The sequence below is a fragment of the Aulostomus chinensis genome, chromosome 1 (genome assembly GCF_037954235.1).
Source record: "Aulostomus chinensis isolate RoL2024-O1b breed Wild chromosome 1, RoL_Achi_v1.0, whole genome shotgun sequence".
In the NCBI taxonomy this organism is placed as follows: Eukaryota; Metazoa; Chordata; class Actinopteri; order Syngnathiformes; family Aulostomidae; genus Aulostomus; species Aulostomus chinensis.
In genome coordinates, this window is record NC_141320.1 from 45,093,898 (window position 1) to 45,165,986 (window position 72,089).

Genomic DNA, 72,089 nt, shown 5'->3' on the forward strand with positions numbered 1-72,089 from the left:
AAACTCAAAGTGATGCTGACAGTAATGTAGTAAGAGTTGCTACGAACCTTAAAATAATGCAACAATAATGTAGTAAGAGTTGCTACGAACCTCAAAATATTCCGACAGTGATGTCGGAAGAATTGCCAAGGATCTCAATATGATGCGACAGTGATGTAGTAAGAATTGCTAATGAACTCAAAATGATGCTAACAGTAATGGAGTGAAACTTTCGAATAACCTCAAAGTGATGCTGACAGTCATGTCGTAAGTGTTTTGAATAACCTCAAAGTGATGCTGACAGTCATGTAGTAAGAGTTGCTACGAACCTCAAAATAATGCGACAGTGATGTAAGAAGAATTGCTAAAGATCTCAAAATGATGCGACAGTGAATTAGTTAGAATTGTCATGAACTCAAAATGATGCTAACAGTAATGGAGTGAACATTTCGAATAACCTCAAAGTGATGCTGACAGTCATGTACTAAGAGTTGCTACGAACCTCAAAATATTGCGACAGTGATGTCGGAAGAATTGCTAATGATCTCAAAATGATGCGACAGTGCATTAGTAAGAATTGTCATGAACTCAAAATGATGCTAACAGTAATGGAGTGAACGTTTCGAATAACCTCAAAGTGATGCTGACAGTCATGTACTAAGAGTTGCTACGAACCTCAAAATAATGCCACAGTAATGTAGTAAAAGTTGCTACGAACCTCAAAATATTGCGACAGTGATGTCGGAAGAATTGCTAATGATCTCAAAATGATGTGACAGTGATTTAGTAAGAATTGCTAATGAACTCAAAATGATGCTAACAGTAATGGAGGGAACGTTTCGAATAACCTCAAAGTGATGCTGACAGTCATGTACTAAGAGTTGCTACGAACCTCAAAATACTGCGACAGTAATGTAGTAAACGTTGCTACGAACCTCAAAATATTGCGACAGTTATGTAGGAAGAATTGCTAATGAACTTAAAATGATGCTAAAAGTAATGTAGTGATAGTTGCTAATCAACTCAGTGATGCTTACAGTAATGTAGGAAGTGTTTTGAATAACCTCAAAGTGATGGTGACAGTCATTAGGAATAGTTGCGACGAACCTCAAAATAATGCGACAGTGATGTCAGAAGAATTGCTAAAGATCTCAAAATGATGCGACAGTGAATTAGTGAGAATTGTCATGAACTCAAAATGATGCTAACAGTAATGGAGTGAACGTTTCGAATATCCTAAAAGTGATGCTGACAGTCATGTACTAAGAGTTGCTACGAACCTCAAAATAATGCCACAGTAATGTAGTAAAAGTTGCTACGAACCTCAAAATATTGCGACAGTGATGTCGGAAGAATTGCTAATGAACGCAAGATGATGCTAACAGTAATGTAGTGATAGTTGCTAAGAAACTCAGTGATGCTTTCAGTAATGTAGTAAGAGTTTCGAACAACCTCAAGTGATGCTGAAAGTCATTTAGTAAGAGTTGCTAATGAACTCAATTCAATGCTACAGTGATGTCGTGAGAATCGCTGATAAACTCAAAATAATGCAAACAGTAATGTAGTGATAGTTGCTATAAAAATCAAAGTGATGCTGACAGTAATGTAGTAAGAGTTGCTACGAACCTTAAAATAATGCAACGATAATGTAGTAAGAGTTGCTACGAACCTCAAAATAATGTTACAGTGATGTCAGAAGAATTGCTAATGATCTCAAAATGATGCAACAGTGATTTCGTAAGAATTGCTAATGAACTCAAAATGATGCTAACAGTAATGGAGTGAACGTTTCGAATAACCTCAAAGTGATGCTGACAGTCATGTACTAAGAGTTGCTACGAACCTCAAAATAATGCGACAGTAATGTAGTTAAAGTTGCTACGAACCTCAAAATATTGCGACAGTGATGTCGGAAGAATTGCTAATGAACTCAAAATGATGCTAACAGTAATGAAGTGATAGTTGCTAAAAAACTCAAAGTGATGCTGACAGTAATGTAGTAAGAGTTGCTACGAACCTCAAAATATTCCGACAGTGATGTCGGAAGAATTGCCAATGATCTCAAAATGATGCGACAGTGATGTAGTAAGAATTGCTAATGAACTCAAAATGATGCTAAACGTAATGGAGTGAAACTTTCGAATAACCTCAAAGTGATGCTGACAGTCATGTAGTCAGTGTTGCTACGAACCTCAAAATAATGTGACAGTAATGTAGTAAAAGTTGCTACGAACCTCAAAATATTGCGACAGTGATGTCGGAAGAATTGCTTAAGAACTCAAGATGATGCTAACAGTAATGTAGTGATAGTTGCTAAGAAACTCAGTGATGCTTACAGTAATGTAGTAAGAGTTTCGAAAGACCTCAAAGTGATGCTGATAGTCATTTAGTAAGAGTTGCTAATGAACTCAATTTAATGCTACAGTGATGTCGTGAGAATTGCTCAAAAAACTCAAAATGATGCTAACAGTAATGTAGTGATAGTTGCTAATAAACTCAAAGTGATGCTGACAGTAATGTAGTAAGAGTTGCTACGAACCTTAAAATAATGCAACAGTAATGTAGTAAGAGTTGCTACGAACCTCAAAATATTGCGACAGTGATGTCGGAAGAATTGCTAATGAACTCAAAATGATGCTAACAGTAATGTAGTGATAGTTGCTAATCAACTCAGTGATGCTTTCAGTAATGTAGTAAGAGTTTCGAACAACCTCAAAGAGATGCTGACAGTCATTTACCAAGAGTTGCTACGAACCTCAAAATAATGCGAAAGTAATGTCGTAAAAGTTGCTACGAACCTCAAAATATTGCGACAGTGATGTCGGAAGAATTGCTTATGAACTCAAGATGATGCTAACAGTAATGTAGTCGTAGTTGCTAATCAAGTCAGTGATGCTTACAGTAATGTAGTAAGTGTTTCGAACAACCTCAAAGTGATGCTGACAGTCATGTAGTAAGAGTTGCTACGAACCTCAAAATAATGCAACAGTGATGTCGGAAGAATTGCAAATAAACTCAAAATGATGCTAACAGTAATGTAGTAAGAGTTGCTACGAACCTCAAAATATTGCGACAGTGATGTCGGAAGAATTGCCAATGATCTCAAAATGAAGCGACAGTGATGTAGTAAGAATTGCTAATGAACTCAAAATGATGCTAAACGTAATGGAGTGAAACTTTCGAATAACCTCAAAGTGATGCTGACAGTCATGTAGTAAGAGTTGCTACGAACCTCAAAATAATGCGACAGTGATGTCAGAAGAATTGCTAAAGAACTCAAAATGATGCGACAGTGAATTAGTAAGAATTGTCATGTACTCAAAATGATGCTAACAGTAATGGAGTGAAACTTTCGAATAACCTCAAAGTGATGCTGACAGTCATGTAGTAAGTGTTGCTACGAACCTCAAAATAATGTGACAGTAATGTAGTAAAAGTTGCTACGAACCTCAAAATATTGCGACAGTGATGTCGGAAGAATTGCTAAAGAACTCAAGATGATGCTAACAGTAATGTAGTGATAGTTGCTAAGAAACTCAGTGATGCTTACAGTAATGTAGTAAGAGTTTCGAAAGACCTCAAAGTGATGCTGACAGTCATTTAGTAAGTGTTGCTACGAACCTCAAACTAATGCGACAGTAATGTAGTAAAAGTTGCTACGAACCTCAAAATATTGCAACAGTGATGTCGGAAGAATTGCTAATGAACTCAAGATGATGCTCACAGTAATGTAGTGATAGTTGCTAAGAAACTCAGTGATGCTTACAGTAATGTAGTAAGAGTTTCGAACAAGCTCAAAGTGATGCTGACAGTCATTTAGTAAGAGTTGCTAATGAACTCAATTCAATGCTACAGTGATGTCGTGAGAATTGCTCATGAACTCAAAATGATGCTAACAGTAATGTAGTGACAGTTGCTACGAACCTTAAAATAATGCAACAATAATGTCGTAAGAGTCCCTACGAACCTCAAAATAATGTTACAGTGATGTCAGAGGAATTGCTAATGATCTCAAAATGATGCGACAGTGATTTAGTAAGAATTGCTAATGAACTCAAAATGATGCTAACAGTAATGGAGTGAACGTTTCGAATAACCTCAAAGTGATGCTGACAGTCATGTAGTAAGAGTTGCTACGGACCTCAAAATAATGCGACAGTAATGTAGTAAAAGTTGCTACGAACCTCAAAATATTGCGACAGTGATGTCGGAAGAATTGCTAATGAACTCAAGATGATGCTAACAGTAATGTAGTGAAACTTTCGAATAACCTCAAAGTGATGCTGACAGTAATGTAGTAAAAGTTGCTACGAACCTCAAAATATTGCGACAGTGATGTCGGAAGAATTGCTAATGAACTCAAGATGATGCGAACAGTAATGTAGTGAAACTTTCGAATAACCTCAAAGTGATGCTGACAGTAATGTAGTAAAAGTTGCTACGAACCTCAAAATAATGCGACAGTAATGTAGTAAAAGTTGCTACGAACCTCAAAATAATGCGACAGTGATGTCAGAAGAATTGCTAAAGATCTAAAAATGATGCGACAGTGATTTAGTAAGAATTGCTCATGAACTCAAAATGATGCTAACAGTAATGGAGTGAACGTTTCGAATAACCTCAAAGTGATGCTGACAGTCTTGTACTAAGAGTTGCTACGGACCTCAAAATAATGCGACAGTGATGTCGGAAGAATTGCTAATGATCTCAAAATGATGAAACAGTGATGTAGTAAGAATTGCTAATGAACTCAAAATGATGCTAACAGTAATGGAGTGAACGTTTCGAATAACCTCAAAGTGATGCTGACAGTCTTGTACTAAGAGTTGCTACGGACCTAAAAATATTGCGACAGTGATGTCGGAAGAATTGCTAATGAACTCAAAATGATGCTAACAGTAATGTCGTGACAGTTGCTACGAACCTCAAAATAATGTTACAGTGATGTCAGAAGAATTGCTAATGATCTCAAAATGATGCGACAGTGATTTAGTAAGAATTGCTAATGAACTCAAAATGATGCTGACAGTAATGTAGTAAGTGTTGCTACGAACCTTAAAATAATGCAAAAGTGATGTAATGAGAGTTGCTAGGAACCTCAAAATGATGCAGGGTGACTTTGTGGAAAGTCTTGCACTCCCAACACATTCATTCTCACGAATGCAGTGACAGGTCAGAGCCAAGGGAGCCTCCATGTCCACAGATGTCCACATGGCAGCTGGACTTCCTTTTTCACTCCTTCCCGTTCCTCCTGGTACTTTTTGGCCACCGTTTGTTTGATGGTCTGAAAATGACACCCAGAGTAAATCAATACATTGAAATTCAAGATGAAATAAACTGGAGATATCAACGACTGCTTTAGATCATTTCCACACAAACCTTTCTGGTTGGCAAACATATGAGGCTCAAGGACCTGAACCAGTTCCCTGAACCCTTCCCTCTCAACAGTGCTGAGGGGCTGGCAGTCCTTCAGGATCAAATTCAGCAGAGCCTCATCCAGCATCTGCTTCCTGGAAGCTGGATGGTTAAAGATGAAGGAGAGAAGAAATGAATAGGAATTAATGATCAATGAAGCACCTGTGAGTCAGTTGGAGAGTGGCTGTATACCTGAGTTCATCCTGGTGGATCTGGGACTTCATTCTCATGCCTGGCCCCATCATGCCTCAGCACTGAAGAGGTGCTTTTGTTGAGATGAGACGCTTCTGTCCAACAAATGCGACATTCAACCTGCAGAAAAGAACATGAGTACTCAGCTAAAAGTTCCTTTCTTCATGGTGACTGGTGTTTCTTAGTCTTAGACCACCAGGTTTCCAATGAGGTGTATCGGATACGTTGTTGTGTGCCGCTGAAATCCGTCCAATTCCGGCGTTGTTTCCTCATGAAATATGTTTGCCTTAAAGCTCATTAAAGTGTTGCACCACAATATCGTTCACCATAACTGAGTCAACTTCAAGATAACCTACTTCTACATTCCAGTCCCGGCTGCTCCTGTTCTGCTGCAGTCCAGAAAACAACAACCCGATACAATTGGCGCTCCTTCCCACAGCTCCGGCCCGGATCCGCATGGTTCCGCTGACTGACTGTGAGACGCGCTCCCTCCAGAGTGGCACAGCCCGATGGGGGTCCTTATCTGGCACGGGGGCGTAAGACAGGTGCGACTGGAAAGCCTGGTTTATTCTGCGTCGTTTCTCTGCAATTCACCGCCAAGCCGCTCGGGGGTGTGGCTTTGTCTTTGTTTTGTTTACGGGGCTCTTGTCGGATTTTTTGGTTTTCTTCCGGTCACAGACAACAATTGTTGGCCATTTGTCAGTCTTTGTAGTGCCGCGAAGAGGCGTTGTAGAGGTGGTCGTACTTGAGCACCTCCTCGATAATCCTTTCTTCAGCTTGGTCCATTTTTTCTTGGAGCTTTTACCACAGAAACTTTGAAAATGGCGGTGTTGTGCTGCGACTGAACCGGAAATGACGTTTTGGGCGGACCAATCACAGTCCTCGACGTTGACGTCACCACGCGTCGACGCGATGCGTAAGCAGGATTTTTTTGGAGGCGCGTGTCAGGCTACAGCGTCTTTAGGGGGCTGCGTCGACGGCGGAGGTACGAATACTACGCGACGCAGAAGCATAAATCAGGCTTAAATCAGGCTTGAAAGTCGAAAAGGAAGTTAGCATGTCAGGGATGAGACACCCTGATTGTCCAAAAGGAAGTTAGCATGTCAGGGATGAGACACCCTGATAGTCCAACAGGTAGTTAGCATGTCAGGGATGAGACACGCTTATCGTCCAACAGGAAGTTAGCATGTCAGGGATGAGACACGCTTATCGTCCAACAGGAAGTTAGCATGTCAGGGATGAGACACGCTTATCGTCCAACAGGAAGTTAGCATGTCAGGGATGAGACACCCTGATCGTCCAACAGGAAGTTAGCATGTCAGGGATGAGACACCCTGATAGTCCAACAGGAAGTTAGCATCTCCATGGTTCCCTTGACCAGAAGCCAGTGGGATCGTTCCATTCTGACATCCTGATTGACATTTGTCCTTCTCTTACCTAAATAGCTGGCAATTATTTTAAGAAAACCTTGATTTACTTTTTCTATTTTGATCTTCAGCTCATTTGCATACTTTTGTTAAAATTCTCCCCTTTTTGTCTTTTTTTTCTGCTGTTTTTAGCACAAAGTCCACCTGGTGCCTAAAGACCAGTTCAGCATGGACTACGTTGAACCTTCAGTCCGCTGCATCAGCACCCATGGACGGTTCCCCCCTGACAGGAGGATTCTGGTGAGGAACATTAGTGGGACAGCGCTCTTGTTAGAACGGTTCTGATCCACCTTCCCTCCCCCTGTAGCTCCTCCTGTGTCCCCTCAGCGCTCTTGTTAGAACGGTTCTGATCCACCTTCCCTCCCCCTGTAGCTCCTCCTGTGACCCCTCAGCGCTCTTGTTTGAACGGTTCTGATCCACCTTCCTCCCCCTGTAGCTCCTCCTGTGTCCCCTCAGCGCTCTTGTTAGAACGGTTCTGATCCACCTTCCCTCCCCCTGTAGCTCCTCCTGTGTCCCCTCAGCGCTCTTGTTAGAACGGTTCTGATCCACCTTCCTCCCCCTGTAGCTCCTCCTGTGTCCCCTCAGCGCTCTCGTTAGAACGGTTCTGATCCACCTTCCCTCCCCCTGTAGCTCCTCCTGTGTCCCCTCAGCGCTCTTGTTAGAACGGTTCTGATCCACCTTCCCTCCCCCTGTAGCTCCTCCTGTGTCCCCTCAGCGCTCTTGTTAGAACAGTTCTGATCCACCTTCCATCCCCCGTTAGCTCCTCCTGTGTCCCCTCAGCACTCTTGTTAGAACAGTTCTGATCCACCTTCCCTCCCCCTGTAGCTCCTTCTGTGTCCCCTCAGGTTTCCAAACTCCCTCCCACTGGCTGGTGCTGAAGGAGGGCCAGAGCTCCTCCTACAGGAGCCCATCCTGGCCTCCCCCGCTGCAGCTCCTCCACTGACCTCCCACCAGAGAGATGAGCCCCCTGGTTCAGAGGTGACAGACCACCTCTGGGAGCAGACAACAGAGACCACATCAGGCTGGACTCCGTGCAGGTACGGAGGCTGACGGCTGCTGAGTGAGGGAGTTTACGACGCTCCCACCACTGCTGCTGGATTGATTTAACACATCTGGAATATTTAGATTTATTCTGGGTCAACATCTGCATCTGTTGAAGTCCTCAGTCTCCATGCAGGTGGTGTTGTTCCAGATAAAAGGTCTCAATAACAGCATCACTCCAGGTGAAACCATTCCAAAGAAGGCTAAGTGGAGCTGGCATATCAGCCTCAATGGAAGCCTGCTGCTGCTGCCAAGCTCTCCATGTCATCATGGAAAAGTTGATTGTTCAACTCAATGTTTTTCCCATTGGGAGGAGATTTGTTGTTCCACCATGAAGTCTTTTCTTGTGATTAGTTTGTGTGTTGTAGTAGCATGAAGATATCTTGTTATCATGATCAACTCATCTGGCCTGGTGGAAGAACGCTGCTGTGTTAGGATTCAGACGAGTCAAATCTGAACCAGGGACTTGTAGTTTTATCCTCGGTCTCTGGACTCATAAAATGGAGACCGGCCCAGTTTGACACTTTTGAACTCCTCCATGATGTTCAAATCTCATGACTGAGATTCGTGATTGGAAACATCGGCGGTTCAGGAAAGAAAACATGTACCATTGAACATCGCTCTCATCCTTCTACTCAGAACGCTGCGGTGGACTCCACCGTGTCCAGGCTTTGGGCAGATACGTCTTCATCCTCCACCACCACCAGCCGCTCCACCCCACCCACCCTGTGCAGGTCTACATTACCAGGGTCGGATCTGGCAGGGTGGAGGATCTTTGATTCATCTTAGCTTTCCTGATCCGGCTGTTTGAGAAACATTCAAATGGAGATGGTTGTTTGTGTCTTTCAGGCCACGCCAACGCCTCCTTCTGTCCCCACGCTTATGGCTGCCGAAACGTGCCGGTGTCTGAAAACCAGATCATTCTGGATGTGCCGGACCACCAGGTCCTCCTCACCTGCAGGTTCCTGCAGGCAGAGCCCTGTGGTGGTAGGTTTCCTGCTCCTCTGCTGGACTGATACCCTCTCCCTTTCCCCACATGTATCTGCTGTTTCTACTCTGTGCCTCCTTCTCCTCTGTCAGGCCTGGACTTCTTCCTTCTGTCTCTCCAGGATCACGTCCTGGTGGTGCCCGAGAGCAGCTCCAGCTCCAGCTCCCTGAACCAAGAACCACTGGAGAAATCTGACCACTTCATCAGCAACTGTGGCCTCAACAGCTTTCATGTCAAGTCGGTGTCTCTCAGCCTGAGTTGGTCCATGTTCTGTATCCCTGAATGTTCTAGAGGAACTAAACTGGGCCTGACTGGGACGCTTCTGTCTGCTCAGATTTGGGTTGTGAATGCATTCAGATGTCATTCACAAGCATTGGAACTAAAGACCTGAGCCTCAAGAATATTTAGTTCTTGATTTACTTTCTCTTGCAGGGTTTCACTTTGTGCTAATTTTCTTGTTAAGATCTTTGTTTTTTGTTGTCCTTCCATTTAGCGAGTTTGGCTAATAACCTTTTCCCCACTTAACTAATTTTCCTAAAATGTCTCGCTAACGTTTCCTTTTTCTCTGTCGTCCCTCCTGTCCTTGGTCTCCATTCTGTCTCAGCTCAGCTGTGTCTCTTGGGCTCTCTTCAACAACGGCGCCCTGCCTTGTGCCTGCCATGAGGTTGGAGCTGAGAGTGAAACCTGCGAGCCATTTGGTGGTCGTGCAGGCCCCACGTGATTGGCCGAGACTGCTCCATGTGGGCCGCGGGCTGCTGGGGATTCCCCACTGCAGACGTGAGTGTCAGATTGGATGAATGATGAGTAATAAGGACTTTTAATGATGAGTGAGAGGACGGACCAAACCAACCTGTCCAACCATCAGAGGACAGTTTGTTGTTCTCGTTTCAACTCTTACTACATTACTGTAAGCATCATTTTGAGTTCATCAGCAACTATCACTACATTACTGTAAGCATCATTTTGGTATCATTAGCAATTCTTACTACATCACTGTCAGCATCATTTTGAGTTTATTATCAATTCTTACTACATCACTGTCAGCATCATTTTGAGTTCATCAGCAACTATCACTACATTACTGTTAGCATCATTTTGGGATCATTAGCAATTCTTACTACATCACTGTCAGCATCATTTTGAGTTTATTATCAATTCTTACTACATCACTGTCAGCATCATTTTTGAATTCATTAACAATTCTTCCTACATAACTGTAGCATCATTTTGAGGTTATTCGAAAATTTCACTCCATTACTGTTAGCATCATTTTGAGTTCATTAGCAATTCTTGCGCCAGCACTGTCACATCATTTTGAGATCAATAGCAATTCTTCCAACATCACTGTAGCATTATTTTGAGGTTCGTAGCAACTCTTACTCCATGACTCTCAGCATCATTTTTAGGTTCCTCGCAACTTTCAATACATTACTGTTAGCATCATTTTGAGTTCATTAGCAATTATTATTACATCACTGTCATGTCATTTTAGATCATTACCAATTCTTCTGACATCACTATAGCATTATTTTGAGGTTCGGAGCAACTCTTCCTACATGACTGTCAGCATCACTTTGAGGTTATTCGAAACTCTTCCTAGATGAGTGTCAGCATCAGTTTGAGGTTATTCGAAACTTTCACTCCATTACTGTTAGCATCATTTTGAGTTCATTAATGAGTTCATTAGCAATTCTTAAGACATCACTGTCCCATCATTTCAGATCATTAGCCATTCGTACTACATCACTGTCACATTATTTTGAGGTTCATAGTAACTCTTACTACATCACTAGCATTATTTTAAGGTTATTACCAGACTTACTACATTCCTGTCAGCATCATTTTGAGGTTATTAGCAGCTCTTACTAGATTACCGTCAACATCATTTTGAGTTCATTAGCAATTCTTAGTAAATCGCTGTCGCATCATTTTGAGGTTATTAGTAGCTCTTACTAGATTACCGTCAGCATCATTTTGAGATCATTAGCAATTCTTACGACATCACTGTAGCATTATTTTGATGTTATTAGCAACTCTTAATACATTACTGTCAGCATCATTTTTAGGTTATTCGAAACTTTCACTCCATTACTGTTAGCATCATTTTGAGTTCATTAGCAACTCTTCTGACATCACTGTCGCATTATTTTAAGGTTTGTAGCAACTCGTACTACATCACTGTTGCATTATTTTGAGGTTAGTATCAACTCTTCCTCCATGACTGTCAGCATCACTTTGAGGTTGTTCGAAACACTAACAAAATTACTGTAAACATCACTGAGATTATTAGGAATTATCACTACGTTACTTTTGGCATCATTTTGAGTTCATTAGCAATTATTCCTACATCACTGTCGCATCATTTTGAGATCATTAGCAATTCTTACGACATCACTGTAGCATTATTTTGAGGTTATTAGCAACTCTTACTACATTTCTGTCAGCACCATTTTTAGGTTACTCGCATCTCTAACCACATGACTATCAGCATCACTTTAAGGTTATTCGAAACTTTCACTACATTTCTGTTAGCATCATTCTGAGTTCATTAGCAATTCTTACGACATCACTGTCCCATCATTTCAGATCATTAGCAATTCTTGCTACATCACTGTCACATCATTTTGAAGTTCGTAGTAACTCTTACGACATTACTGTTGCATTATTTTCAGGCTCGTAGCAACTCTTCCTACATGACTGTCAGCATCACTTTGAGTTTATTGGCGACTTTCACTCTATTACTGTAAAAATCATTTTGAGTTCATTAGCAATTCTTACGACATCATTGTCGCATCATTTTGAGATCATTAGCAATTCTTCTGACATCACTGTCGCATTGTTTTGAGGTTCGTAGCAACTCTTACTACATTGCTGTTGCATTATTTTGAGGTTCGTAGCAACTCTTATTACATGACTGTCAGCATCACTTTGAGGTTATTCAAAACTTTCACTACATTACTGTTAGCATCATTTTGAGTTTATTTGCAATTCTTACTCCATCACTGTCGCATCATTTTGAGATCATTAGCAATTCTTCCGACATCACTGTCGCAATATTTTGAGGTTATCAGCAGCTCTTACTACATTACTGTCAGCATCATTTTTAGGTTACTCGCAACTTTCACTACATTACTGTTAGCATCATTTCGAGTTCATGAGCAATTCTTACTACATCACTGTCCCATCATTTCAGATCATAAGCAATTCTTACTACATCAATGTCACATCATTTTGAAGTTCGTAGTAACTCTTACTACATTACTGTTGCATTATTTTAAGGTTTTTTAGCAACTCTTCCTACATGACTGTCATTACATTTTGAGTTTATTGGCAACTTTCACTACATTACTGTTACCATCATTTTGAGTTCATTAGCAATTCTTTCGACATTATTATCGCATCATTTTGAGATCATTAGCAATTCTTCCGACATCACTGTCAGCATCATTTTTAGGTTACTCGCAACTCTAACCACATGACTGTCAGCATCACTTTAAAGTTGTTCGAAACTTTCACTACATTACTGTTAGCATCATTTTGAGTTCATGAGCAATTCTTACTCAATCACTGTTGCATCATTTCGAGGTACTTTGCATCTCTTACTACATTACTGTCAGCATCACTTTGAGGTTGTTGGAAACTTTCACTACATTACTGTTAGCATCATTTTGAGTTCATTAGCAATTCTTCCGACATCACTGTCGCATTGTTTTGAGGTTCGTAGCAGCTCTTACTACATTACTGTCAGCATCTAGTTTAGGTTACTCGCAACTTTCACTACATTACTGTTAGCATCATTTTGAACTTAATAGCAATTCTTACGACATAACTGTAGCATCATTTTGAGGTTAGTTTCAACTCTTCCTCCATTACCGTCAGCATCATTTCGAGTTTATTAGCAATTATTTCGAAATAACTGTCGCATTATTTTGGGGTTCGTAGCAACACTTACTACATGACTGTCAGCATCACTTTGAGGTTATTTGAAACGTTCACTCCATTACTGTTAGCATCATTTTGAGTTCATTAGCAATTCTTACTACATCACTGTCGCATCATTTTGAGATCATTAGCAATTCTTCTGACATCACTGTTGCATAATTTTGAGATCATTAGCAATTCTTCTGACATCACTGTCGCATTATTTTTTAGGTTCATAGAAACTCTTACTACATTACTGTTGTATTATTTTAAGGTTCGTAGCAACTCTTACTACATGACTGTCAGCATCACTTTGAGGTTGTTCGAAACACTTACTACATTACTGTTCGCATCACTGAGTTTATTTGCAACTATCACGACGTTACTGTTGTCATCATTTTGAGTTCAATAGCAATTCTTACGACATCAATGTCGCATCATTTTGAGATCATTAGCAATTCTTACTACATCACTGTAGCATTGTTTTGAGGTTATTAGCAACTCTTACTACATTACAATCAGCATCATTTTTAGGTTACTCGCCACTCTAACCACATGACTGTCAGCATCACTTTGAGGTTGTTCGAAACACTTACTACATCACTGTCGCATCATTTTGAGATCATTAGCAATTCTTCTGACATCACTGTCACATTATTTTGAGGTTCGTAGCAACTCTTACTACATGACTGTCACCATCACTTTGAGTTTATTAGCAACTATCACGACATTACTGTTAGCATCATTTTGAGTTTATTAGCAATTCTTACGACATCACTGTCGCATTAAATTGAGTTCATTAGCAACTCTTACTACATGACTGTCAGCATCACTTTGAAGTTGTTCGAAACAATTACTACATGACTGTCAGCATTACTTTGAGGTTGTTCGAAACTCTTCCTACATTACTGTAAGCATCACTGAGTTCATTAGCAACTATCACTACATTACTGTTAACATCATCTTGAGTTCATGAGCACTTCTTCAGACATCACTGTCCCATCAGATTGAGATCATTACCAATTCTTCTGACATCAGTGTCGCATTATTTTGAGGTTCGAAGAAACTCTTACTACTTTACTGTTGCATTTTTTAAGGTTCGGAGCAACCCTTACTACATGACTGTCAGAATCACTTTGAGGTTGTTCGAAACACTTACTATATTACTATCAGCATCACTTTGAGTTAATTAGCAACTATCACTGCATTACTGTTAGCATCATTTTGAGTTCATTAGCAATTCTTCCAACATCACTGTCGCAATATTGTGAAGTTCGTAGCAACTTTTGCTACATTAATGTCGCATTATTTTTAGGTTCGTAGCAACACTAAGTACATGACTGTCAGCATCACTTTGAGGTTATTCGAAACGTTCACTCCATTACTGTTAGCATCATTTTGAGTTCATTAGCAATTCTTACTAAATCACTGTCGCATCATTTATAGATCTTTAGCAATTCTTATGACATCACTGTCGCATTATTTTGAGGTTCGAAGCAACACTTACTACATGACTGTCAGCATCACTTTGAGGTTGTTCGTAACACTTACTACATTACTTTAAGCATCACTGACTTGATTAGCAACTATCACTACATTACTGTTAGCATCATTTTGAGTTCATTAGCAATTCTTTGGACATCACTGTCGCAATATTTTGAGGTTCGTAGCAACTTTTACGACATTACTGTCGCATTATTTTGAGGTACATAGCAACTCTTACTACTTGACTGTCAGCATCACTTTGAGGTTATTCGAAACTTTCACTCCATTACTTTTAGCATCATTTTGAGTTCATTAGCAATTCTTACTACATCACTGTCGCATCATTTTGAGATCATTAGCAATTCTTCTGACATCACTGTCACATCATTTTGAGGTTCGTAGCAACTCTTACTACATTACTGTTGCATTATTTTAAGGTTCGTAGCAACTCTTACTACATTACTGTCAGCATCACTTTGAGTTTATTAGCAACTATCACTACATTACTGTTAGCATCATTTTGAGTTCATGAGCAATTCTCATGACATCACTGTAGCATTAAATTGAGTTCATTAGCAACTCTTACTAAATGACTGTCAGCATCGCTTTGAGGTTATTCGAAACACTTACTACATGACTGTCAGCATCACTTTGAGGTTATTCGAAACGTTCACTCCATTACTGTTAGCATCATTTTGAGTTCATTAGCAATTCTTACTAAATCACTGTTGCATCATTTTGAGATCTTTAGCAATTCTTCTGACATCACTGTCGCATTATTTTGAGGTTCGTAGCAACTTTTACTACATTACTGTCGCATTATTTTGAGGTTCGTAGCAACACTTACTACATGACTGTCAGCATCACTTTGAGGTTATTCGAAACGTTCACTCCATTACTGTTAGCATCATTTTGAGTTCATTAGCAATTCTTACTAAATCACTGTCGCATATTTTTGAGATCTTTAGCAATTCTTCTGACATCACTGTCGCATTATTTTGAGGTTCGTAGCAACTCTTACCGCATGACTGTCAGCATCACTTTGAGGTTATTCGAAACACTTACCACATTACTGTAAGCCTCACTGAGTTGATTAGCAACTATCACAACATTACTGTTAGCATCATTTTAAGTTCATTAGCGATTCTTCCGACATCACTATCGCAATATTTTTAGGTTCGTAGCAACTTTTACTACATTACTGTTGCATTATTTTGAGGTTCGTAGCAACTGTTACTAAACAAATGTCAGCATCACTTTGAGGTTCTTCGAAACTTTCACTCCATTACTGTTAGCATAATTTTGAGATCATTAGCAATTCTTCTGAAATCACTGTTGCATAATTTTGAGATCATTAGCAATTCTTCTGACATCACTGTCGCATTATTTTGAGGTTATTAGCAACTCTTACTACATGACAATCAGCATCATTTTTTGGTTACTCGCAACTCCAACCACATGACTGTCAGCATCGCTTTGAGGTTATTCGAAACTTTCACTACATTACAGTTAGCATCATTTTGAGTTCATTAGCAATTCTTACTACATCACTGTCGCATCATTTTGAGATCATTAGCAATTCTTCTGACATCACTGTCGCATTATTTTTTAGGTTCTTAGAAACTCTTACTACAATACTGTTGTATTATTTTGAGGTTCGTAGCAACTCTTACTACATTACTGTCAGCATCACTTTGAGGTTGTTCGAAACACTTACTACATTACTGTAAGCATCACTGAGTTTATTAGCAACTATCACAACGTTACTGTTGTCATCATTTTGAATTCAATAGCAATTCTTACGACATCAATGTTGCATCATTTTGAGATCATTAGCAATTCTTACTACATCACTGTAGCATTGTTTTGAGGTTATTAGCAACTCTTACTACATTACAATCAGCATCATTTTTAGGTTACTCGCCACTCTAACCACATGTCTGTCAGCATCACTTTGAGGTTGTTCGAAACACTTACTACATCACTGTCGCATCATTTTGAGATCATTAGCAATTCTTCTGACATCACTGTCACATTATTTTGAGGTTCGAAGCAACTCTTACTACATTACTGTCAGCATCACTTTGAGTTTATTAGCAACTATCACGACATTACTGTTAGCATCATTTTGAGTTTATTAGCAATTCTTACGACATCACTGTCGCATTAAATTGAGTTCATTAGCAACTGTTACTACATGACTGTCAGCATCACTTTGAGGTTGTTCGAAACTCTTACTACATTACTGTAAGCATCACTGAGTTCATTCGCAACTGTCACTACATTACTGTTAACATCATCTTGAGTTCATTAGCAATTCTAACGACATCACTGTCCCATCAGTTTGAGATCATTACCAATTCTTCTGACATCAGTGTCGCATTATTTTGAGGTTCGAAGCAACTCTTACTACTATACTGTTGCATTTTTTAAGGTTCGTAGCAACCCTTACTACATGACTGTCAGAATCACATTGAGGTTGTTCGAAACACTTACTATATTACTATCAGCATCACTTTGAGTTAATTAGCAACTATCACTACATTACTGTTAGCATCATTTTGAGGTTCGAAGCAACTCTTACTACATGACTGTCAGCATCACTTTGAGGTTGTTCGAAACACTTACTACATTACAGTAAGCATCACTGAGTTGATTAGCAACTATCACTACATTACTGTTAGCATCATTTTGAGTTCATCAGCAATTCTTCCGACATCACTGTCGCAATATTTTGAAGTTCGTAGCAACTTTTGCTACATTAATGTCGCATTATTTTTAGGTTCGTAGCAACACTAAGTACATGACTGTCAGCATCACTTTGAGGTTATTCGAAATGTTCACTCCATTACTGTTAGCATCATTTTGAGTTCATTAGCAATTCTTACTAAATCACTGTCGCATCATTTTGAGATCTTTAGCAATTCTAATGACATCACTGTCGCATTATTTTGAGGTCCGTAGCAACTCTTAGTACAAGACTGTCAGCATCACTTTGAGTTTATTCGAAAGTTTCACTCCATTAGTGTTAGCATCATCTTGAGTTCATTAGCAATTCTTCCGACATCACTGTCGCAATATTTTGAGGTTCGTAGCAACTTTTACTACATTACTGTCGCATTTTTTTTTTGAGATTCGTAGCAACTCTTACTACATGACTGTCAGCATCACTTTGAGGTTGTTCGAAACACTTACTACATTACTGTAAGCATCACTGAATTGATTAGCAACTATCACTACATTACTGTTAGCATCATTTTGAGTTCATTAGCAATTCTTCCGACATCACTGTCGCAATATTTTGAGGTTCGTAGCAACTTTTACTACATTACTGTCGCATTATTTTGAGGTTCGTAGCAACACTTACTACATGACTGTAAGCATCACTTTGAGGTTATTCGAAAGTTTCACTCCATTACTGTTAGCATCATTTTGAGTTCATTAGCAATTCTTACTATATCACTGTCGCATCATTTTGAGATCATTAGCAATTCTTCCGACATCACTGTTGCAATATTTTGAGGTTCGTAGCAACTCTTACTACATTATTGTTGCATTATTTTCAGGTTCTTAGCAACTCTTAGTACATGACTGTCAGCATCACTTTGAGTTTATTAGCAACTATCACTACATTACTGTTAGTATCATTTTGAGTTCATGAGCAATTCTCACGACATCACTGTAGCATTGAATTGAGTTCATTAGCAACTCTTACTAAATGACTGTCAGCATCACTTTGACGTTGTTCGAAACTCTGACTACATTACTGTAAGCATCACTGACTTGATTAGCAACTACCACTACATTACTGTTAGCATCATTTTGAGTTGTTGAGCAATTTTCACGACATCACTGTAGCATTAAATTGAGTTCATTAGCAACTCTTACTAAATGACTGTCAGCATCACTTTGAGGTTGTTCGAAACTCTTACTACATGACTGTCAGCATCACTTTGAGGTTATTCGAAAGTTTCACTCCATTACATTTAGCATCATCTTGAGTTCATTAGCAATTCTTCCGACATCACTGTCGCATCATTTTGAGATCTTAAGCAATTCTTGCGAAATCACTGTCCCATTATTTTGAGGTTCGTAGCAACTCTTACTACATGACTGTCAGCATCACTTTGAGGTTGTTCGAAACACTTACTACATTTCTGTAAGCATCACTGACTTGATTAGCAACTACCACTACATTACTGTAAGCATCATTTTAAGTTCATGAGCATTTCTTCCGACATCACTGTCGCAATATTTTGAGGTTCGTAGCAACTCTTAGTACATGACTGTCAGCATCACTTTGAGGTTGTTCGAAACTCTTACTACATTACTTTAAGCATCACTGACTTGATTAGCAACTGCCACTACATTACTGTTAGGATCATTTTAAGTTCATGAGCAATTCTTCCGACATCAGTGTCGCAATATTTTGAGGTTCGTAGCAACTTTTACTACATTACTGTCGCATTATTTTGAGGTTCGTAGCAACTCTTAGTACATGACTGTCAGCATCACTTTGAGGTTATCCGAAACACTTACTACATTACTGTAAGCGTCACTGAGTTGATTAGCAACTATCACTACATTACTGTTAGCATCATTTTGAGTTCATTAGCAATTCTTCCGACATCACTGTCGCAATATTTTGAGTTTCGTAGCAACTTTTACTACATTACTGTCGCATTATTTTGAGGTTCGTAGCAACTTTTACTACATTACTGTCGCATGATTTTGAGGGTCGTAGCAACTCTTAGTACATGACTGTCAGCATCACTATGAGGATATTCGAAAATTTCACTCCATTACTGTTAGCATCATTTTGAGTTCATTAGCAATTCTTACTAAATCACTGTCGCATCATTTTGAGATCATTAGCAATTCTTCTGACATCACTGTCACATTATTTTGAGGTTCGTAGCAACTCTTACTACATTTTTGTTGCATTATTTTTAGGTCCGTAGCAACTCTTACTACATTACTGTCAGCATCACTTTGAGTTTATTAGCAACTATCACTACATTACTGTTAGCATCATTTTGAGTTTATGAGCAATTCTCACGACATCACTGTAGCATTGAATTGAGTTCATTAGCAACTCTTACTAAATGACTGTCAGCATCACTTTGACGTTGTTCGAAACTCTTACTACATTACTGTAAGCATCACTGACTTGATTAGCAACTACCACTACATTACTGTTAGCATCATTTTGAGTTGTTGAGCAATTTTCACGACATCACTGTTGCATTAAATTGAGTTCATTAGCAACTCTTACTAAATGACTGTCAGCATCACTTTGAGGTTGTTCGAAACTCTTACTACATTACTGTAAGCATCACTGAGTTTCTTAGCAACAATCACTACATTACTGTTAGCATCATCTTGAGTTGATTAGCGATTCTTCCGACATCACTGTCGCATTATTTTGAGGTTCGTAGCAACTCTTACTACATGACTGTCAGCATCACTTTGAGGTTATTCGAAAGTTTCACTCCATTACATTTAGCATCATCTTGAGTTCATTAGCAATTCTTCCGACATCACTGTCGCATCATTTTGAGATCTTAAGCAATTCTTGCGAAATCACTGTCCCATTATTTTGAGGTTCGTAGCAACTCTTACTACATGACTGTCAGCATCACTTTGAGGTTGTTCGAAACACTTACTACATTTCTGTAAGCATCACTGACTTGATTAGCAACTACCACTACATTACTGTAAGCATCATTTTAAGTTCATGAGCATTTCTTCCGACATCACTGTCGCAATATTTTGAGGTTCGTAGCAACTCTTAGTACATGACTGTCAGCATCACTTTGAGGTTGTTCGAAACTCTTACTACATTACTTTAAGCATCACTGACTTGATTAGCAACTGCCACTACATTACTGTTAGGATCATTTTAAGTTCATGAGCAATTCTTCCGACATCAGTGTCGCAATATTTTGAGGTTCGTAGCAACTTTTACTACATTACTGTCGCATTATTTTGAGGTTCGTAGCAACTCTTAGTACATGACTGTCAGCATCACTTTGAGGTTATCCGAAACACTTACTACATTACTGTAAGCGTCACTGAGTTGATTAGCAACTATCACTACATTACTGTTAGCATCATTTTGAGTTCATTAGCAATTCTTCCGACATCACTGTCGCAATATTTTGAGTTTCGTAGCAACTTTTACTACATTACTGTCGCATTATTTTGAGGTTCGTAGCAACTTTTACTACATTACTGTCGCATGATTTTGAGGGTCGTAGCAACTCTTAGTACATGACTGTCAGCATCACTATGAGGATATTCGAAAATTTCACTCCATTACTGTTAGCATCATTTTGAGTTCATTAGCAATTCTTACTAAATCACTGTCGCATCATTTTGAGATCATTAGCAATTCTTCTGACATCACTGTCACATTATTTTGAGGTTCGTAGCAACTCTTACTACATTTTTGTTGCATTATTTTTAGGTCCGTAGCAACTCTTACTACATTACTGTCAGCATCACTTTGAGTTTATTAGCAACTATCACTACATTACTGTTAGCATCATTTTGAGTTTATGAGCAATTCTCACGACATCACTGTAGCATTGAATTGAGTTCATTAGCAACTCTTACTAAATGACTGTCAGCATCACTTTGACGTTGTTCGAAACTCTTACTACATTACTGTAAGCATCACTGACTTGATTAGCAACTACCACTACATTACTGTTAGCATCATTTTGAGTTGTTGAGCAATTTTCACGACATCACTGTTGCATTAAATTGAGTTCATTAGCAACTCTTACTAAATGACTGTCAGCATCACTTTGAGGTTGTTCGAAACTCTTACTACATTACTGTAAGCATCACTGAGTTTCTTAGCAACAATCACTACATTACTGTTAGCATCATCTTGAGTTGATTAGCGATTCTTCCGACATCACTGTCGCATTATTTTGAGGTTCGTAGCAACTCTTACTACATGACTGTCAGCATCACTTTGAGGTTGTTCGAAAGTTTCACTCCATTACATTTAGCATAATTTTGAGTTCATTCGCAATTCTTACTACATCACTGTCGCATCATTTTGAGATCTTAAGCAATTCTTGCGAAATCACTGTCGCATTATTTTGAGGTTCGTAGCAACTCTTACTACATGACTGTCAGCATCACTTTGAGGTTGTTTGAAACTCTTACTACATTACTGTAAGCATCACTGACTTGATTAGCAACTACCACTACATTACTGTTAGCATCATTTTAAGTTCATGAGCACTTCTTCAGACATCACTGTAGCAATATTTTGAGGTTCGTAGCAACTCTTAGTACATGACTGTCAGCATCACTTTGAGGTTATTCGAAACACTTACTACATTACTGTAAGCGTCACTGAGTTGATTAGCAACTATCACTACATTACTGTTAGCATCATTTTGAGTTCATTAGCAATTCTTCCGACATCACTGTCGCAATATTTTGAGTTTCGTAGCAACTTTTACTACATTACTGTCGCATTATTTTGAGGTTCGTAGCAACTTTTACTACATTACTGTCGCATGATTTTGAGGGTCGTAGCAACTCTTAGTACATGACTGTCAGCATCACTTTGAGGATATTCGAAAATTTCACTCCATTACTGTTAGCATCATTTTGAGTTCATTAGCAATTCTTACTAAATCACTGTTGCATCATTTTGAGATCTTTAGCAATTCTTCTGACATCACTGTCGCATTATTTTGAGGTTCGTAGCAACTTTTACTACATTACTGTCGCATTATTTTGAGGTTCGTAGCAACACTTACTACATGACTGTCAGCATCACTTTGAGGTTATTCGAAACGTTCACTCCATTACTGTTAGCATCATTTTGAGTTCATTAGCAATTCTTACTAAATCACTGTCGCATCATTTTGAGATCTTTAGCAATTCTTCTGACATCACTGTCGCATTATTTTGAGGTTCGTAGCAACTCTTACCGCATGACTGTCAGCATCACTTTGAGGTTATTCGAAACACTTACCACATTACTGTAAGCCTCACTGAATTGATTAGCAACTATCACAACATTACTTTTTGCATCATTTTAAGTTCATTAGCGATTCTTCCGACATCACTATCGCAATATTTTGAGGTTCGTAGCAACTTTTACTACATTACTGTTGCATTATTTTGAGGTTCGTAGCAACTGTTACTAAACAAATGTCAGCATCACTTTGAGGTTATTCGAAACTTTCACTCCATTACTGTTAGCATCATTTTGAGTTCATTAGCAATTCTTACTACATCACTGTCGCATCATTTTGAGATCATTAGCAATTCTTCTGACATCACTGTCGCATTATTTTTAAGTTATTAGCAACTCTTACAACATGACAATCAGCATCATTTTTTGGTTACTCGCAACTCCAACCACATGACTGTCAGCATCGCTTTGAGGTTATTCGAAACTTTCACTACATTACAGTTAGCATCATTTTGAGTTCATTAGCAATTCTTACTACATCACTGTCGCATCATTTTGAGATCATTAGCAATTCTTCTGACATCACTGTCGCATTATTTTTTAGGTTCTTAGAAACTCTTACTACATTACTGTTGTATTATTTTAAGGTTCGTAGCAACTCTTACTACATGACTGTCAGCATCACTTTGAGGTTGTTCGAAACACTTACTACATTACTGTAAGCATCACTGAGTTTATTAGCAACTATCACGACGTTACTGTTGTCATCATTTTGAATTCAATAGCAATTCTTACGACATCAATGTTGCATCATTTTGAGATCATTAGCAATTCTTACTACATCACTGTAGCATTGTTTTGAGGTTATTAGCAACTCTTACTACATTACAATCAGCATCATTTTTAGGTTACTCGCCACTCTAACCACATGTCTGTCAGCATCACTTTGAGGTTGTTCGAAACACTTACTACATCACTGTCGCATCATTTTGAGATCATTAGCAATTCTTCTGACATCACTGTCACATTATTTTGAGGTTCGAAGCAACTCTTACTACATTATTGTTGCATTATTTAAAGGTTCGTAGCAACTCTTACTACATTACTGTCAGCGTCACTTTGAGTTTATTAGCAACTATCACGACATTACTGTTAGCATCATTTTAAGTTTATTAGCAATTCTTACGACATCACTGTCGCATTAAATTGAGTTCATTCGCAACTGTTACTACATGACTGTCAGCATCACTTTGAAGTTGTTCGAAACAATTACTACATGACTGTCAGCATCACTTTGAGGTTGTTCGAAACTCTTACTACATTACTGTAAGCATCACTGAGTTCATTAGCAACTATCACTACATTACTGTTAACATCATCTTGAGTTCATTAGCAATTCTAACGACATCACTGTCCCATCAGTTTGAGATCATTACCAATTCTTCTGACATCAGTGTCGCATTATTTTGAGGTTCGAAGCAACTCTTACTACTTTACTGTTGCATTTTTTAAGGTTCGTAGCAACCCTTACTACATGACTGTCAGAATCACATTGAGGTTGTTCGAAACACTTACTATATTACTATCAGCATCACTTTGAGTTAATTAGCAACTATCACTACATTACTGTTAGCATCATTTTGAGGTTCGAAGCAACTCTTACTACATGACTGTCAGCATCACTTTGAGGTTGTTCGAAACACTTACTACACTACAGTAAGCATCACTGAGTTGATTAGCAACTATCACTACATTACTGTTAGCATCATTTTGAGTTCATCAGCAATTCTTCCGACATCACTGTCGCAATATTTTGAAGTTCGTAGCAACTTTTGCTACATTAATGTCGCATTATTTTTAGGTTCGTAGCAACACTAAGTACATGACTGTCAGCATCACTTTGAGGTTATTCGAAACGTTCACTCCATTACTGTTAGCATCATTTTGAGTTCATTAGCAATTCTTACTAAATCACTGTCGCTTCATTTTGAGATCTTTCGCAATTCTAATGACATCACTGTCGCATTATTTTGAGGTCCGTAGCAACTCTTAGTACAAGACTGTCAGCATCACTTTGAGTTTATTCGAAAGTTTCACTCCATTAGTGTTAGCATCATCTTGAGTTCATTAGCAATTCTTCCGACATCACTGTCGCAATATTTTGAGGTTCGTAGCAACTTTTACTACATTGCTGTCGCTTTTTTTTTTTGAGATTCGTAGCAACTCTTACTACATGACTGTCAGCATCACTTTGAGGTTGTTCGAAACACTTACTACATTACTGTAAGCATCACTGACTTGATTAGCAACTATCACTACATTACTGTTAGCATCATTTTGAGTTCATCAGCAATTCTTCCGACATCACTGTCGCAATATTTTGAGGTTCGTAGCAACTTTTACTACATTACTGTCGCATTTTTTTTAGCTTCGTAGCAACTTTAACTACATTACTGTCACATTATTTTGAGGTTGGTAGCAACTCTTAGTACATGACTGTCAGCATCACTTTGAGGTTATTCGAAACGTTCACTCCATTACTGTTCGCATCATTTTGAGTTCATTAGCAATTCTTACTAAATCACTGTCGCATCATTTTGAGATCATTAGCAATTCTTCTGACATCACTGTCACATTATTTTGAGGTTCGTAGCAACTCTTACTACATTATTTTTGCATTATTTTAAGGTTCGTAGCAACTCTTACTACATTACTGTCAGCATCACTTTGAGTTTATTGGCAACTATCACGACATTACTGTTAGCATCATTTTGAGTTCATGAGCAATTCTCACGACATCACTGTAGCATTGAACTGAGTTCATTAGCAACTCTTACTAAATGACTGTCAGCATCACTTTGAGGTTGTTCGAAACTCTTACTACATTACTGTAAGCATCACTGAGTTTCTTAGCAACTATCACTACATTACTGTTAGCATCATTTTGAGTTTATTAGCAATTCTTCCGACATCACTGTCCCATTATTTTGAGGTTCGTAGCAACTCTTAATAAATGACTGTCAGCATCACTTTGAGGTTATTCGAAACACTTACTACATTACTGTAAGCATGACTGAGTTGATTAGCAACTATCACTACATTACTGTTCGCATCATTTTGAGTTCATTAGCAATTCTTACTACATCACTGTCGCAACATTTTGAGATCATTAGCAATTCTTCCGACATCACTGTCGCAATATTTTGAGGTTCGTAGCAACTTTTACTACATTACTGTCGCATTATTTTGAGGTTCGTAGCAACACTTACTACATGACTGTAAGCATCACTTTGAGGTTATTCGAAAGTTTCACTCCATTACTGTTAGCATCATTTTGAGTTCATTAGCAATTCTTACAACATCACTGTTGCATCATTTTGAGATCATTAGCAATTCTTCTGACATCACTGTCACATTATTTTGAGGTTCGTAGCAACTCTTAGTACATGACTGTCAGCATCACTTTGAGGTTATTCGAAACGTTCACTCCATCACTGTTAGCATCATTTTGAGTTCATTAGCAATTCTTACTAAATCACTGTCGCATCATTTTGAGATCATTAGCAATTCTTCTGACATCACTGTCACATTATTTTGAGGTTCGTAGCAACTCTTACTACATTATTTTTGCATGATTTTAAGGTTCGTAGCAACTCTTACGACATTACTGTCAGCATCACTTTGAATTTATTGGCAACTATCACGACATTACTGTTAGCATCATTTTGAGTTCATGAGCAATTCTCACAACATCACTGTAGCATTGAACTGAGTTCATTAGCAACTCTTACTAAATGACTGTCAGCATCACTTTGAGGTTGTTCGAAACTCTTACTACATTACTGTAAGCATCACTGAGTTTCTTAGCAACTATCACTACATTACTGTTAGCATCATTTTGAGTTTATTAGCAATTCTTCCGACATCACTGTCCCATTATTTTGAGGTTCGTAGCAACTCTTAATAAATGACTGTCAGCATCACTTTGAGGTTATTCGAAACACTTACTACATTACTGTAAGCATGACTGAGTTGATTAGCAACTATCACTACATTACATTTCGCATCATTTTTAGTTCATTAGCAATTCTTACTACATCACTGTCGCAACATTTTGAGATCATTAGCAATTCTTCCGACATCACTGTCGCAATATTTTGAGGTTCGTAGCAACACTTACTACATGACTGTAAGCATCACTTTGAGGTTATTCGAAAGTTTCACTCCATGACTGTTAGCATCATTTTGAGTTCATTAGCAATTCTTTCAACATCACTGTTGCATCATTTTGAGATCATTAGCAATTCTTCTGACATCACTGTCACATTATTTTGAGGTTCGTAGCAACTCTTAGTACATGACTGTCAGCATCACTCTGAGGTTATTCGAAACGTTCACTCCATTACTGTTAGCATCATTTTGAGTTCATTAGCAATTCTTACTAAATCACTGTCGCATCATTTTGAGATCATTAGCAATTCTTCTGACATCACTGTCACATTATTTTGAGGTTCGTAGCAACTCTTACTACATTACTGTCGCATTATTTTTAGGTTCGTAGCAACTTTAACTACATTACTGTCACATTATTTTGAGGTTCGTAGCAACTCTTACTACATTACTGTCAGCATCACTTTGAGGTTTTTCGAAACGTTCACTCCATTACTGTTAGCATCATTTTGAGTTCATTAGCAATTCTTACTAAATCACTGTCGCATCATTTTGAGATCATTAGCAATTCTTCTGACATCACTGTCACATTATTTTGAGGTTCGTAGCAACTCTTACTACATTATTTTTGCATTATTTTAAGATTCGTAGCAATTCTTACTACATTACTGTCATTATCACTTTGAGTTTATTAGCAACTATCACTACATTACTGTTCGCATCATTTTGAGTTTATTAGCAATTCTCACGACATCACTGTAGCATTGAATTGAGTTCATTAGCAACTCTTACTGAATGACTGTCAGCATCACTTTGAGGTTGTTCAAAAGTTTCACTGCATTACTGTTAGCATCATTTTGAGTTCATTAGCAATTCTTACTACATCACTGTCGCAACATTTTGAGATCATTAGCAATTCTTCTGACATCACTGTCACATTATTTTGAGGTTCGTAGCAACTCTTACTACATGACTGTCAGCATCACTTTGAGGTTGTTCGTAACTCTTACTACATTACTGAAAGCATCACTGACTTGATTAGGAACTACCACTACATTACTTTTAGCATCATCTTGAGTTCATTAGCAATTCTTCCGACATCACTGTTGCAATATTTTGAGGTTCGTAGCAACTTTTCCTACATTACTTTCGCATTATTTTGAGGTTCGTAGCAACTCTAACTACATGACTGTCAGCATCACTTTGAGGTTATTCGAAACACTTACTAAATTACTGTAAGCATGACTGAGTTGATTAGCAACTATCACTACATTACTGTTAGCATCATTTTGAGTTCATTAGCAATTCTTCCGACATCACTGTCGCAATATTTTGAGGTTCGTAGCAACTTTTACTACATTACTGTCGCATTATTTTGAGGTTCGTAGCAACACTTACTACATGACTTTAAGCATCACTTTGAGGTTGTTCAAAAGTTTCACTGCATTACTGTTAGCATCATTTTGAGTTCATTTGCAATTCTTACTACATCACTGTCGCAACATTTTGAGATCATTAGCAATTCTTCTGACATCACTGTCACATTATTTTGAGGTTCGTAGCAACTCTTAGTACATGACTGTCAGCATCACTTTGAGGTTTTTCGAAACGTTCACTCCATTACTGTTAGCATCATTTTGAGTTCATTAGCAATTCTGACTAAATCACTGTCGCATCATTTTGAGATCATTAGCAATTCTTCTGACATCACTGTCACATTATTTTGAGGTTCGTTGCAACTCTTACTACATTATTTTTGCATTATTTTAAGGTTCGTAGCAACTCTTACTACATTACTTTCAGCATCACTTTGAGTTTATTAGCAACTATCACGACATTACTGTTAGCATCATTTTGAGTTCATGAGCAATTCTCACGACATCACTGTAGCATTGAATTGAGTTCATTAGCAACTCTTACTAAATGACTGTCAGCATCACTTTGAGGTTGTTCGAAACTCTTACTACATTACTGTAAGCATCACTGAGTTTCTTAGCAACTATCACTACATTACTGTTAGCATCATCTTGAGTTCATTAGCAATTCTTACGACATCACTGTCGCAATATTTTGAGGTTCGTAGCAACTTTTACTACATGACTGTCGCATTATTTTGAGGTTCGTAGCAACACTTACTACATGACTGTAAGCATCACTTTGAGGTTGTTCAAAAGTTTCACTACATTACTGTTAGCATCATTTTGAGTTCATTAGCAATTCTTACGACATCACTGTCACATTATTTTGAGGTTTGTAGCAACTCTTACTACATGACTGTCAGCATCACTTTGAGGTTATTCGAAACTTTCACTCCATTACTGTCGCATCATTTTGAGTTCATTCGCAATTTTTACAACATCACTGTAGCATTATTTTGAGGTTTTGAGGTACCTTTGTTTGTAACCTCGTCACCACTGATCCTGGATCTGCTCGACGTTCCTGCCTGTTAAAAGGAAGGTTTTCATCACCACTGTTGCAGGATGTGCTGCTGATGGAGAATTGTTCGGTGGAGGTTCATATAAGGAGTTTGGTGCTGGACCTGCTCTACTAGTAAAGAGTCATGAGAGAACTTTGTTGTGATTTGGCGATGCCAAATGATGATTTGGCGATGCGTTGTGATTTGATTTGATCTCAGGAGGACATGAAAGAAAGACAATTGAGGAAAGTATAAGAGAGCATGGCTGCATGATGGTGCAGTGGTGAGCACTGTGGCCTCACAGCAAGAAGGTTCTGGGTTTGAGTCCAGGCTCGGGTGGGGAATCTTTCTGTGTAGAGCCTGCATGTTCTCCCCATGCATGCATGGCTTCTTTCCAGGTACTCTGGCTTCTTCCCACCGTCCAAAGATGTGTAATTTGGGACGAGGCTGATTGATACTCTAAATTGATCGTAGGTGTGAGTGTGAATGGTTTTTCGTCTCTGTATTGTTGGCCCTGCGGTGGACTGGCAACCTGTCCAGGGTGAACCCTGCCTCTGGCCCGTAGATGCTGGGATAGGCTCCACCCCCCTCGACCATCAATGTAGGTCTTTTGTTAATTGCATGCCACATGAAATTATTGTTGGTCAGTTTTCTAGCGACAGTCTCACAGTGGCATGACAAGAACACTTCTACTTTTGATGTTGACAGTTTGTTCAACACTGAACTTCATCCAGTACCATGTTGTCAAACACTGGAACCTCCACAGCACCTGAACAGGGACTTGAACCCTGGACCCTCACATTAAAAGTCTGATGCTCGACCGTCTGAGCTCCTCAGGCTCTTTCTACAGCATTGAGACAGGAACAGAAACACCTGTGAAGGTCAAACTGATGCTTTCTTGACTTGTTCAGTCCTCCATGTTGAAGTCCACCATGCTTTTGATTGGCTCTGATTCTCTGTGGCAAAATCCAACAAGAGGCTCCAAAAATGTCCTGAATGTCACAAGAATGCACAGGACAAGATGTTCGTTTCCTTCATGTCTGCAGTTCCTCCACTGGAAAGTAAAGTCAATGCTGCTCCTCTGCTGAAACCTGGGATCGGACCAGGGACCTTTAGATCTTCAGTCTAAGGCTCTCCCAACTGAGCTGGTTCAGTTCTGAGTGAGGGCCCTGCTTCTCTCATTTATAATCTCTTCCACTCTCACTGGACCTTAGAGAAGATTGGAGCTTCTGAAGTCCTGACACATTGAACAGTTCTCCAGGACCAAACTGAACGAACTGAAGAAGCTTCTTGGAACTCTAATTTCTTAACTCACTTTCTCCAAGAACTGTGCCTGGACGAAGGCCGTTTCCAGCTGTCCTTCAAGCTGACGAGGGCCAAGTTTGATGACCTGTTTGTGAGGATATCAAGGATGGACACCAACTACAGGCCCCAGGTCTGTTGACATGACTTCACTGCCACCAGGGGAATGTCAGTGCTGACAGGCTCTCTGGACTCATTGTCATGAGAATTTGTCACATCAGTTGAATATCTTCACATACGTGAATTCATTGAAGGAGTGTGGTTCTGGACCTGCTCTACCTGTCAAGTGTCTTGAGAGAACTTTTGTTGTGATGTGGCACAATATAAATAACATTGACTCGACAATAAATCGACTCTTTCCCCAACCATTTAAAGCAAACAGCCGTTCCCACTGATCCTGGATCTGCACAACGTTCCTGCTTTTCAAAAGGAAAATTGTCATCATTGCTTTTGCAGGATGTGCTTGCTGATGGAGAATTGTTGGCTATGAACTCACTGAACTCAGTCCAAGTCAGTAGTTTTGAACAAACTCACGACTCCTGATGTTTAACTCAATTGTTTGTTAAACACAGAGATCCAGGTGTAGTCCCTCTATGTTCATCCACTAAACTAGAATAGAGTTCTCCTCTTTCCATGGTGGAACAAAGAAGGGGGAGGGTCAATAAGAATATGATCTTTGGACGTTACAGCATCTAAAGACTCAAATCCATATTTCAGGATACATATTTGAGAGGGAGGAAACAGTGATGGGAGGCTGGAGGCTTGAAGGGCTTGATTTTTAGCGGCCAGTGAAGCCACCTTTTGCTGGCTGAGTCCCAGAGACTCATGGAGGCTCTTCGTGGAGGATTTCCACGAGAGAGTCCAGCATCGAAACTTGTTAGTTTCCTGTCAACTGAGTCCAGGATGTCCCCGAGGTCCTTATTGGGTGATGAGGGTGCGCTGGATGGTCGGCTTCTTTTGGGAAGTGGGGTCGCCACGTTACCGGTCCTCCCCACGACGGGTCGGTGGCAGCACTCGTCTACGTTCTCCTGCAGACTTTCTGCGGTTCCTTCTTCCAGATTTTATTGATGAGGATTGTTGTGGATGAGAGAATTGAAAATTCTTACTGCAGTTTGAGGTTTTGATGATTCAAACTGTGTAGATTGGTGTTAAGAAGTTAGCTTGTTAGGATAAATTCAGGTGTGAGCCACCACACTGAATCAGGCACAGGTAGGACGTTCACCCTGACATGGAACATCAACAGCTTAACGTTGCTGGCAGGACTCCAACCTGAGCAGGGACACCCCAATGGATTTCTAGTCCATCGCCTTCACCACTCAGCCACAACGACCACATTCACACACACATTTGAAGAGGATGGATATCCACAAAATGATCTTAATTTCTGTCACAAGCCCATTTGTGTGAGGTCCTATTTTCTCTTTTTCAGCATTCCTTTGTTTCCAGGTCTCTAATAAGTGCAGAATTACAAAGACAAGCAAGCTGGATCCATCCTGGGCAGGTGATAGGAGCCATTGACCACTGGCCAGAGACCCTGGCACAGACGTTGGGGGTGGTGAGAGAGAGCATTTCTACAATTATATTCTACATTTATAGAATTCTACAATCCTACAATTTCATTGAGCAGACGCTTTTGTCCACAGCCACGTACGTACATCACATGTATAGAATATATATGTTCCTCTTTCATCTACTGATTAACCACAAAATGCAGTCAAATGCCAGTAAATTCTGAGCATTTATTAATTATTCATGATTATTCATTATTTTTGAATCCATTTTCACTGTCACTCTTCTGTTCATTTTCAGTTTGATTCATAAAAATGAACAAACTTTGACGTGTTTTCTTCTCTTGTGTGTCAACAACTTTGGATTGGGAATCTCCTGACAAACAGACCACATGACCAGGAGGAAGTGTTGTTGGTGAGTTTGGCCCCTGAGCTCAAGACAGTTGGGACCAATAAAGGACAGCTTCAAATGCAGCTGTGAAGCCTCGTTGTCAGCTGGGAGGAACGACAGGTGTCTCCCTCTAGTGGCTCTTCACAGCAACACCAGCCTCATTTCAAACACATGCATCCACCACCTCACTACCAAAGGCCAGTTGGGCCTGGACAGACAGGTGAGTTTCAAGTGTTGGACAAAGGTCTTTAAGATGTTCTTATTAATTCTATAACATCTGAGATTAAAATCTATGGAATTACAACCAACAAGCAGCCAAACACCTGATCAGATGCTCCTTCATCAGGCTGAGGAGAATCAATCTAAACTGGGATGAAGAAAATTAACTGAGAGGAGAAACCTCCTGATTGGATGACATGGACCCACCTGATCCATGTCAGCCTTGTTGGAGCAGAAAGAGGTGGATCAGAGGAATCAGTGGATCAAGACTCAGGTGGCAGATGAAGAATCTCTGTATTCACAATGGAGTCAGAGAAATCTTCCAACGTGAGAGAACGTGACAGACCATTTTATACTGAAGACAGGCTGTGTGTGTGTGTGTGTGTGTGTGTGTGTGTGTGTGTGTGTGTGTGTGTGTGCAGACTTTTCCCTGGAACAACGTTTTTTATTTGAAGCAAGAAAGCAAGAGCCTCCAGATCAAAGTCAGAATTGATGATGATGTCATCAGGGGGCTTTGATAGTGTATTTATTTGTACCTAGAATTCTGTCTTTGATCTCAGGAGGACGTGAGAGAAACTCAACTTTAAAAAGTATATGAGAGCATTCAGCTTGGTTAGAAAACATTTTGACTGTTCAACAGTAGAATTTGTTAGAAACAGTTTCCAACACTCAGAATTAAATTGAAGATACAAAAACCTTCCACACTTAAATCCTGTCTCTAACTTCAAACTGGGGATGAACATTTTTATAATCAATCTGTCTCTATGTGTTGGCCCTGCCATGGACTGGTGACCTGTCCAGGATAAACCCCGCCCCTCACCTGAGGGCTGCTGGGATAGGCTCCACCCCCCATGAACCATTGCAGATCATCAATAACCAAAGCTACTAAGGAGGATTACAGAGTTTGGGAGTCAGTGACTTCATAGAGTCTAACAAAGGGTTGGACCTGAATGAGACAGTCACCCTTCAACATGGGGCCATGGCAGAGTGAACCAAGAACACTACAATGGGGGTGAGAGTGGAGCCATGATGGATTCACAGTTCATCACCTCCACCATCATGTGGACCACCTGATCACCTCTCCCTCAACCTCTAAATAACTCATTCCCTGAATCGAACCCGGGCCGCGGCGGTGAGAGCGCCGAATCCTAGCCACTAGACCATCAGGGACCACACTGAGCTCTCCAACAACAGAGACTATAGACAATGACTCAAGAACACAGGACTCTGTGGTCTCAGCTTGAGATGCAGAGGGTCCACCAAGACCACCAGACACCTCAGCCCCCTAAAGACAGTCCACCCCCAGGATCCTGCCCCCCTCTGCTCCAACTCAGCCCTCCATTCATAACATGACTTTCGCTACGTCCGAACTGCCAAGTACCAACCTACGTCCTCCTGCTACGACCTAAACATGGCGGCACCACTCAGACACCCTAGAAGATTGGTGGGGAAGCACGACCTCTGCTGGCAGAGCACAGACACCGCAATTAGGTAGACAGCACCAACGAAAGCCCCACCTGCTGGCCTGACTGTGGTACTGCACTCCACTCTGAACAAACCCTTCACTCATTCTCTATTATTAAGCACGTTAACGCACCTGTACAGGTGTGTTCACATTATATACATATTATATATTTATGCTTGGCCGTTTTTGATGAACTTGGGCGGGACTCTGGTGCAGGGATGAGGTCATGGAGCTGATCTGGGAGCAGTCCTGATGTTAAATGCTGTGATGAAGGACAGTGTGGAGGAAAAATGAGTCAAATTTAAATTGTCCACAGTTTAACGTTGTTGGCAGGACTCCAACCTGAGCAGGGAGACCCCAAAGGATTTCTAGTCCATCGCCTTCACCACTCGGCCACAACGACCACATTCACACACTTTTGTAGGAGACTGAAATTAGACAATGAAAGTTCATGTCTGCACAGTCAAATATTTTTGTCCTCTCTCAAAGACAAACTATTTGTGTGTGTGTGTGTGTGTGTGTGTGTGTGTGTGTGTGTGTGTGTGTGTGTGTCAGTGTTGTGACTGAGCAGTGAAGAAGACGACCTTCTGACTCCATTTTCTTTGTTGCTCTTCTATCAGTTCCTCAGTTTCACTCATCAAGTGAAGCAGCTTTGACAGGTTTACTTCTCTGTGTGTTCACAACTTTGGTCTTTAAACTCCTGACAAACTCACCACGTCACACATTTGGTGAATTAAAGCAACAAATAATGACATCATGATGATTCAGGTTCGGGGGCACGGCCTGGAGGAAGAGTGGCCGTCTAGCAGAGTTGCTGGTTCAGTTCTCACTTCAGCTGGTGACCATGTTGAAGTGTCCTTGGGCAAGACACTGAGCCCCTCATTGCTCCTGATGACCAGCATCCAAGACCAACAAGCTTCTGATTGGCTCTGATTCTCTGAGCCAAAATCCAACACAGGAAACAGAAACTCTTGAGGTTGTCTCACATTTTTTTAAAGAAATTCAGCACAGGACAGTGATAGGAGGCTTGTTTCCTTGATGTGGGCTTCACCTCCACTGCTGTCCACATTTAAATGCTGGCTGATGCTGGTCCCCTGTTGAAACCTGGACCAGACCAGGGACCTTCAGACCTTCAGTCTAACGCTGTTCCAGCATTGGATGAAAGAGACTGGTGCTCTCATCTTCTTCAACACTGACTTGTTCTACGAGGACAAGAGAATCTGAGCTTGGATGTCATTTAGCAGTCAAAGGCTTGTTAAACTGGTCAACATCAGCTGGTGTTCACTCTGATGATGTAGCGATGGTCTGGATTCTTCCTTCTGGAGCACCAAGCTGCTGGGAAGAAGCCTGATGATGTCAGAGTTGTGTTCAGTGGCTCCTGCTGGGTCCATTTCTGACAACTGGGCTCCAAAGAGTTCAGCTGTTTCAAAGGCTCAGAGAAAGCAGCACATCATGGTGGTCAGGAGACGAGGTGGCCGAGTGGTTAAGGTGATGGACTGCTGATCCATTGAGCTCTGCAGGCGTGGGTTCCAATCCCATCCTCGTCGTAGGAGACTTTGGTTTCTGCTCCTAGATTCTGGAACGACTCTGAACTGTGAGGCTTTTCAAGAGGAGATCCTGCAGCACCAGAGAGCTTTAAAGGTTCGTTCCACCAAAATACTTTCTAATTTATAGTTTTAAAGGTTCGTTCCACCAAAATACTTTCTAATTTATAGTTTTAAAGGTTCATTCCACCAAAATACTTTCTAATTTATAGTTTTAAAGGTTCATTCCACCAAAATACTGCTTCCTGTCCAACTTCTCAGTTTTAAAGGTTCCTTCAGTGAGCATCATTTTTCAAACATGATAACATAAACTTTAAAAAGGGTCCATTCACTAACACTCTTACTTGAAGGTAGTCACTGATGTCAGTAAATAGCTGATAAAGATTTGTGTTCATGTTTTAGTTCTCTACTCTGACCTGTGCTGAGACACTGGACCAGAGAGGAAGACCTGCTCAGCCTCCTGCATGGACCAGTTCTGCAGCTCAGTGATGACGACGAGGGATTCAGCATTGAGTTCATTTTTAAAGTTTTTGGAGGAAACACCTGTAAATTAACCAGCAGTTACTGGTGATGCTTCACAGTTTCCAAGCTCAAACGGCCTCCTGCTTGTTGGACTCACAATTTCCAAAAATTGTAGACATCAAAAGTCAAATCATGTTTTTGTTTGGTTTTGTGTTGTTTTGTTTTTTACTGGAGGAAAACTTCAAATTGTGATGATGTGTCTGACTTAGAAACTGAACCCCCAAAAATCAAAAAGTCTCCTTCTTCTGTGCCGTGATCTCTGAGCTGATCATGATTGATCTCATCAATAATCCTTGGCAGCCGACCAGTCACACACAGCCCCCCCCCCCACACACAAACACACACTGAGACATGCAGCAGCTCACAGTAACTGCCTCAGTCACACAGCAGATAGACTCCTTTCTATAACAAGATAAGCAGTAGAAATGGATGGAAGTGATGATGAACTGATGAACAGGTGATTTGTCCAAAAGTCAACATCAGATTCATTTCCAATCTGTGGAAGCAGTTTCATCTTGAGGTTCCAGGTAAGAACAGCCAGCTGTGGGCTGACACACATCTCTTCAGGAGCACTTCTATGCTCCAAACTTGACAGGTTGAATTGTGTCTGTATTCTGAGGGCAGCAGGAGGACGGAGGAGTGAGGACACACACATTTGGAACTGAGAGCAGCTGTGTGTGGGATTTCCCCTCCAAAGATAAAACCAGCTCCTTCATGCTGGCTATGAAGGCTCACAGTCACACTGACCCTGCTCCAAATACTTTGATATGCAACAGACTGGTTTCTCTTCTGGTAGTTTGTTATCAACTTTTGTCACATTTATGGATCACTTGAGCTGATAAGATGAAGGCTCCAAAGGACCAGCTGGAGATGCCGGGGATTGAACCCGGGGCCTCATACATGCAAAGCATGCGCTCTACCACTGAGCTACATCCCCTCTGGTAGAGACACTGTTTAACTGATGCACCAACACAAATGTAGAAACAACATTTTTTAATTATTATTCTTAATTTTAGGGATAAAAAGGAAGTCAGCCTGTGATCTCAAAGGCTCTGTGATCTCAGTAGTTTCACTGTGATGTCAGCCCACACAACCTTAGACCACAGAGGCAAGTCAGGCTCCAGGAAGCTGAGGCTGCTCCGTTCTCAGTCCAGTCCAGAGTGAAGGTTTCCCTCTCAGAAGCTTTCCAATCCAGCCCAGATCCTCTCTGACTAGCAGGAGTCTTTGACCAGGAAATGAGAATTATATTGAACGTCTGCTCATCCTCAGAATGAAGTAAAGTATTTGTGTTCCTAAAATAATCTCCAGATGCTAAGATCAATTATTAACATTGATTGACAGCTCTAAACTGACCCAACTGAAGTTTAGCTTGAGCTTTTTAATTTGTTACAAAAGGAAGTATTGGTACAAGTAAAGGCAGGCGAACTTTCCACAAATATTCAGAATTAACTTTGACAACCAAAACATGAACCAAGACGACAAAATAGTGAACATGAAAAAGGAACCAGTCCCACCTTCTTGTGTGTTCCTGCTGAAGTAAATGTTTATGAAGATTTGTTGTGTTCTTTTTCCAAATGTCCAGCCAGCATTGCAGGTCTCAGGAGGAGGAGCCACTTCAGCAGGATCTGTGGGACAAATCCCCCCACGGTGAGACCTGTCCAACTCCCTGCAGCTCTGCAAGTGTTACCAACTCTTCATTCCAGCTGTTTGGTTGAATCCCATTTTTTCACCTTTGAACCTTTTGAACACTGATGAGGAGGTGAGGCTGGAGGCAAAACCACAACCTCACGTCAGCTCACAGGATGAACCAAAATGCCAGACACTTCCTGTCACTGCTCCAGCACCACCTGTCTCCCCTCCATGTCTTTACCATCTGTGCAGCTTCCTGCTGTCCCTGGACCCTCACAGGTGATCGCTCCACCTGGAGCCTCACAGATGGGTTCTAACCTCCCAATACCTGCAGCCCAGCCTCGACCCACTCAGACACAGTCACCCGTTCAAGCTGGGCCTGGTACCACACTCCAGTACAGACAGAGAGAAAGAAGACACACGGGATCCTTTGAAGAAAATGTAATAAAGACAGGAAGCCCCATCACATTGTCAGTGTTTCAGTGACTAGTGACTTCAGTGTCTATACTAAAGACAATGACTCAAGAACACAGGACTCTGTGGTCTCAGCTTGAGATGCAGAGGGTCCACCAAGACCACCAGACACCTCAGCCTCCTAAAACCAGTGCACCCCCAGGATCCTGCCCCCCTCTGCTCCAACTCAGCCCTCCATTCATAACTGACTTTGTCTCAGTCTCTTCACAATGCCAGTCACTGAAACACTGACAATGTGATGGGGCTTCCTGTCTTTAATGCATTTTCTTCAAAGGATCCCGTGTGTCTTCTTTCTCTCTGTCTGTACAGCAGTGTGGTACCAGGCCCAGCTTGAATGGGTGACTGTGTCTGAGTGGGTCAAGGATGGGTTTGGGCGCTCTCACCGCCGCGGCCTGGGTTCGATTCCCGGTCAGGGAATGAGTTATTTAGAGGTTGAGGGAGAGGTGATCAGGTGGTCCACATGATGGTGGAGGTGATGAACTGTGAATCCATCATGGCTCCACTCTCACCCCCATTGTAGTGTTCTTGGTTCACTCTGCCATGGCCCCATGTTGAAGGGTGACTGTCTCATTCAGGTTCAACCCTTAGTTAGACTCTATTAAGTCACTGACTCCTGCAAGGACAAACTCTGTAATCCTCCTTAGTAGCTTTGGCTCCTTGCAGCACAGAAAGTCCATTCACTGATGTAGGAACTGGAAAACTTAGAGCTCCGTTCCTTCCTCCATTGAGCAGAACAAACACAGAAAAGAGAGCAGTTCTTCCTACAGTTCTCAGAAAGTCTGAGGGCACCAAAGAAAGGAGGGAAATGCAATCAATGTTGAATTATTTTACATTTCTTATATTTGATCAAAGATAGAACTTAATAAGCGTCCGTGGGAATTGTTGGGTGTAAATTCATTTCGGGAGTGTTGAACTGGACCTGTTCTTCTTGTAAAGTGTAACTTTTGTTGTTATTTGGTGCTTTACAGGGTGATGACTTGACTTCATTGCAGCTTTGACCTGAGCAGGTGTTCATCCACATCTCAGTAACAGGGGACACTTTATCACAGCAGTGGACAAACATCAGCATTCATCACCCAACAGCTCCTCTGATCAACAGAACAAGCTGAAGTATTCTGAGAAGGAGGGCATCGATCCCTCTACCTCTCACATGCTAAGCTAGCACTCTACCATTGGAGCTAAGTCCCCTTTTGAGCTTCCATTTGAGTTTTCTGTTCCCATCTCTATGGTAACGGTCAGTTTTACAGTCATGTAGTGAGTTGCTAAAAACCTCAAAATGATGCTTACATTTTTGTTGTGACAGTTGCTATGAAATCAAAAATGATACGACAGTGATGTAGTGAGAGTTGCTACTAACCTAAGAAATGATGCTACAGTGATGTAGTGAGAGTTGCTGCTAACCTGAAAATGATGCTAAAGTGATGTAATGAGAGTTGCTACGAAGCTAACAAATGATGCTACAGTGATGAAGTGAGAGTTGCTTCTATGCTCAAAATGATGCTGACTGTGATGTAGTGAGAGTTGCTACTAACCTCAAAATGATGCTAAAGTGATGTAATGAGAGTTGCTACTAACCTAAGAAATGATGCTACAGTGATGTAATGAGAGTTGCTACTATGCTAAAAAATAATGCTGACAGTCATGTAGTGAGAGTTGCTACTATCCTCAGAATGATGCTACAGTGATGTAGTAAGAGTTGCAAAAAATCTCAAAATGATGCTACAGTGATGTAGTAAGAGTTGCTACTAACCTGAAAATGATGCTGTCAGTAATGTAGTGAGAGTTGCTACGAACCTCAAAATTATGCTACAGTACTGTAGTAAGAGTTACTAAAAATCTCAAATTGATGCTACAGTGATGTAGTAAGAGTTGCTACGAACCTCAAAATGATGCTCCAGTGATGTGGTGAGAGTTTCTTAAAATCTCAAAATGATGCGACAGTGATGTAGTGAGAGTTGATACTAATCTCAAAAAGATGCTGACAGTCATGTGGTTAGAGTTGCGAGTAACCTTAAAATAAGGCAACAGTAATGTAGTAAGAGTTGCTACGAATATAAAAATAATGCGACAGTGATGTCAGAAGAATTGCTAATAAACTCAAAATGATGCTAACAGTAATGTCATGATAGTTGCTATAAACTCAGAGTGATGCTGACAGTAATGTAGTAAGAGTTGATACTTACCTCCAAATTATGCAATAGTAATGTAGTAAGAGTTGCTACGAACCTCCAAATAATGCAACAGTGATGTCGGAAGAATTGCTAATGATCTCAAAATGATGCGACAGTGACGTAGTAATAATTGAAATGGACTCAAAATGATGCTAACTGTAATGTAGTGAAAGTTTCGAATAACCTCAAAGTGATGCTTACAGTAATGTAGTAAGAGCTGCTACGAACCTAAAAATAAAGTGACAGTGATGTCAGAAGAATTGCTAATGAACTCAAAATGATGCTAACAGTAATGTAGTGATAGTTGCTAATAAACTTAAAGTGATGATGACAGTAATCTAGTAAGTGTTTCGAACAAACTCAAAGTGATGCTGACAGTAATGTAGTAAGAGTTGTTACGAACCTTAAAATAATGCAACAGTAATGTAGTAAGAGTTGCTACCAACCTCAAAATAATGCGACAGTGATGTCGGAAGAATTGCTAATGATCTCAAAATGATGCGACAGTGATGTAGTAAGAATTGCTAATGAACTCAAAAAGATGCTAATAGTAATGTAGTGATAGTTGCTAATAAACTCAGTGATGCTTACAGCAATGTAGTAAGAGTTTCGAACAACCTCAAAGTGATGCTGACATTCATGTAGTAAGAGTTCCTACTGACCTCAAAACAATGCAATAGTAATGTAGTAAGAGTTGCTACAAACCTCTAAATAATGCGACAGTGATGTCTGAAGAATTGCTAATTATCTCAAAACGATGCGACAGTGATGTAGTAAGAATTGGTAATGATCTCAAAATGATGCTACAGTGATGGAGTAAGAATTGCTAATGAACTCAAAATGATGCGACAGTGATGGAGTAAGAATTGCTAATGAACTCAAAATGATGCTAACAGTAATGGAGTGAAAGTTTCGAATAACCTCAAAATGATGCTGACAGTCATGCAGTAAGAGCTGCTAGTAACCTCAAAATAATGCAACAGTAATGTAGTAAGAGTTGCTACGAATATCAAAATAATGCGACAGTGATGTCTGAAGAATTGCTCATGAACTCAAAATGATGCCAAAAGTGATGTTGTGAAAGTTTCGAATAACCTCAAAGTGATGTTGACAGTCATGTGGTTCGAGTTGTGAGTAAGCTACGAACCTCAAAATAATGCGACAGTGATGTCGGAAGAATTGCTAATGATCTCAAAATGATGCTACAGTGATGGAGTAAGAATTGCTAATAAACTCAAAATGATGCGACAGTGATGGAGTAAGAATTGCTAATGAACTCAAAATGATGCTAACAGTAATGTAGTGAAAGTTTCGAATAACCTCAAAGTGATGCTGACAGTCATGTGGCTACAGTTGCGAGTAACCTAAAAATGATGCTGACAGTGATGTCGTAAGAATTGCTAATGAACTCAAAAAGATGCTAACAGTAACGTAGTGATAGTTGCTAATAAATTCAGTGATGCTTACAGTAATGTGGTAACTTTTTCAAACAACCTCAAAGTGATGCTGACAGTCATGTACTAAGAGTTGCTACGAACCTCAAAATAATGTGACAGTGATGTCAGAAGAATTGCTAATGATCTCAAAATGTTGCGAAAGTGATGTAGTAAGAATTGCTAATGAACTCAAAATGATGCTAACAGTAATGTAGTGATAGTTGCTCATCAAGTCAGTGATGCTTACAGTAATGTAGTAAGTGTTTCGAATAACCTCAAAGTGATGCTGACAGTCATGTAGCAAGAGTTGCTACGAACCTCAAAATAATAAGACAGTGATGTCGGAAGAATTGCAAATGATCTCAAAATGATGCGACAGTGATGTAGTAAGAATTGCTAATGAACTCAAAATGATGCGAACAGTAATGAAGTGAAACTTTCGAATAACCTCAAAGTGATGCTGACAGTCATGTCGTAAGTGTTGCTACAAACCTCAAAATAATGCGACAGTAATGTAGTAAAAGTTGCTACGAACCTCAAAATATTGCGACAGTGATGTCGGAAGAATTGCTAATGAATTCAAAATGATGCTAACAGTAATGTAGTGATAGTTGCTAATCAAGTCAGTGATGCTTACAGTAATGTAGTAAGTGTTTCGAACAACCTCAAAGTGATGCTGACAGTCATGTAGTAAGAGTTGCTACGAACCTCAAAATAATGCAACAGTGATGTCAGAAGAATTGCTAATGATCTCAAAATGATGCGACAGTGATGTCGGAAGAATTGCTAATGAACTCAAAATGATGCTAAGATTAATGGAGTGAAAGTTTCGAATAACCTCAAAGTGATGCTGACAGTCATGTAGTAAGAGTTGCTACAAACCTTAAAATCATGCAGTAGTAAAGTAGTAAGAGTTGCTACTAACCTGAATTTAATGCTACAGTGATGTAAGAATTTCTATTAAACTCAAAATGATGCCAACAGTAATGTAGTGATAGTTGCTAATCAACTCAGTGATGCTTACAGTAATGTAGTAAGAGTTGCTACGAACCTCAAAATAATGCGATGGTGATGTCGGAAGAATTGCTCATGAACTCAAGATGATGCTAACAGTAATGTAGTGGTAGTTGCTAATCAAGTCAGTGATGCTTACAGTAATGTAGTAAGTGTTTCGAACAATCTCAAAGTGATGCTGACAGTCATGTAGTAAGAGTTGCTAAGAACCTCAAAATAATGCGACAGTGATGTCAGAAGAATTGCTAATGATCTCAAAATGATGCGACAGTGATTTCGTAAGAATTGCCAATGAACTCAAAATGATGCTAACATTAATGGAGTGAAAGTTTCGAATAACCTCAAAGAGATGCTGACGGTCATGTAGTAAGAGTTGCTCCGGACCTCAAAATGATGCGACAGTAATGTAGAAAAAGTTGCTACGAACCTCAAAAAAATGCGACAGTGATGTCAGAAGAATTGCTAATGATCTCAAATTGATGCTACTGTGATTTAGTAAGAAATGCTAATGAACTCAAAATGATGCTAACAGTAATGGAGTGAAAGTTTCGAGTAACCTCAAAGTGATGCTGAAAGTCATGTGGTTTGTGTTGCGAGGAAATAAAAAATGATGCTGACAGTGATGTCGTAAGAATTGCTATTGAACTCAAAACGATGCTAACAGTAATGAAGTGATAGTTGAATAATCAACTCAGTGATGCTTACAGTAATGTAGTAAGAGTTTCGAACAACCTCAAAGTGATGCTGACAGTCATGTTGTAAGAGTTGCTACGAACCTAAAAAATAATGCGACAGTGATGTCAGAAGAATTGCTACGAACATCAAAATAATGCGACAGTGATGTCAGAAGAATTGCTAATGATCTCAAAATGATGCGACAGTGATGTAGTAAGAATTGCTTATGAACTCAAAATGATGCTAACAGTAATGGAGTGAAAGTTTCGAAGAACCTCAAAGTGATGCTGACAGTCATGTAGTAAGAGTTGCTACGAACCTCAAAATAATGCGACAGTGATGTCGGAAGAATTGCTAATGAACTCAAGATGATGCTAACCGTAATGTAGTGATAGTTGCTAATCAACTCAGTGATGCTTACAGTAATGTACTAAGTGTTTCGAACACCTCAAAGTGATGCTGACAGTCATGCAGTAAGAGTTGCTATGAACCTCAAAATAATGCGACAGTGATGTCAGAAGAATTGCTAAAGATCTCAAAATGATGCGACAGTGATGTAGTAAGAATTGCTAATGAACTCAAAATGATGCTAACAGTAATGGAGTGAAAGTTTCGAATAACCTCAAAGTGATGCTGACGATCATGTGGTAGGAGTTGCTACGAACCTCAAAATAATGCGACAGTAATGTAGAAAAAGTTGCTAAGAAACCTAAAAATATTGCGACAGTGATGTCCGATGAATTGCTAAAGATCTCAAAATGATGCGACAGTGATTTAGTAAGAATTGCTAATAAACTCAAAATGATGCTAACAGTAATGGAGTGAATGTTTCGAATAACCTCAAAGTGATGCTGACAGTCATGTAGTAAGAGTTAATACGAAACTCAAATATTGCGACAGTGATGTCGGAAGAATTGCTCATGAACTCAAAATGATGCTAACAGTAATGGAGTGAAAGTTTCGAATAACCTCAAAGTGATGCTGACAGTCATGTAGTAAGAGTTGCTACGAACCTCAAAATAACGCGACAGAAATGGAGTAAAAGTTGCTAGGAACCTCAAAATATTGTGACAGTGATGTCGGAAGAATCGCTAATGAACTCAAAATGATGCTAACAGTAATGGAGTGATAGTTGCTAAGAAACTCAGTGATGCTTACAGTAATGTAGTAAGAGTTTCGAACAAGCTCAAAGTGATGCTGACAGTCATTTAGTAAGAGTTGCTAATGAACTCAATTTAATGCTACAGTGATGTCGTGAGAATTGCTCAACAACTCAAAATGATGCGAACAGTAATGGAGTGAACGTTTCGAATAACCTCATAATGATGCTGACAGTCATGTACTAAGAGTTGCTACGAACCTCAAAATAATGCTACAGTGATGTTGTAAGAATTGCGACGAACCTCAAAATAATGCTACAGTGATGTCGTAAGAATTGCTAATGAACTCAAAATGATGCTAACAGTAATGTAGTGATAGTTGCTAATAAACTCAAAGTTAAGCTGACAATAATGTAGTAAGAATTGCTACGAACCTTAAAATAATGCAACAATAATGTAGTAAGAGTTGCTACGAACCTCAAAATATTGCGACAGTGATGTCGGAAGAACTGCTAATGATCTCAAAATGATGTGACAGTGATGAAGTAAGAATTGCTAATGAACTCAAAATGATGCTAACAGTAATGTAGTGATAGTTGCTAATCAACTCAGTGATGCTTGCAGTAATGTAGTAAGTGTTTCGAATAACCTCAAAGTGATGCTGACAGTCATGTAGCAAGAGTTGCTACGAACCTCAAAATAATAAGACAGTGATGTCGGAAGAATTGCAAATGATCTCAAAATGATGCGACAGTGATGTAGTAAGAATTGCTAATGAACTCAAATTGATGCTAACAGTAATGAAGTGAAACTTTCGAATAACCTCAAAGTGATGCTGACAGTCATGTCGTAAGTGTTGCTACAAACCTCAAAATAATGTGACAGTAATGTAGTAAAAGTTGCTACGAACCTCAAAATATTGCGACAGTGATGTCGGAAGAATTGCTAATGAATTCAAAATGATGCTAACAGTAATGTAGTGATAGTTGCTAATCAAGTCAGTGATGCTAACAGTAATGTAGTAAGTGTTTCGAACAACCTCAAAGTGATGCTGACAGTCATGTAGTAAGAGTTGCTACGAACATCAAAATAATGCGACAGTGATGTCAGAAGAATTGGTAATGATCTCAAAATGATGCTAACAGTAATGGAGTGAACGTTTCGAACAATCTCAAAGTGATGCTGAGAGTCATGTAGTAAGAGTTCCTACGAATCTTAAAATAATGCAACAGTGATGTCAGAAGAATTGCTAATGATCTCAAAATGATGCGAAAGTGATGTCGGAAGAATTGCTAATGAACTCAAAATGATGCTAAGATTAATGTAGTGAAAGTTTCGAATAACCTCAAAGTGATGCTGACAGTCATGTAGTAAGAGTTGCTACAAACCTTAAAATCATGCAGTAGTAAAGTAGTAAGAGTTGCTACTAACTTGAATTTAATGCGACAGTGATGTAAGAATTTCTATTAAACTCAAAATGATGCCGACAGTAATGTAGTGATAGTTGCTAATCAACTCAGTGATGCTTACAGTAATGTAGTAAGAGTTTCAAAAAACCTCAAAGTGATGCTGACAGTCATGTAGTAAGAGTTGCTACGAACCTCAAAATATTGCGACAGTGATGTCAGAAGAATTTCTCATGAACTCAAAATGATGCGAAGATTAATGGAGTGAAAGTTTCGAATAACCTCAAAGTGATGCTGACAGTAATTTAGTGATAGTTGAGAATCAACTCAGTGATGCTTACAGTAATGTAGTAAGAGTTGCTACGAACCTCAAAATAATGCGATGGTGATGTCGGAAGAATTGCTAATGAACTCAAGATGATGCTAACAGTAATGTAGTGGTAGTTGCTAATCAAGTCAGTGATGCTTACAGTAATGTAGTAAGTGTTTCGAACAATCTCAAAGTGATGCTGACAGTCATGTAGTAAGAGTTGCTAATGAACTCAATTGAATGCTACTGTGATGTCGTAAGAATTGCTAATGAACTCAAAATGATGCGACAGTGATGTGGTTTGAGTTGCGAGTAAATAAAAAATGAAGCTGACAGTGATGTCGTAAGAATTGATATTGAACTCAAAACGATGCTAACAGTAATGTAGTGATAGTTGCTAATCAACTCAGTGATGCTTTCAGTAATATAGCAAGAGTTTCGAACAACCTCAAAGTGATGCTGACAGTCATGTAGTAAGTGTTGCAACGAACCTTAAAATAATGCGACAGTAATGTAGTAAAAGTTGCTACGAACCTCAAAATATTGCGACAGTGATGTCGGAAGAATTTCTAATGAACTCAAAATGATGCGACAGTGATGTCGTAAGAATTGCTAATGAACTCAAGATGATGGTAACAGTAATGTAGGGATAGTTGCTAATAAACTCAGTGATGCTTACAGTAATGTTGTAAGAGTTTCAAACAATCTCAAAGTGATGCTGACAGTCATGTAGTAAGAGTTGCTAATGAACTCAATTGAATGCCACTGTGATGTCGTAAGAATTGCTAATGAACTCAAAATGATGCTAACAGTTATGTTAGTTAAGTTTCGAATAACCTCAAAGTGATGCAGACAGTCATGTAGTGATAGTTGCTAATAAACTCAAAGTGATTCTGACAGTAATGTAGTAAGAGTTGCTACGAACCTTTAAATAATGCAACAGTAATTTAGTAAGAGTTGCTACGAACCTTAAAATAATGCAAACATAATGTAGTAAGAGTTGCTACGAACCTCAAAATAATGTGACAGTGATGTCAGAAGAATTGCTAAAGATCTCAATATGATGCGACAGTGATTTAGTAAGAATTGCGAGGAAACTCAAAATTATACTAACAGTAATGGAGTGAAAGTTTCGAACAACCTCAAAGTGATGCTGACAGTAATGTAGTAAGAGTTGCTAAGAACCTCAAAATAATGCGACAGTAATGTAGAAATAGTTGCTACGAACCTCAAAATATTGCGACAGTGATGTCGGAAGTATTGCTAACGATCTCAAAATGATGCGACAGTGATGTAGTAAGAATTACTAATGAACTCAAAATGATGCTAAATGTAATGGAGCGAAAGTTTCAAATAACCTCAAAGTGATGCTGACAGTAATGTAGTAAGAGTTGCTAAGAACCTCAAAATAATGCGACAGTGATGTAGTAAAAGTTGCTACGAACCTCAAAATATTGCGACAGTGATGTCGGAAGAATTTCTAATGAACTCAAGATGATGCTAACAGTAATGTAGTGATCGTTGCTAATCAACTCAGTGATGCTTACAGTAATGTACTAAGTGTTTCGAACAACCTAAAGTGATGCTGACAGTCATGTAGTAAGAGTTGCTACGAACCTCAAAATAATGCGACAGTGATGTCAGAAGAATTGCTAAAGATCTCAAAATGATGCGACAGTGATTTAGTAAGAATTGCTAATAAACACAAAATGATGCTAACATTAATGGAGTGAAAGTTTCGAATAAACTCAAAGTGATGCTGACAGTCATGTAGTAAGAGTTAATACGAAACTCAAAATATTGCGACAGTGATGTCGGAAGAATTGCTAAAGATCTCAAAATGATGCGACAGTGATTTCGTAAGAATTGCTAATGAACTCAAGATGATGCTAACAGTAATGTAGTGATAGTTGCTAATGAACTCAAAATGATGCTAACAGTAATGGAGTGAAAGTTTCGAATAACCTCAAAGTGATGCTGACGGTCATGTAGTAGGAGTTGCTACGAACCTCAAAATAATGCGACAGTAATGTAGAAAAAGTTGCTACGAACCTCAAAATATTGCGACAGTGATGTCAGATGAATTGCTAAAGATCTCAAAATGACGCGACAGTGATTTAGTAAGAATTGATATTAAACTCAAAATGATGCTAAAAGTAATGGAGTGAACGTTTCGAACAAACTCAAAGTGATGCTGACAGTAATGTAGTAAGAGTTGCTACGAACCTCAAAATAATGTTACAGTGAAGTCAGAAGAATTGCTAATGATCTCAAAATTATGCAACAGTGATGTAGTAAGAATTGCTAATGAACTCAAAATAATGCTAACAGTAATGGAGTGAAAGTTTTGAATAACCTCAAAGTGATGCTGACAGTCATGTAGTAAGTGTTGCAACGAACCTCAAAATAATGCGACAGTAATGTAGTAAAAGTTGCTACGAACCTCAAAATATTGCGACAGTGATGTCGGAAGAATTTCTAATGAACTCAAGATGATGCTAAATGTAATGTAGTGATAGTTGCGAATCAACTCAGTGATGCTTACAGTAATGTAGTAAGTGTTTCGAACAACCTCAAAGTGATGCTGACAGTCATGTAGTAAGAGTTGCTAAGAACCTCAAAATAATGCGACAGTGATGTCAGAAGAATTGCTAAAGATCTCAAAATGATGCGACAGTGATTTAGTAAGAATTGCTAATAAACTCAAAATGATGCTAACAGTAATGAAGTGAACGTTTCAAACAACCTCAAAGTGATGCTGACAGTCATGTAGTAAGAGTTTCTACGAACCTCATAATAATGCGACAGTGATGTCGCAAAAATTGCTAATGATCTCAAAATGATGCGACAGTGATGTAGTAAGAATTGCTAATGAACTCAAAAGGGTGCTAACAGTAATGGAGTGAAAGTTTCGAATAACGTCAAAGTGATGCTGAAAGTCATGTGGTTTGTGTTGCGAGGAAATAAAAAATGATGCTGACAGCGATGTCGTAAGAATTGCTATTGAACTCAAAACGATGCTAACAGTAATGTAGTGAAAGTTGCTAATCAACTCAGTGATGCTTACAGTAATGTAGTAAGAGTTTCGAACAACCTCAAAATGATGCTGACAGTCATGTAGTAAGTGTTGCAACGAACCTTAAAATTATGGGACAGTAATATAGTAAAAGGTGCTACGATCCTCAAAATATTGCGACAGTGATGTCGGAAGAATTGCTAATGATCTCAAAATGATGCTACTGTGATTTAGTAAGAATTGCTAATGAACTCAAAATGATGCTAACAGTAATGGAGTGAAAGTTTCGAGTAACCTCAAAGTGATGCTGAAAGTCATGTGGTTTGTGTTGCGAGGAAATAAAAAATGATGCTGACAGCGATGTCGTAAGAATTGCTATTGAACTCAAAACGATGCTAACAGTAATGTAGTGATAGTTGCTAATCAACTCAGTGATGTTTACAGTAATGTACTAAGTGTTTCGAACAACCTCAAAGTGATGCTGACAGTCATGCAGTAAGAGTTGCTACGAACCTCAAAATAATGCGACAGTGATGTCAGAAGAATTGCTAATGATCTCAAAATGATGCTACAGTGATTTAGTAAGAATTGCGAATGAACTCAAAATGATGCGAACATTAATGGAGTGAAAGTTTCGAATAACCTCAAAGTGATGCTGACAGTCATGTCGTAAGAGTTGCTACGAACCTAAAAAAAAATGCGACAGTGATGTCAGAAGAGTTGCTAATGATCTCAAAATGATGCGACAGTCATGTAGTAAGAGTTGCTTCGAACCTCAAAGTAATGCGACAGTGATGTCAAAAGAATTGTTAATGATCTCAAAATGATGCTACAGTGATTTAGTAAGAATTGCGAATGAACTCAAAATGATGCTAACATTAATGGAGTGAAAGTTTCGAATAACCTCAAAGTGATGCTGACAGTCATGTTGTAAGAGTTGCTACGAACCTCAAAATAATGCGACAGTAATGTAGTAAAAGTTGCTACGAACCTCAAGATATTGCGACAATGATGTCGGAAGAATTGCTAATGAACTCAAAATGATGCTAACAGTAATGTAGTGATAGTTGCTAATCAACTCAGTGATGCTTACAGTAATGTACTAAGTGTTTCGAACAACCTCAAAGTGATGCTGACAGTCATGCAGTAAGAGTTGCTACGAACCTCAAAATAATGTGACAGTGATGTCAGAAGAATTGCTAATGATCTCAAAATGATGCTACAGTGATTTGGTAAGAATTGCTAATGAACTCAATTGAATGCTACAGTGATTTAGTAAGAACAACTAATGAACTCAAAAGGGTGCAAACAGTAATGGAGTGAAAGTTTCGAATAACCTCAAAGTGATGCTGACAGTCATGTGGTTTGAGTTGCGAGTAAATAAAAAATGATGCGACAGTGATGTCGGAAGAATTGCTATTGAACTGAAAACGATGCTAACAGTAATGTAGTGATAGTTGCTAATCAACTCAGTGATGCTTACAGTAATGTAGTAAGAGTTGCTAATGAACTCAATTTAATGCTACTGTGACGTCGTAAGAATTGCTAATGAACTCAAAATGATGCTAACAGTAATGGAGTGAACGTTTCGAACAACCTCAAAGTGATGCTGACAGTAATGTAGTAAGAGTTGCTACGAACCTCAAAAAAATGCGACAGTGATGTCAGAAGAATTGCGAATGTTCTCAAAATGATGCTACAGTGATTTAGTAAGAATTGCTAATGAACTCAAAATGATGCGAACATGAATGGAGTGAAAGTTTCGAATAACCTCAAAGTGATGCTGACAGTCATGTAGTAAGAGTTTATACGAACCTCAAAATATTGCGACACTGATGTCGGAAGAATGGCTAATGATCTCAAAATGATGCGACAGTGATGTCGTACGAATTGCTAATGAACTCAAGATGATGCTAACATTAATGTAGTGATAGTTGCTAATAAACTCAGTGATGCTTACAGCAATGTAATAAGAGTTTCGAACAACCTCAAAGTGATGCTGACAGTCATGTAGTAAGTGTTTCGAACAACTTCAAAGTGATGCTAACAGTCATGTAGTAAGAGTTGCTAATGAACTCAATTTAATGCTACTGTGATGTCGACAGTCATGTAGTAAGAGTTGCTACGAACCTCAAAATAATGCGACAGTGATGTCAGAAGAATTGCTAAAGATCTCAAAATGATGCGACAGTGATGTCGTAAGAATTGCTAATGAACTCAAAATGATGCTAACAGTAATGGAGTGAAAGTTTCGAATAACCTCAAAGTGATGCTGACGATCATGTGGTAGGAGTTGCTACGAACCTCAAAATAATGCGACAGTAATGTAGAAAAAGTTGCTAAGAAACCTAAAAATATTGTGACAGTGATGTCAGATGAATTGCTAAAGATCTCAAAATGATGCGACAGTGATTTAGTAAGAATTGCTAATAAACTCAAAATGATGCTAACAGTAATGGAGTGAACGTTTCGAACAACCTCAAAGTGATGCTGACAGTCATGTAGTAAGAGTTAATACGAACCTCAAAATATTGCGACAGTGATGTCGGAAGAATTGCTAATGATCTCAAAATGATGCGACAGTGATGTCGTAAGAATTGCTATTGAACTCAAAACGATGCGAACAGTAATGTATTGATAGTTGCTAATCAACTCAGTGATGCTTACAGTTATGTAGTAAGAGTTTCGAGCAACCTCAAAGTGATGCTGACAGTCATGTAGTACGTGTTGCAACGAACCTTAAAATAATGCGACAGTAATGTAGTAAAAGTTGCTACGAACCTCAAAATATTGCGACAGTGATGTCGGAAGAATTTCTAATGAACTCAAGATGATGCAAAAAGTAATGCAGTGATAGTTGCTAATCAACTCAGTGATGCTTCCAGTAATGTAGTAAGTGTTTCGAATAACCTAAAAGTGATGCTGACAGTCATGTAGGAAGAGTTGCTACGAACCTCAAAATAATGCGACAGTGATGTCAGAAGAATTGCTACACATCTCAAAATGATGCGACAGCGATTTAGTAAGAATTGCTAATAAACTCAAAATGATGCTAAAAGTAATGGAGTGAACGTTTCGAACAAACTCAAAGTGATGCTGACAGTAATGTAGTAAGAGTTGCTACGAACCTCAAAATAATGTTTCAGTGATGTCGGAAGAATTGCTAATGATCTCAAAATGATGCGACAGTGATGTAGTAAGAATTGCTAATGAACTCAAAATAATGCTAACAGTAATGGAGTGAAAGTTTCGAATAACCTCAAAGTGATGCTGACAGTCATGTAGTAAGTGTTACAACGAACCTCAAAATAATGCGACGGTAATGTAGTAAAAGTTGCTACGAACCTCAAGATATTGCGACAATGATGTCGGAAGAATTGCTAATGAACTCAAAATGATGCTAACAGTAATGTAGTGATAGTTGCTAATCAACTCAGTGATGCTTACAGTAATGTACTAAGTGTTTCGAACAACCTCAAAGTGATGCTGACAGTCATGCAGTAAGAGTTGCTACGAACCTCAAAATAATGTGACAGTGATGTCAGAAGAATTGCTAATGATCTCAAAATGATGCTACAGTGATTTGGTAAGAATTGCTAATGAACTCAATTGAATGCTACAGTGATTTAGTAAGAACAACTAATGAACTCAAAAGGGTGCAAACAGTAATGGAGTGAAAGTTTCGAATAACCTCAAAGTGATGCTGACAGTCATGTGGTTTGAGTTGCGAGTAAATAAAAAATGATGCGACAGTGATGTCGGAAGAATTGCTATTGAACTGAAAACGATGCGAACAGTAATGTAGTGATAGTTGCTAATCAACTCAGTGATGCTTACAGTAATGTAGTAAGAGTTGCTAATGAACTCAATTTAATGCTACTGTGACGTCGTAAGAATTGCTAATGAACTCAAAATGATGCTAACAGTAATGGAGTGAACGTTTCGAACAACCTCAAAGTGATGCTGACAGTAATGTAGTAAGAGTTGCTACGAACCTCAAAAAAATGCGACAGTGATGTCAGAAGAATTGCGAATGATCTCAAAATGATGCTACAGTGATTTAGTAAGAATTGCTAATGAACTCAAAATGATGCTAACATGAATGGAGTTAAAGTTTCGAATAACCTCAAAGTGATGCTGACAGTCATGTAGTAAGAGTTAATACGAACCTCAAAATATTGCGACACTGATGTCGGAAGAATGGCTAATGATCTCAAAATGATGCGACAGTGATGTCGTACGAATTGCTAATGAACTCAAGATGATGCTAACATTAATGTAGTGATAGTTGCTAATAAACACAGTGATGCTTACAGCAATGTAAAAAGAGTTTCGAACAACCTCAAAGTGATGCTGACAGTCATGTAGTAAGTGTTTCGAACAACTTCAAAGTGATGCTAACAGTCATGTAGTAAGAGTTGCTAATGAACTCAATTTAATGCTACTGTGATGTCGACAGTCATGTAGTAAGAGTTGCTACGAACCTCAAAATAATGCGACAGTGATGTCAGAAGAATTGCTAAAGATCTCAAAATGATGCGACAGTGATGTCGTAAGAATTGCTAATGAACTCAAAATGATGCTAACAGTAATGGAGTGAAAGTTTCGAATAACCTCAAAGTGATGCTGACGATCATGTGGTAGGAGTTGCTACGAACCTCAAAATAATGCGACAGTAATGTAGAAAAAGTTGATAAGAAACCTAAAAATATTGTGACAGTGATGTCAGATGAATTGCTAAAGATCTCAAAATGATGCGACAGTGATTTAGTAAGAATTGCTAATAAACTCAAAATGATGCTAATTGTAATGGAGTGAACGTTTCGAACAACCTCAAAGTGATGCTGACAGTCATGTAGTAAGAGTTAATACGAACCTCAAAATATTGCGACAGTGATGTCGGAAGAATTGCTAATGATCTCAAAATGATGCGACAGTGATGTCGTAAGAATTGCTATTGAACTCAAAACGATGCGAACAGTAATGTATTGATAGTTGCTAATCAACTCAGTGATGCTTACAGTTATGTAGTAAGAGTTTCGAGCAACCTCAAAGTGATGCTGACAGTCATGTAGTACGTGTTGCAACGAACCTTAAAATAATGCGACAGTAATGTAGTAAAAGTTGCTACGAACCTCAAAATATTGCGACAGTGATGTCGGAAGAATTTCTAATGAACTCAAGATGATGCAAAAAGTAATGCAGTGATAGTTGCTAATCAACTCAGTGATGCTTCCAGTAATGTAGTAAGTGTTTCGAATAACCTAAAAGTGATGCTGACAGTCATGTAGGAAGAGTTGCTACGAACCTCAAAATAATGCGACAGTGATGTCAGAAGAATTGCTACACATCTCAAAATGATGCGACAGCGATTTAGTAAGAATTGCTAATAAACTCAAAATGATGCTAAAAGTAATGGAGTGAACGTTTCGAACAAACTCAAAGTGATGCTGACAGTAATGTAGTAAGAGTTGCTACGAACCTCAAAATAATGTTTCAGTGATGTCGGAAGAATTGCTAATGATCTCAAAATGATGCGACAGTGATGTAGTAAGAATTGCTAATGAACTCAAAATAATGCTAACAGTAATGGAGTGAAAGTTTCGAATAACCTCAAAGTGATGCTGACAGTCATGTAGTAAGTGTTGCAACGAACCTCAAAATAATGCGACGGTAATGTAGTAAAAGTTGCTACGAACCTCAAAATATTGCGACAGTGATGTCGGAAGAATTCCTAATGAACTCAAAATGATGCTCACAGTAATGTAGTGATAGTTGCTAATAAACTCAGTGATGCTTACAGTAATGTACTAAGTGTTTCGAACAACCTCAAAGTGATGCTGACAGTCATGCAGTAAGAGTTGCTACGAACCTCAAAATAATGTGACAGTGATGTCAGAAGAATTGCTAATGATCTCAAAATGATGCTACAGTGATTTGGTAAGAATTGCTAATGAACTCAATTGAATGCTACAGTGATTTAGTAAGAACAACTAATGAACTCAAAAGGGTGCAAACAGTAATGGAGTGAAAGTTTCGAATAACCTCAAAGTGATGCTGACAGTCATGTGGTTTGAGTTGCGAGTAAATAAAAAATGATGCGACAGTGATGTCGGAAGAATTGCTATTGAACTGAAAACGATGCGAACAGTAATGTAGTGATAGTTGCTAATCAACTCAGTGATGCTTACAGTAATGTAGTAAGAGTTGCTAATGAACTCAATTTAATGCTACTGTGACGTCGTAAGAATTGCTAATGAACTCAAAATGATGCTAACAGTAATGGAGTGAACGTTTCGAACAACCTCAAAGTGATGCTGACAGTAATGTAGTAAGAGTTGCTACGAACCTCAAAAAAATGCGACAGTGATGTCAGAAGAATTGCGAATGATCTCAAAATGATGCTACAGTGATTTAGTAAGAATTGCTAATGAACTCAAAATGATGCTAACATGAATGGAGTTAAAGTTTCGAATAACCTCAAAGTGATGCTGACAGTCATGTAGTAAGAGTTAATACGAACCTCAAAATATTGCGACACTGATGTCGGAAGAATGGCTAATGATCTCAAAATGATGCGACAGTGATGTCGTACGAATTGCTAATGAACTCAAGATGATGCTAACATTAATGTAGTGATAGTTGCTAATAAACACAGTGATGCTTACAGCAATGTAAAAAGAGTTTCGAACAACCTCAAAGTGATGCTGACAGTCATGTAGTAAGTGTTTCGAACAACTTCAAAGTGATGCTAACAGTCATGTAGTAAGAGTTGCTAATGAACTCAATTTAATGCTACTGTGATGTCGACAGTCATGTAGTAAGAGTTGCTACGAACCTCAAAATAATGCGACAGTGATGTCAGAAGAATTGCTAAAGATCTCAAAATGATGCGACAGTGATGTCGTAAGAATTGCTAATGAACTCAAAATGATGCTAACAGTAATGGAGTGAAAGTTTCGAATAACCTCAAAGTGATGCTGACGATCATGTGGTAGGAGTTGCTACGAACCTCAAAATAATGCGACAGTAATGTAGAAAAAGTTGATAAGAAACCTAAAAATATTGTGACAGTGATGTCAGATGAATTGCTAAAGATCTCAAAATGATGCGACAGTGATTTAGTAAGAATTGCTAATAAACTCAAAATGATGCTAATTGTAATGGAGTGAACGTTTCGAACAACCTCAAAGTGATGCTGACAGTCATGTAGTAAGAGTTAATACGAACCTCAAAATATTGCGACAGTGATGTCGGAAGAATTGCTAATGATCTCAAAATGATGCGACAGTGATGTCGTAAGAATTGCTATTGAACTCAAAACGATGCGAACAGTAATGTATTGATAGTTGCTAATCAACTCAGTGATGCTTACAGTTATGTAGTAAGAGTTTCGAGCAACCTCAAAGTGATGCTGACAGTCATGTAGTACGTGTTGCAACGAACCTTAAAATAATGCGACAGTAATGTAGTAAAAGTTGCTACGAACCTCAAAATATTGCGACAGTGATGTCGGAAGAATTTCTAATGAACTCAAGATGATGCAAAAAGTAATGCAGTGATAGTTGCTAATCAACTCAGTGATGCTTCCAGTAATGTAGTAAGTGTTTCGAATAACCTAAAAGTGATGCTGACAGTCATGTAGGAAGAGTTGCTACGAACCTCAAAATAATGCGACAGTGATGTCAGAAGAATTGCTACACATCTCAAAATGATGCGACAGCGATTTAGTAAGAATTGCTAATAAACTCAAAATGATGCTAAAAGTAATGGAGTGAACGTTTCGAACAAACTCAAAGTGATGCTGACAGTAATGTAGTAAGAGTTGTTACGAACCTCAAAATAATGTTTCAGTGATGTCGGAAGAATTGCTAATGATCTCAAAATGATGCGACAGTGATGTAGTAAGAATTGCTAATGAACTCAAAATAATGCTAACAGTAATGGAGTGAAAGTTTCGAATAACCTCAAAGTGATGCTGACAGTCATGTAGTAAGTGTTGCAACGAACCTCAAAATAATGCGACGGTAATGTAGTAAAAGTTGCTACGAACCTCAAAATATTGCGACAGTGATGTCGGAAGAATTCCTAATGAACTCAAAATGATGCTCACAGTAATGTAGTGATAGTTGCTAATAAACTCAGTGATGCTTACAGTAATGTACTAAGTGTTTCGAACAACCTCAAAGTGATGCTGACAGTCATGCAGTAAGAGTTGCTGCGAACCTCAAAATAATGCGACAGTGATGTCAGAAGAATTGCTAATGAACTCAAAATGATGCTACAGTGATTTAGTAAGAACAACTAATGAACTCAAAATGATGCTACAGTGATTTAGTAAGAAATACTAATGAACTCAAAAGGGTGCTAACAGTAATGGAGTGAAAGTTTCGAATAACCTCAAAGTGATGCTGACAGTCATGTGGTTTGAGTTGCTACGAACCTCAAAATAATGCGACAGTGATGTCAGAAGAATTGCTAATGATCTCAAAATGATGCTACAGTGATTTAGTAAGAATTGCTAATGAACTCAAAATGATGCTACAGTGATTTAGTAAGAAATACTAATGAACTCAAAAGGGTGCTAACAGTAATGGAGTGAAAGTTTCGAATAACCTCAAAGTGATGCTGACAGTCATGTGGTCTGAGTTGCTACGAACCTCAAAATAATGCGACACTGATGTCAGAAGAATTGCTAATGATCTCAAAATGATGCTACAGTGATTTAGTAAGAATTGGGAATGAACTCAAAATGATGCTAACATTAATGGAGTGAAAGTTTCGAATAACCTCAAAGTGATGCTGACAGTCATGTAGTAAGAGTTGTTCCGAAACTAAAAAATAATGCGACAGTGATGTCAGAAGAGTTGCTAATGAACTCAAAATGATGCTAACAGTAATGTAGTGATAGTTGCTAATCAACTCAGTGATGCTTACAGTAATGTACTAAGTGTTTCGAACAACCTCACAGTGATGCTGACAGTCATGCAGTAAGAGTTGCTACGAACCTCAAAATAATGCGACAGTGATGTCAGAAGAATTGCTAATGATCTCAAAATGATGCTACAGTGATTTAGTAAGAATTGCTAATGAACTCAAAATGATGCTACAGTCATTTAGTAAGAACAACTAATGAACTCAAAAGGGTGCTAACAGTCATGGAGTGAAAGTTTCGAATAACCTCAAAGTGATGCTGACAGTCATGTGGTTTGAGTTGCTACGAACCTCAAAATAATGCGACAGTGATGTCAGAAGAATTGCTAATGATCTCAAAATGATGCTACAGTGATTTAGTAAGAATTGCTAATGAACTCAAAATGATGCTACAGTGATTTAGTAAGAACAACTAATGAACTCAAAAGGGTGCTAACAGTAATGGAGTGAAAGTTTCGAATAACCTCAAAGTGATGCTGACAGTCATGTTGTTTGAGTTGCGAGTAAATAAAAAATGATGCGACAGTGATGTCGGAAGAATTGCTATTGAACTGAAAACAATGCTAACAGTAATGTAGTGATAGTTGCTAATCAACTCAGTGATGCTTACAGTAATGTAGTAAGAGTTTCGAACAACCTCAAAGTGATGCTGACAGTCATGTAGTAAGAGTTGCAACGAACCTAAAAAATAATGCGACAGTGATGTCAGAAGAATTGCAAATGATCTCAAAATGATGCGACACTGATGTCGTAAGAATTGCTTATGAACTCAAAATGATGCTAACAGTAATGGAGTGAAAGTTACGAATAACCTCAAAGTGATGCCGACGGTCATGTAGTAAGAGTTGCTAAGAACCTCAAAATAATGCGACAGTAATGTAGAAAAAGTTGCGACGAACCTCAAAATATTGCGACAGTGATGTCAGATGAATTGCTAAAGATCTCACAATGATGCGACAGTTTTTAGTAAGAATTGCTAATGATCTCAAAATGATGCGACAGTGATGTCGTACGAATTGCTAATGAACTCAAGATGATGCTAACATTAATGTAGTGATAGTTGCTAATAAACTCAGTGATGCTTACAGTAATGTAATAAGAGTTTCGAACAACCTCAAAGTGATGCTGACAGTCATGTAGTAAGAGTTGCTAATAAACTCAGTGATGCTTACAGTAATGTAGTAAGTGTTTCGAACAACTTCAAAGTGATGCTGACAGTCATGGAGTAAGATTTGCTACGAACCTTTAAATAATGCAACAGTAATGTCGTAAGAGTTGCTACGAACATCAAAATAATGCGACAGTGATGTCAGAAGAATTGCTAATGATCTCAAAATGATGCAACAGTGATGTAGTAAGAATTGCTAATGAACTCAAAATGATGATAACAGTAATGGAGTGAAAGTTTCGAATAACCTCAAAGTGATGCTGACGGTCATGTGGTAAGAGTTGCTACGAACCTCAAAATAATGCGATAGTAATGTAGAAAAAGTTGCTAAGAAACCTCAAAATATTGCGACAGTGATGTCAGATGAATTGCTAAAGATCTCAAAATGATGCGACAGTGATTTAGTAAGAATTGCTAACAAACTCAAAATGATGCTAACAGTAATGGAGTGAACGTTTCGAATAACCTCAAAGTGATGCTGACAGTCATGTGGTAAGAGTTAATACGAACCTCAAAATGTTGCGACAGTGATGTCGGAAGAATTGCTCATGAACTCAAAATGATGCTAACAATAATGGAGTGAAAGTTTTGAATAACCTTAAAGTGATGCTGACAGTCATGTAGTAAGAGTTGCTACGAACCTCAAAATAATGCGACAGTAATGTAGTAAAAGTTGCTACGAACCTCAAAATATTGCGACAGTGATGTCGGAAGAATTGCTAATGAACTCAAAATGATGCTAACAGTAATGTAGTGATAGTTGCTAATCAACTCAGTGATGCTTACAGTAATGTACTAAGTGTTTCGAACAGCTCAAAGTGATGCTGACAGTCATGCAGTAAGAGTTGCTACGAACCTCAAAATAATGCGACAGTGATGTCAGAAGAATTTCTAAAGATCTCAAAATGATGCGACAGTGATGTAGTAAGAATTGCTAATGAACTCAAAATGATGCTAACAGTAATGGAGTGAAAGTTTCGAATAACCTCAAAGTGATGCTGACGATCATGTGGTAGGAGTTGCTACGAACCTCAAAATAATGCGACAGTAATGTAGAAAAAGTTGCTAAGAAACCTAAAAATATTGCGACAGTGATGTCAGATGAATTGCTAAAGATCTCAAAATGATGCGACAGTGATTTAGTAAGAATTTCTAATAAACTCAAAATGATGCTAACAGTAATGGAGTGAAAGTTTCGAATAACCTCAAAGTGATGCTGACGGTCATGTGGTAAGAGTTGCTACGAACCTCAAAATAATGCGATAGTAATGTAGAAAAAGTTGCTAAGAAACCTCAAAATATTGCGACAGTGATGTCAGATGAATTGCTAAAGATCTCAAAATGATGCGACAGTGATTTAGTAAGAATTGCTAACAAACTCAAAATGATGCTAACAGTAATGGAGTGAACGTTTCGAATAACCTCAAAGTGATGCTGACAGTCATGTAGTAAGAGTTAATACGAACCTCAAAATGTTGCGACAGTGATGTCGGAAGAATTGCTCATGAACTCAAAATGATGCTAACAGTAATGGAGTGAAAGTTTCGAATAACCTTAAAGTGATGCTGACAGTCATGTAGTAAGAGTTGCTACGAACCTCAAAATAATGCGACAGTAATGTAGTAAAAGTTGCTACGAACCTCAAAATATTGCGACAGTGATGTCGGAAGAATTGCTAATGAACTCAAAATGATGCTAACAGTAATGTAGTGATAGTTGCTAATCAACTCAGTGATGCTTACAGTAATGTACTAAGTGTTTCGAACAGCTCAAAGTGATGCTGACAGTCATGCAGTAAGAGTTGCTACGAACCTCAAAATAATGCGACAGTGATGTCAGAAGAATTTCTAAAGATCTCAAAATGATGCGACAGTGATGTAGTAAGAATTGCTAATGAACTCAAAATGATGCTAACAGTAATGGAGTGAAAGTTTCGAATAACCTCAAAGTGATGCTGACGATCATGTGGTAGGAGTTGCTACGAACCTCAAAATAATGCGACAGTAATGTAGAAAAAGTTGCTAAGAAACCTAAAAATATTGCGACAGTGATGTCAGATGAATTGCTAAAGATCTCAAAATGATGCGACAGTGATTTAGTAAGAATTTCTAATAAACTCAAAATGATGCTAACAGTAATGGAGTGAAAGTTTTGAATAACCTCAAAGTGATGCTGACAGTCATGTAGTAAGAGTTGCTACGAACCTCAAAATAATGCAACGGTAATGTAGTAAAAGTTGCTACGAACCTCAAAATATTGCGACAGTGATGTCGGAAGAATTGCTAATGAACTCAAAATGATGCGACAGTGATTTCGTAAGAATTGCTAATGAAATCAAGATGATGCTAACAGTAATGTAGTGATAGTTGCGAATAAACTCAGTGATGCTTACAGTAATGTAGCAAGAGTTTCGAACAACCTCAAAGTGATGCTGACAGTAATGTAGTGAGAGTTGCTACGAACCTCAAAAAAATGCGACAGTGATGTCAGAAGAATTGCAAATGATCTCAAAATGATGCTACAGTGATTAAGTAAGAATTGCTAATGAACTCAAAATGATGCTAACTGTAATGGAGTGAAAGTTTTGAATAACCTCAAAGTGATGCTGACAGTAATGTAGAAAGAGTTGCTACGAACCTCAAAAAAATGCGACAGTGATGTCAGATGAATTGCTAAAGATCTCAAAATGATGCGACAGTGATTTAGTAGGAATTGCTAATAAAGTCAAAATGATGCAAACAGTAATGGAGTGAACGTTTTCGAACAACCTCAAAGTGATGCTGACAGTCATGTAGTAAGAGTTAATACGAACCTGAAAATATTGCGACACTGATGTCGGAAGAATGGCTAATGATCTCAAAATGATGCGACAGTGATGTCGTACGAATTGCTAATGAACTCAAGATGATGCTACAGTGATTTAGTAAGAATTGCTAATGAACTCAAAATGATGCTAACAGTAATGGAGTGAAAGTTTCGAATAACCTCAAAGTGATGCTGACGGTCATGTGGTAGGAGTTGCTACGAACCTCAAAATAATGCGACAGTAATGTAGAAAAAGTTGCTAAGAAACCTAAAAATATTGCGACAGTGATGTCAGATGAATTGCTAAAGATCTCAAAATGATGCGACAGTGATTTAGTAAGAATTGCTAATGAACTCAAGATGATGCTAACAGTAATGTAGTGATAGTTGCTAATAAACTCAGTGATGCTTACAGTAATGTAGCAAGAGTTTCGAACAACCTCAAAGTGATGCTGACAGTAATGTAGTAAGAGTTGCTACGAACCTCAAAAAAATGCGACAGTGATGTCAGAAGAATTGCTAATGATCTCAAAATGATGCTACAGTGATTAAGTAAGAATTGGTAATGAACTCAAAATGATGCTAACATTAATGGAGTGAAAGTTTCGAATAACCTCAAATTGATGCTGACAGTCATGTAGTAAGAGTTAATACGAACCTCAAAATATTGCGACAGTCATGTAGTAAGAATTGCTAATGAACTCAAGATGATGCTAACAGTAATGTAGTGATAGTTGCAAATAAACTCAGTGATGCTTACAGTAATGTAGTAAGAGTTGCTAATGAACTCAATTTAATGCTACTGTGATGTCGTAAGAATTACGAATGAAATCAAAATGATGCTAACAGTTATGGAGTGAAAGTTTCGAACAACTTCAAAGTGATGCTGACAGTTATGTAGTAAGAGTTAATACGAACCTCAAATATTGCAACAGTGATGTCGGAAGAATTGCTAATGATCTCAAAATGATGCGACAGTGATTTAGTAAGAATTGCTAATGAACTCAAAATGATGCTAACATTAATGGAGTGAAAGTTGCTAATAAACTCGAAGTGATGCTGACAGGAATGCAGTCAGAGTTGCTACGAACCTTTAAATAATGCAACAGTAATGTAGTAAGAGTTGCTACGAACATCAAAATAATGCGACAGTGATGCCAGAAGAATTACTAATGACCTCAAAATGATGCTAACAGTTATGGAGTGAAAGTTTTGAATAACCTCAAAGTGATGCTGACAGTAGTGTTGTAAGAGTTGCTACGTAACTTAAAATAATGCGACAGTTATGTCAGAAGAATTGCTAAAGATCTCAAAATGATGCGACAGTGATTTAGTACGAATTGCAAATGAACTCAAAATGATGCTAACAGTAATGGAGTGAACGTTTCGAATAAACTCAAAGTGATGCTGACAGTCATGTAGTAAGAGTTTCTACGAACCTCAAAATAATGCGACAGTGATGTTGGAAGAATTGCTAATGATCTGAAAATGATGCGACAGTGATGTAGTAAGAATTGCTAATGAACTCAAAATGATGCTAACAGTAATGGAGTGAAAGTTTCGAATAACCTCAAAGTGATGCTGACAGTCATGTAGTTTGAGTTGCGAGTAAATAAAAAATGATGCTGACAGTGATGTCGTAAGAATTGCTATTGAACTCAAAACGATGCTAACAGTAATGTATTGATAGTTGCTAATCAACTCAGTGATGCTTACAGTAATGTAGTAAGAGTTTCGAACAACCTCAAAGTGATGCTGAAGGTCATGTAGTAAGAGTTGCTACAAACCTCAAAATAATGCGACAGTGATGTCAGAAGAATTGCTAATGATCTCAAAATGATGCGACAGTGATTTAGTTAGAATTGCTAATGAACTCAAAATGATGCTAACATTAATGGAGTGAAAGTTTCGAATAACCTCAAAGCGATGCTGACAGTCATGTAGTAAGAGTTGCTACGAACCTAAAAAATAATGCGACAGTGATGTCAGAAGAATTGCTAATGATCTCAAAATGATGCTACAGTGATTTAGTAAGAATTGCTCATGAACTCAAAATGATGCTAACAGTAATGGAGTGAAAGTTTCGAATAACCTCAAACTGATGCTGACGGTCATGTGGAAGGAGTTTCTACGAACCTCAAAATAATGCGACAGTAATGTAGAAAAAGTTGCTAAGAAACCTAAAAATATTGCGACAGTGATGTCAGATGAATTGCTAAAGATCTCAAAATGATGCGACAGTGATTTAGTAAGAATTGCTAATAAACTCAAAATGATGCTAAAAGTAATGGAGTGAACGTTTCGAACAACCTCAAAGTTATGCTGACAGTCATGTAGTAAGAGTTAATACGAACCTCAAAATATTGCGACAGTGATGTCGAAAGAATTGCTAATGATCTAAAAATGATGCGACAGTGATGTCGTAAGAATTGCTAATGAACTCAAAATGATGCTAACAGTAATGGAGTGAAAGTTTTGAATAACCTCAAAGTGATGCTGACAGTCATGTAGTAAGAGTTGCTACGAATCTCAAAATAATGCGACTGTTATTTCAGAAGAATTGCTAAAGATCTCAAAATGATGCGACAGTGATTTAGTAAGAATTGCTAATGAACTCAAAATGATGCTCACAGTAATGGAGTGAAAGTTGCTAATAAACTCAAAGTGGTGTTGACAGTAATGTAGTAAGAGTTGCTACGAACCTTTAAATAATGCAACAGTAATGTAGTAAGAGTTGCTACGAACCTAAAAAAAATGCGACAGTGATGTCAGAAGAATTGCTAATGATCTCAAAATGATGCTACAGTGATTTAGTAAGAATTGCTAATGAACTCAAAATGATGCTAACATTAATGGAGTGAAAGTTTCGAATAACCTCAAAGTGATGCTGACAATCATGTAGTAAGAGTTAATACGAACCTCAAAATATTGCGACAGTGATGTCGGAAGAATTGCTAATGATCTCAAAATAATGCTACAGTGATGTCGTAAGAATTGCTAATGAACTCAAGATGATGCTAACAGTAATGTAGTGATAGTTGCTAATAAACTCAGTGATGCTTACAGTAATGTAGTAAGAGTTTCGAAAAACCTCAAAGTGATGCTGACAGTCATGTAGTAAAAGTTGCGAATAAACTCAGTGATGCTTACAGTAATGTAGTAAGTGTTTCGATCAACTTCAAAGTGATGCTGACAGTCATGTAGTAAGAGTTGCTAATGAACTCAAAATGATGCTAACTGTAATGGAGTGAAAGTTTTGAATAACCTCAAAGTGATGCTGACAGTAATGTAGAAAGAGTTGCTACGAACCTCAAAAAAATGCGACAGTGATGTCAGATGAATTGCTAAAGATCTCAAAATGATGCGACAGTGATTTAGTAGGAATTGCTAATGAAGTCAAAATGATGCAAACAGTAATGGAGTGAACGTTTTCGAACAACCTCAAAGTGATGCTGACAGTCATGTAGTAAGAGTTAATACGAACCTGAAAATATTGCGACACTGATGTCGGAAGAATGGCTAATGATCTCAAAATGATGCGACAGTGATGTCGTACGAATTGCTAATGAACTCAAGATGATGCTACAGTGATTTAGTAAGAATTGCTAATGAACTCAAAATGATGCTAACAGTAATGGAGTGAAAGTTTCGAATAACCTCAAAGTGATGCTGACGGTCATGTGGTAGGAGTTGCTACGAACCTCAAAATAATGCGACAGTAATGTAGAAAAAGTTGCTAAGAAACCTAAAAATATTGCGACAGTGATGTCAGATGAATTGCTAAAGATCTCAAAATGATGCGACAGTGATTTAGTAAGAATTGCTAATAAACTCAAAATGATGATAACAGTAATGGAGTGAACGTTTCGACCAACCTCAAAGTGATGCTGACAGTCATGTCGTAAGAGTTAATACGAACCTCAAAATATTGCGACAGTGATGTCGAAAGAATTGCTCATGATCTAAAAATGATGCGACAGTGATGTTGTAAGAATTGCTAATGAACTCAAGATGATGCTAACAGTAATGTAGTGATAGTTGCGAATAAACTCAGTGATGCTTACAGTAATGTAGTAAGAGTTTCGAACAACCTCAAAGTGATGCTGACAGTCATTTAGTAAGTGTTTCGAAAAACTTCAAAGTGATACTGACAGTCATGTAGTAAGAGTTGCTAATGAACTCAATTTAATGCTACTGTGATGTCGTAAGAATTGCTAATGAACTCAAAATGATGCTAACAGTAATGGAGTGAAAGTTTTGAATAACCTCAAAGTGATGCTGACAGTCATGTAGTAAGAGTTGCTACGAATCTCAAAATAATGCGACAGTTATGTCAGAAGAATTGCTCAAGATCTCAAAATGATGCGACAGTGATTTAGTAAGAATTGCTAATGAACTCAAAATGATGCTAACAGTAATGGAGTGAAAGTTGCTAATAAACTCAAAGTGGTGCTGACAGTAATGTAGTAAGAGTTGCTACGAACCTTTAAATAATGCAACAGTAATGTAGTAAGAGTTGCTACGAACCTAAAAAAAATGCGACAGTGATGTCAGAAGAATTGCTAATGATCTCAAAATGATGCTACAGTGATTTAGTAAGAATTGCTAATGAACTCAAAATGATGCTAACATTAATGGAGTGAAAGTTTCGAATAACCTCAAAGTGATGCTGACAATCATGTAGTAAGAGTTAATACAAACCTCAAAATATTGCGACATTGATGTCGGAAGAATTGCGAATGATCTCAAAATGATGCGACAGTGATGTCGTAAGAATTGCTAATGAACTCAAGATGATGCTAACAGTAATGTAGTGATAGTTGCTAATAAACTCAGTGATGCTTACAGTAATGTAGTAAGAGTTTCGAACAACCTCAAAGTGATGCTGACAGTCATGTAGTAAAAGTTGCGAATAAACTCAGTGATGCTTACAGTAATGTAGTAAGTGTTTCGAACAACTTCAAAGTGATGCTGACAGTCATGTAGTAAGAGTTTTTAATGAACTCAATTCAATGCTACTGTGATGTCGTAAGAATTGCTAATGAACTCAAAATGCTGCTAAAAGTAATGGAGTGAAAGTTTCGAATAACCTCAAAATGATGCTGACAGTCATGTAGTAAGTGTTGCAAGGAACCTCAAAATAATGCGACAGTAATGTAGTAAAAGATGCTACGAACCTCAAAATATTGCGACAGTGATGTCAGAAGAATTTCTAATGAACTCAAAATGATGCTAACAGTAATGGAGTGAAAGTTTTGAATAACCTCAAAGTGATGCTGACAGTCATGTAGTAAGAGTTGCTACGAACCTCAAAATAATGCGACGGTTATGTCAGAAGAATTGCTAAAGATCTCAAAATGTTGCGACAGTGATTTAGTAAGAATTGCTAATGAATTCAAAATGATGCTAACAGTAATGGAGTGAACGTTTCGAATAAACTTAAAGTGATGCTGACAGTCATGTAGTAAGAGTTTCTACGAACCTCAAAATAATGCGACAGTGATGTCGGAAAAATTGCTAATGATCTAAAAATGATGCGACAGTGATGTGGTCAGAATTGCTAATGAACTCAAAATGATGCTAAAATTAATGGAGTGAAAGTTTCGAACAACTTCAAAGTGATGCTGACAGTCATGTGCTAAGAGTTGTTAATGAACTCAATTCAATGCTACTGTGATGTCGTAAGAATTGCTATTGAACTCAAAACGATGCTAACACTAATGTAGTGATAGCTGCTAATCAACTCAGTGATGCTTACAGTAATGTAGGAAGAGTTTCGAACAACCTCAAAGTGATGCTGACAGTCATGTAGTAAGAGTTGCTACAAACCTCAAAATAATGCGACAGTGATGTCAGAAGAATTGCTAAAGATCTCAAAATGATGCGACAGTGATTTAGTAAGAATTGCTAATGAACTCAAAATGATGCTCACAGTAATGAAGTGAACATTTCGAACAACCTCAAAGTGATGCTGACAGTCATGTACTAAGAGTTGCTACGAACCTAAAAAATAATGCGACAGTGATGTCAGAAGAATTGCTAATGATCTCAAAATGATGCTACATTGATTTAGTAAGAATTGCTAATGAACTCAAAATAATGCTAACATTAATGGAGTCACAGTTGCTAATAAACTCAAAGTGATGCTGACAGTAATGTAGTAAGAGTTGCTACGAACCTTTAAATAATGCAACAGTAATGTAGTAAGAGTTGCTACGAACATCAAAATAATGCGACAGTGATGTCAGAAGAATTGCTAAAGATCTCAAAATGATGCGACAGTGATTTAGTAAGAATTGCTAATGAACTCAAAATGATGCTAACAGTAATGGAGTGAAAGTTTCGAATAACCTCAAAGTGATGCTGACGGTCATATAGTAAGAGTTACTATGAACCTCAAAAAAATGCAACAGTGATGTCAGAAGAATTGCTAATGATCTCAAAATGATGCTAAAGTGATTTAGTAAGAATTGCTAATAAACTCAAGATGATGCGAACAGTAATGTAGTGATAGTTGCTAATAAACTCAGTAATGCTTACAGTAATGTTGTAAGAGTTTCGAACAACCTCAAAGTGACGCTGACAGTCATGTAGTAAGTGTTTCGAACAACTTACAAGTGATGCTGACAGCCATGTAGTAAGAGTTGTTAATGAACTCAATTCAATGCTACTGTGATGTCGTAAGAATTGCTAATGAACTCAAAATGCTGCTAACAGTAATGGAGTGAAAGTTTCGAAAAACCTCAAAGTGATGCTGACAGTCATGTAGTAAGTGTTTCGAACAACTTCAAAGTGATGCTGACAGTAATGTAGTAAGAGTTTCGAACAACCTCAAAGTGATGCTGACAGTCATGTAGTAAGAGTTGCTACGAATCTCAAAATAATGCGACAGTTATGTCAGAAGAATTACTGAAGATCTCAAAATGATGCGACTGTGATTTAGTAAGAATTGCTAATGAACTCAAACTGATGCTAACAGCAATGGAGTGAACGTTTCGAACAACCTCAAAGTGATGCTGACAGTAATGTAGTAAGAGTTGCTACGAACCTTTAAATAATGCAACAGTAATGTAGTAAGAGTTGATACGAACATCAAAATAATGCGACAGTGATGTCAGAAGAATTGCTAATGATCTCAAAATGATGCGACAGTGATGTAGTAAGAATTGCTAATGAACTCAAAATGATGCTAACAGTAATGGAGTGAAAGTTTCGAATCACCTCAAAGTGATGCTGACGGTCATGTAGTAAGAGTTACTATGAACCTCAAAAAAATGCGACAGTGATGTCAGAATAATTGCTAATGATCTCAAAATGATGCTACAGTGATTTAGTAAGAATTGCTAATGAACTCAAGATGATGCGAACAGTCATGTAGTGATAGTTGCTAATAAACTCAGTAATGCTTACAGTAATGTTGTCAGAGTTTCGAACAACCTCAAAGTGACGCTGACAGTCATGTAGTAAGTGTTTCGAACAACTTCAAAGTGATGCTGACAGTAATGTAGTAAGAGTTGCTACGAATCTCAAAATAATGCGACAGTTATGTCAGAAGAATTACTGAAGATCTCAAAATGATGCGACTGTGATTTAGTAAGAATTGCTAATGAACTCAAACTGATGCTAACAGCAATGGAGTGAACGTTTCGAACAACCTCAAAGTGATGCTGACAGTCATGTAGTAAGAGTTTCTACGAACCTCAAAATAATGTGACAGTGATGTACGAAGAATTGCTAATGATCTGAAAATGATGCGACAGTGATGTAGTAAGAATTGCTAATGAACTCAAAATGATGCTAATAGTAATGGAGTGAAAGTTGCTAATAAATTCAAAGTGGTGCTGACAGTAATGTAGTAAGAGTTGCTACGAACCTTTAAATAATGCAACAGTAATATAGTAAGAGTTGCTAATGAACTCAATTTAATGCTACTGTGATGTCGTAAGAATTGCTCATGAACTCAAAATGATGCTAAAAGTAATGGAGTGAACGTTTCGAATAAACTCAACGTGATGCTGACAGTCATGTAGTAAGAGTTTCTACGAACCTCAAAATAATGCGACAGTGATGTCGGAAGAATTGCTAATGATCTCAAAATGATGCGACAGTGATTTAGTAAGAATAGCTAATAAACTCAAAATGATGCTAACAGTAATGGAGTGAACGTTTCGAACAACCTCAAAGTGATGCTGACAGTAATGTAGTAAGAGTTGCTACGAACCTCAAAAAAATGCGACAGTGATGTCGTAAGAATTGCTAATGAACTCAAGATGATGCTAACAGTAATGTAGTGATAGTTGCTAATAAACTCAGTGATGCTAACAGTAATGTAGTAAGAGTTTCTACGAACCTCAAAATAATGCGACAGTGATGTCGGAAGAATTGCGAATGATCTCAAAATGATGCGACAGTGATGTCAGAAGAATTGCTAAAGATCTCAAAATGATGCGACAGTGATTAAGTAAGAATTGCTAATGAACTCAAGATGATGCTAACAGTAATGTAGTGATAGTTGCTAATAAACTCAGTGATGCTTACAGTAATGTAGCAAGAGTTTCGAACAACCTCAAAGTGATGCTGACAGTAATGTAGTAAGAGTTGCTACGAACCTCAAAAAAATGCGACAGTGATGTCAGAAGAATTGCTAATGATCTCAAAATGATGCTACAGTGATTAAGTAAGAATTGGTAATGAACTCAAAATGATGCTAACATTAATGGAGTGAAAGTTTCGAATAACCTCAAATTGATGCTGACAGTCATGTAGTAAGAGTTAATACGAACCTCAAAATATTGCGACAGTCATGTAGTAAGAATTGCTAATGAACTCAAGATGATGCTAACAGTAATGTAGTGATAGTTGCAAATAAACTCAGTGATGCTTACAGTAATGTAGTAAGAGTTGCTAATGAACTCAATTTAATGCTACTGTGATGTCGTAAGAATTACGAATGAAATCAAAATGATGCTAACAGTTATGGAGTGAAAGTTTCGAACAACTTCAAAGTGATGCTGACAGTTATGTAGTAAGAGTTAATACGAACCTCAAATATTGCGACAGTGATGTCGGAAGAATTGCTAATGATCTCAAAATGATGCGACAGTGATTTAGTAAGAATTGCTAATGAACTCAAAATGATGCTAACATTAATGGAGTGAAAGTTGCTAATAAACTCGAAGTGATGCTGACAGGAATGCAGTCAGAGTTGCTACGAACCTTTAAATAATGCAACAGTAATGTAGCAAGAGTTGCTACGAACATCAAAATAATGCGACAGTGATGCCAGAAGAATTACTAATGACCTCAAAATGATGCTAACAGTTATGGAGTGAAAGTTTTGAATAACCTCAAAGTGATGCTGACAGTAGTGTTGTAAGAGTTGCTACGTAACTCAAAATAATGCGACAGTTATGTCAGAAGAATTGCTAAAGATCTCAAAATGATGCGACAGTGATTTAGTACGAATTGCAAATGAACTCAAAATGATGCTAACAGTAATGGAGTGAACGTTTCGAATAAACTCAAAGTGATGCTGACAGTCATGTAGTAAGAGTTTCTACGAACCTCAAAATAATGCGACAGTGATGTTGGAAGAATTGCTAATGATCTGAAAATGATGCGACAGTGATGTAGTAAGAATTGCTAATGAACTCAAAATGATGCTAACAGTAATGGAGTGAAAGTTTCGAATAACCTCAAAGTGATGCTGACAGTCATGTAGTTTGAGTTGCGAGTAAATAAAAAATGATGCTGACAGTGATGTCGTAAGAATTGCTATTGAACTCAAAACGATGCTAACAGTAATGTATTGATAGTTGCTAATCAACTCAGTGATGCTTACAGTAATGTAGTAAGAGTTTCGAACAACCTCAAAGTGATGCTGAAGGTCATGTAGTAAGAGTTGCTACAAACCTCAAAATAATGCGACAGTGATGTCAGAAGAATTGCTAATGATCTCAAAATGATGCGACAGTGATTTCGTTAGAATTGCTAATGAACTCAAAATGATGCTAACATT

At 38.4% G+C, this 72,089-nt stretch overlaps 1 long non-coding RNA gene and 1 other non-coding gene across 2 annotated transcripts; one reads left to right on the forward strand and one right to left on the reverse strand.

Annotated features, from left to right (window-relative positions):
• The first annotated feature begins 9,259 nt into the window (after positions 1-9,259).
• LOC147271839 (uncharacterized) lies at positions 9,260-32,335 on the forward strand. Its single transcript, XR_015115806.1, has 3 exons — positions 9,260-9,819; positions 31,714-31,839; positions 32,180-32,335. It is a non-coding gene; the product is annotated as an uncharacterized LOC147271839 (long non-coding RNA).
• A 4,463-nt stretch (positions 32,336-36,798) lies between these two features.
• trnaa-ugc (transfer RNA alanine (anticodon UGC)) lies at positions 36,799-36,870 on the reverse strand. The gene has a single exon. It is a non-coding gene; the product is annotated as a tRNA-Ala (tRNA).
• Positions 36,871-72,089: the final 35,219 nt, after the last annotated feature.